This window comes from Prunus avium, chromosome 8 (genome assembly GCF_965620075.1).
Source record: "Prunus avium chromosome 8, drPruAviu1.hap1.1, whole genome shotgun sequence".
Taxonomy (NCBI): Eukaryota; Viridiplantae; Streptophyta; class Magnoliopsida; order Rosales; family Rosaceae; genus Prunus; species Prunus avium.
In genome coordinates this window covers 31,113,154-31,184,846 of record NC_142291.1, presented here as the reverse complement: position 1 = coordinate 31,184,846, position 71,693 = coordinate 31,113,154, and the positions used below count along the sequence as shown (strand labels likewise).

Below are 71,693 nucleotides of genomic sequence, written 5' to 3'. Positions count from 1 at the left end.
TTTTTTTTTTTTTTTTTTTTGGGTTTGAAAGATGATTATAAAGAAGTCCGGGCATCAAGACATAAGGAAACACATATAGAAGCCTGAAGCCTCCTCCTCAAAAACTACATATATGCATAGGTCTTTTCTTAATAAGTAGAAATTAAGTCTACACACAAGCTGATATATAGATCAGCTGTTATTTTATTATGCATATAATATTTCAGACATGCAAATACATATGTATCTTATTTAAGGCCGTACGTTTACGTCAAGAACAACTGCATGTTGATACACAACCTTTTTTGCCATAATTTAGCGGTTGCCGAAGTTGGAAACTCCCACAGTCTTCTTTCCTTCGTTTTTGTTGACTTTGTTTCCAGTAACCTCAAACTTGACCTTGCCAGTAACTTTGTTGCCGAAGTTGGAAACTCCTTCGGTCTCGTCGCTTTTGTTCTCGCAAACCTCATTATCTTTAACATTGTAAGTAGGCTCGTCCTGGTTCAAACCCAACAGCCTAGCAAAGAAACTGAATGTCATTTTGGGAGTAGGAGGTTTAAAATAGATTGCTGTCTCTCAATTGGCCTAGTTCACTTTTGATTTGATCAAACCATGCTTCTCCCCCTTACTATATATATTGTAGTTCAAAAGTCGATCCTGAAATATGTCAATAACATTCCTCATATATATATATATAAATTATCTCCTTTGGATAACTGGAATCATGTTCTGGTGGCACTACAAGATCCAATGCTTCTTTGTATATATATATATATATATATATATATATATATATATATATTATCTCCTTTGGATATAACTGGAATCATGTTCTGGTGGCACTACAAGATCCAATGCTTCTTTGAACCTTCAATATCCAACACCTGCGTTGGTCTAAGAAGGTAGGATTCTAGTGGAAAGAGCCTTGAATTGCAGACCAGTGGTCTCATGTTCGAATCACCATGACACTTTGACAGTGTGTGGACCGCAATATATATACACATCAGTCAGCTTACGTAAACCGATACTACATGCTTTTCTTAATTCACAGAATAAATTCAAAGAAACAATAATGAAACCTTTTGTTCTTTGAAATTTGTGCGTACATATCCTGCCATGGTTGTTATATCAGCTAGATTATGTGATCAACTAACTATATGATTCTCTTAGAGATAATGGAGTTCGAGCAATTCCAGAATAAATTCAAAGAAACAATTGATTGATTATCCAAAGAATTTTTTCGTTCACATTGGTGAGGCTACTACTAGAAAAGAAGACCTCTGTTTCAGCCACAGGTACAACGAAGTAAGCCACATTCCCCCAGCGGCTAAAGGTGTTTGCCGGAAGAGCCACAGATCACTTGATTGTGGTCTCAGCACTACATAGCCAATCTATGGCTACTAGAGTAGCAATGGCCACTGTTTAATTGCATCATGTTGACGTGAGTTAACGTACTAAATCAATGAGATTTATTTCCTAAGTTAATTAGGTGATTTACTTCGTTGTTTCATATAGTTGACACATCCTTGTATAATTAGAAGATATTCTCCTAATTAATTACTGTTTCTATTTCTTTGTAAAGCACCCTTGTAAACTCCTATATATACCTCCTTATGGAGCAAAATATAATTAACCTAAAGTATTCAAACTAAATTCATATTTTAGCATATCGGCCTCTCTCTTTGATGCCAATATGCCTCGGTCATTTTGGGGAGAGGCCGTCATCTCTGCAGCTACCATATCAACTGGATTCCCTCCAGTATCTTGAATTTTCAAATACCACTTCAAACATTTCACCACCATATCCAAATAACTCCCACCCCTAATCTTGAACCACGAATTTTCAGTTGTATTGTATTTGTACATTTACATGATCACCAACGAAGTAAATTGGATCCCCGAACAGAAAAGTGTGTTTTTCAGGAACACGGCATATATTTTTTAGCAACATAGAAGGAGAATCTAGAATCAAACACTCCGAAAATTCTAGAGTTTTTTCAGCATGACAAGTTTCTGCCTTAAAGCAATCGGTCTGCTCTCACACACGATCGATCGCCTCCCTTTATTCCTTCACGGGCAAAGCCTCTGTTTCAAAACTACTGGTCGACTCCATGCTGTCAAAATCAGGAGGAGGAAATTGAACTATTTTCTGAGATTTTGCCCACTCCGGACCTGCCTTCAGCTCTAGTACCACACCAATCACCTGCTGAGGAAGTCATTCAGGTAACATCTTCCCCTGAAACTGATAACACTAATGAAATATACCATGATGATTTAATTTCAGAAAACATAAAGGTTACAGATACCTGTTGCATTCCTAAAAGGACACAAATTAATGTGCAAACAACCAATTAAAAATACCCGCAAGTGCACGAATCTAATGAAGTATAGATTATGTAAGTACGGGGTCGATCCCACGAAGAACTTGTCGGTTTCCTATAAGTTCTAATTTGAGTACGTAAAGAACACTAATTTTACACAACACACAAACACAATACAAATTGGAAACTAAAAATGAAGTAAGGAATAAAAGAAATGAAACAACACAAGAAAACAAAGAAAAACACAAACAGCACTTTCTATCACCCGTTTATCACCATTTGGACAGATTCGTTTCTCTGTTTTTCAGTTTCGACCTCTGTCCAGTTTTTGACCTATAACTTTCCAACCGTTTATCCAAAATTCACGTTCTTTATACGGTTGGAATCAGCACAAAAAATGCAAGAACACAACGCGGACCAAAAGTCCAAAACAATTACGGAAACAAACAAAATTCAGTGACAAAGACACAAAACGTGTCAAACACGCAACTCACACACACATTGGGGGGTTTTTTTTTGATTTGGTTCAAGTGACCTATTTCTATTGCATGAAAGTAAATGGACTTTGAATTTAAATGTGAATGGCAGAGATGAATTATCAAAATGTGAAATTAAAATGTAACAAACACTAGGGTTTCGGAATCCACCCTAAACAATTCTACCCATGTTCATGGATACTCAAGTGATGAACTCTAAATGTATTGATGAAGATGTTCGCAATCAAGACCATGGGTCGTGGCTCAAGACGCATTGATTCTCTCTAATATACGTAAAGTGCATGGTTCGTGCTACAATACTTGTGCCCTCCTCATAACCGAACCTAGGTATGGTTCGTACTTCGATTCGATTGCAAGGAAAACCCATTAAGTTCAAAGAGAATATGAACATCACAAGAACCCTAATAGCATGGTGTTTACATTAGGTATTCAAGAAACCAATTCACATGGATGGTTCTTACTCCATCCATCTATTGCTTAGGAAAACATGAAGATACACATAATCCCAACAACCTCAAGAAGCATGCTTTCAAAGGTAATCAATCAAGGAAAACACACATCAAGGATAGATTAATTTGGTGAATTGGAATTCATCAATTGTTGTCAAGAAACCAATTCACATGATGCTCACTTAAACAAGTTCAATCATTTGTTGCTAATTAGAAATTGTGTTCTTGGTTATCTTACACAACTTCTCAACTTTAGCTACATGCATACAACCTAAGGTGATTAAGCAAAGGAAGCAAACACATATCATAAAATTCAATTAGTGAATGGGGTTCATCAACAACATCTAGAAATTCATACACTCAAGCATCAAAACAATAAGGTAATCATGTTTAGGGCTTCAACCTAAGCCCTAGCTATGGAGTTTAGTTGCTCATACTTATTCCAAATACAAACTCGAAATATAACTAGAAGGAGTTTACAGATTTGGAAATTATGAAAGCTTGAAGTCTTCAATGGTGGAAGTCTTCTCCTTTCTTCCTTGGCTGCACCTCCTTCTCCTTCCTTGCTCTTAGCTCCCCAAAAGCTGCTCTCAAGTTGTGTAGAATGTGGAATAGCCTAATTTCCCACGATCAAAAGGCTCCCAATATCAGATTGCAATTTTGACTTCTCCTCCCTCTCTCCTCCTTTCCAGCTTTTACCTTTTAATATAAAACTACCACCTTTGATAAAGCCTTAGCCCATTGTCCCCTTGCCATGATGGAGCTTTGACTTCACAAAGATGCCAAAAGCTCAGAAAATATCTATTTTACAAATGTAATTCCTTGTTACCAAGAGTTATGGTAACAAGAAGTTAAGATGACACAAGGGAGGTAAAAGCTGGCCAAATCCGGATTTCCAGAACTATGGTAACATGATGGATTGGTTGGATAGGCAATACTTGTCCAATGGAGCTCAAATTTGGATATGTTGTAGTTAACATCCATTGGAACAAGTCTCATGAAGATCATGACCTCATCCGAGCACCAGAGCATGTTGATCCCAGGCCAAGAAGTTGACCTACGAAAATGAATAAAAACAGAATTTATAACTAATAATGCACTTTTAGCTCATTTTCATCCCAACCAAGGCAAAATCTAAGAAAACACAAAAAGGAAGTAAAAAGCTATAAAATGTCAAGAACTAACTCAAAATAGTGGGTGAATAACATGAAAAATCATGTGTAAAAATGAACCGAACAAACTTCCCAAACTTAACTTTTGCTAGTCCTCGAGCAAAACAGAAACTAAAACAAGACTCGAAACAAAACTTTTCGAACACTTTCCAAAGAGAGAGTGACTTATGCAAATGACTCAAAAATTTTCACAAGAAAAACTTAGTTTAGACATTAGTCACAAGGCGGCAAAGTTCAGAACACAACATGCTCAAGTGTAGTAGTGTGATGGCCAAATGAAACTCATTCTCCAATTTCAGTTTTCACACAACTTCAAAAAATCATACCAAGCACAAATGTAACTTCAAATCTCACCAAAGTTGTCCTCTCACAAATGAATCACTCGGGAGAGGGTTACAATGCATCACTCAATAATAGACATGAGAATAGAGTTAAACCATAAGGGACTTAACTCAAAATTAGCAAGCTGAAAAACATGCATGAATATGATCTCAAGAAGGATGCTAAACACTCAAAAGCTGAAAAATGTGTGCAAATCAACCACATGACATTTAGGATCAATTTAGGTCTTTATTATAGGTTGTAATGGGGCTAAGGGTGCAAGGTGAGTAAGAAATGAAGGATATGGATACAACAAAGTCCAAGGAACTCACAATGTAAGAGCATATAATCGTTGACTAAAAGACTTTGAAACATCACGCTTAAGATTTTCAATTTTTTTTTTTTTTTTTTTTTTTTTTTTTTTTTTTTAGGGGTGATCAAATAGACCACAAAGCCTTGTACCTCCACTAATTATGATTCACACTCCTTCCTTCCATTCGAACAACCAAGAAACATGGAATTGGATTTGAAACCATTGCCACTTAACCACAACTTTTCTCTTTTCTTTCACCCTTTGAGTGAAGTCCTCTTTTTTTTTGAAATGTAATAACCCTTCCCAAACTTAGCATGAAAAACATATCTAAATTAAAGCTCATGAGTTCCTTAGAAAGGTATATTCTTGTTTTTCAGGCTAAGGCTAGAAGTAAAAATTGGTTACTTGAAAGAAAAGGCTTACATACATATAGGCTCAAGGTGGTTAACAATGGAAAATCATGCTTAAGCATGCATACGGTTAGCTTGAAAGGCACAAACGGTCCAAAGAGGGCCTCAATATCATTTCTCAAATGTCATGTAATCAAATTGCACAAGAATGAGTGACTTTTAAGTGCTCAACCAAATCAATGAATAATGAGATCAAACAACAACTCGGATGACAAGAAAATAAGAATATGTGTATAACACTCATGAATTGAAGCAAAAGGCTCAAAGCTCACATTATATGGTTATACAAGTCTAATTCATGCTTGATACAATTCTTTGGATCATGCAAATCCCTCAACTGGAGAATTATGAAACAAATGGCAAGTGCATAGAGGGTTTCAAACATATCATGCTAGAACGATGCCATTTAGTGAATAACAAATTTTTTTTTTTTTTTTTTTTGCATTTTCAATCAAGTCATGTAAACATTCATCACAATCTCATCGTATATGTCCGGAAAGTGACTTGAAAACAAAAAGACTCAAAACAGAAAAGAAAACAAAATAAAAGAAAGCAAGAGTTTAAGTGAAACGAAAAAGACTTGCTATCCCTTCCCAAACTTAAACATAAACATTGTCCTTAATGTTAAAGAACTTAGGCATCAACAATGTTATAACAAGAAATAAAGGGAATAAAGCAAGTAAAAACAAGAACAAACAAGAAATACAACTACAACACGGCTGCAAAACAAAACGAAACAAAACAAAACAAAACCAAACTGAACCAAACAAAACAAAACAAAACAAGCAGAACAGTAAGCCCTAACAACAGTCCTACGCACGCAGAAATCCAACCCAAAGAAACGCACAAACCAAAATGAAAGCCCAACCCAAAGGAAAGCCCAAAAGCGAAGGAAGTATATAAAACAAAGAAACTGAGTCAGAAACACATAGAGCGAGGACTCAGAAAAATAAAAAAAAGTGGGCCCTGATGTCTCGGTTCCTGTGAGTCACGGGATACAAAGTGAGAGACGTGCCGACAAGCAGAGGTCTCTCTCACGGTCCCAAGCCAGAATTATTGCCTTCATAGGAAGGCGTGACGACTTTCGTTTCTTGAAAGCGCTGAAAGGCGGAAATGCAATTAAAGGGGTTGGGGGACAGGTGAGGCGATAGAGGGGGATAGGCCGCAAGGGCCGCGCCAAACCAGAAGCGCAGTGGCTAAGGTTACGTAGAAACTAACTCTATAAAAGAAGAAGAGAAAGAGTTGGGGCAAAACACACAAAACTCAGAAACACACAAAAGAGAAAAGCAAGAACAAAAGAAAAGAAAGTTCAAATGGCCTCTTCCTACCCATTCTCGCTGGATCTCAACCTAGCTCAACCAACTCAGACTCAGGGCCAAGCAGTGGCACCAATGTGGATGCCCTACTTTGCCTCAGCACGGGGGCACGTGACAGTGAATGACTCGATACTGCTGGACAACGATGTTGCCCTTGGAGTTGCTAGAAATCTAGTGACTCCCAAGGATATACGGGTGCTGGGATCAAGGGATGACAACCGGGTCGTGAGCGATGCTCTGGCACTAAGCGTGCAAAGCACAGCAACAGTCGCAAGTGTGGGTCATCGCCTAATTGCGAAGTCCCATGAGGTGGAGGTGCTAAGAGGTCAGTTGGCGGCAGAGCGAAGTATGGTTGAAGAGTGCCAGAGTATTATTAAAAGTTTAAAAACAGAAAGGGCAAGGATACTAGAGGTGAATCGACACCAGCTGGAGGCGTTGCGGGAAGAGAACAAAAATCTCTCAAAGATGGTAAGTGTTTACGCCCATGACATGAGAAAGCAGCTGGAGGACATAGACCGACCGGGAAAACGCAAGAAAACAGACCGCGAGAGTGGTTACGCTCAAGCTAAGAATACAATCTTTGGGAGCTCGAGTGATGAGCCCCAAGAGGTTGTGCGTGAAGCCCCGGAAGTGGATAGCCAAAGGGCTAAACTCAAGGGTCCTATGGTCGAGACACCGAGCACTGGAAAAAAATGATTCTAGTGTATTATTGGTGTGCCTGTTTGTCTTTGCCTTTCGGTGAAATTTTTTTTTTTATTTTTTTATTTTATTTTTTATTTTTTATTTTTTTCAATTTCTCGTTTTCGGAAATAAAAGAAAAGAAAGTTGCAAAAGACAAAGAAGAAAAACAAAACGCACTTCCCAAACTTGAATAAAGGGAATGCGACAAACTAAAAAGAAACAAAGCACACTTCCCCAACGGAAAGAAAACAAAGACGACAAACTAAAAAGAAATCAAAACACAATGCACCAGAAAACAGGGAGGGAAAGAAAGTAAAGTGAAAGCAGAAATGCTTCCCTGTTTAACTTGACTCATCCGCAAATTGCTCCGGAAATACAAAGTGGTGTCGGCTCCCCTATGAGAATAAGTCTATTTAAACCACTTCTCGGTTGAAAGAAGGAGCATCCTGCATTTCAACCTGCAAACTCAAGAAAAACCATCAAAAAGCCCAGACAGAAAAATCAATGGCATCCCCAGATATGCTTGTTGATGACCTTAACCTTGAGTTGTCGCTTGCACCACCAAATGCCCAGATACGGGCTCCTCCAAACCCTATCTTCCCAAACTCCTCATACCATCATGGCTCGGCCTCAAACTTCTCTGAGGTGGTGCCGCGAAGGGCAGTAATGCCGGAGGGCATGACTGTCAGCAGACTTACAGTTGCAGATCATCTGCATGTGGCGCAGAGGTCTGACCATATGGCAGTGGACGAGTCCCACAATCTAACCGTGCTCAACGCGGTCTCGGCCACAAATTTGGGCATGCGCCTACTGGCGAGAACACGAGAGTGCGGGGCACTGAGTGAGGAGGTGGCGGCCCTGAAAGCTCTGGTGGCGGACCTGCAGAAGCGGCTCTACAGTGCCAGCCAGCATGTAGAGATGCTGCAAAAGAGGAATGAAGATCATGTAGAGCTGTTGCAGGTTCTACAAGCAAGAACAGACAGAGGCAATTAGCAGAAGCCTCAGGTGGTGCAAAATGCAACAATGAACATGTGATTGAGAAATTTATGTTTTTTTTTTTTTTTTTTTTTTTTTTTTTTCAAGTTTGTGTTTGGAATCACATGTATGGAATGAAATAAGCATTTGAGCCAAAGTTCAGTGTGTGCAATCATGAAGCAATCTACTTCCCAAACTTAACAACAAAATAGAAACACAAACAAGTAAAGGAAAGTAAAAGTAAGAAAAACAAAGAGAAACAACAAGAAAATCGAAATTACCTTGGTTGGAGATTGAAATCCTAACTCAAAAGGAAAATAAATAAATAAAGTAAAATAAAAGTAAGTTTGAGTCTAGAGAAACTCCACTTTGAAGCGATTAGGACGACAACAAACTTCTTCTATTCACCTTGGGTTGCCTCCCAAGAAGCGCTAAGTTTAAAGTCTTTTGCCGGACTTCCAACATACTTGGGTCACTTGGGGGGTTTTGGCTCAATCGCCTCCTTGTGCCGAACATGAAGTTTCTTCAAATCCCTTTGCCATCTAATCAACCCATTTCGTATTCTTTTCTTTTTATGCACATGAGTAGGTTTCAAAAGCAATTTTAAGCGCTCTTCAATACGTGGATTAGATGGAGGAGGCACATATTTAGGGTCGGGTGGCCTTCTCATTTGAGTAGAAGGAGTGACATTGAACATATGATTGGTGCTTGGAACATGGATGTTCAGCTTGTCTTCCTTTAGTACTTCAAAAACAGAATATGGCATTAGATTAATTGAAGCACCGAAATCAATTAAAGGTTCCTCAAACAATTTATCACCAACTATACAAGGAATTGTGAAACTTCCTGGATCTTGCAAATTGGGAGGAAGCTTCCTTTGCAAAACAGCATTCACATTTAAATTCAAAGTCCATTTACTTTCATGCAATAGAAATAGGTCACTTGAACCAAATCAAAAAAAACCCCCCCAATGTGTGTGTGAGTTGCGTGTTTGACACGTTTTGTGTCTTTGTCACTGAATTTTGTTTGTTTCCGTAATTGTTTTGGACTTTTGGTCCGCGTTGTGTTCTTGCATTTTTTGTGCTGATTCCAACCGTATAAAGAACGTGAATTTTGGATAAACGGTTGGAAAGTTATAGGTCAAAAACTGGACAGAGGTCGAAACTGAAAAACAGAGAAACGAATCTGTCCAAATGGTGATAAACGGGTGATAGAAAGTGCTGTTTGTGTTTTTCTTTGTTTTCTTGTGTTGTTTCATTTCTTTTATTCCTTACTTCATTTTTAGTTTCCAATTTGTATTGTGTTTGTGTGTTATGTAAAATTAGTGTTCTTTACGTACTCAAATTAGAACTTATAGGAAACCGACAAGTTCTTCGTGGGATCGACCCCGTACTTACATAATCTATACTTCATTAGATTCGTGCACTTGCGGGTATTTTTAATTGGTTGTTTGCACATTAATTTGTGTCCTTTTAGGAATGCAACAATTTTTGGCGCCGTTGCCGGGGAGCTTTGACTTCACAAAGATGCCAAAAGCTCAGAAAATATCTATTTTACAAATGTAATTCCTTGTTACCAAGAGTTATGGTAACAAGAAGTTAAGATGACACAAGGGAGGTAAAAGCTGGCCAAATCCGGATTTCCAGAACTATGGTAACATGATGGATTGGTTGGATAGGCAATACTTGTCCAATGGAGCTCAAATTTGGATATGTTGTAGTTAACATCCATTGGAACAAGTCTCATGAAGATCATGACCTCATCCGAGCACCAGAGCATGTTGATCCCAGGCCAAGAAGTTGACCTACGAAAATGAATAAAAACAGAATTTATAACTAATAATGCACTTTTAGCTCATTTTCATCCCAACCAAGGCAAAATCTAAGAAAACACAAAAAGGAAGTAAAAAGCTATAAAATGTCAAGAACTAACTCAAAATAGTGGGTGAATAACATGAAAAATCATGTGTAAAAATGAACCGAACAATACCCGTATATATCAGCTTCCAGAAAGGAAGAACCGTGGTAAACCTCGATTACGATACGAAGCAGATATTAAAGCCAAAGGGAAATACCCCATCAATAATTACATATTTCTAAGCAGATTATCAAAGTCACATGTATACTTTGTGAAGCAATTGGTCGATATATCTGTCCTAAATAGTGTGAACAAAGCACTAGAAGACTCAAAATGAAAAGAAGCCATTAATGAAGAAATGCGAGCCCTCTAAAAGAATGCCACATGGGAGCTCGTGCCTTTACCCAACGGAAAGAAGACGGTGGAATGCATGTGAATCTATATTGTAAAACTCAAAGCAGATGGATCCATTGAAAGATATAAAGCTATATTAGTGGCTAAGGGGTATACACAGAGGTATGAGGTGGTCTACCATGAGACATTTGCCCAAGATCAAAACTATCAGAGTCCTACTATCCTTAGTAGCAAATCTAGATTAGCCACTATATCAGTTCGATATTAAAAATATATTCTTACATGGAGACTTGGAAGAAGATGTATACATGGATTGGAAGATTTACTAAGTCCATGAAGAATTTTGGATACACTCAAAGTAATTCAGACCACATCCTCTTCTTGAAGCGTGATGAAGGAAAATCACTGCATTAATTGTTTATATGAATATGATATGATCATAACTGGGAACAACGCAGGAGAGCAACAGAAGCTACAAAAGTATTTGTCTCAGGAATTTGAGATGAGGGATTTAGGTGCTTTGAAATACTTCCTCGGAATTGAAGTAGCAAGGCCAAGAACTGGTATTTTTCTGTCTCAAAGGAAGCATGTGATGGATGAGGGTAAACTACAAGATGTCATAAGGGTTCAAACATGAGACAACTAGTTTGCAAGTCAATGCCTTTTTCTACTGGACTAGACCCCGTTAGCTAAAAAATGTTTTAGCAATTTAATAACTATAGCATTGCATGAGAAATTCTCATACTCGCAATACTATAGTATTGGATGATGTGGAAGTATGCGGGAGAAGCAGAGACATTTCATGATATGCAATAATCAAAGCAAAGTGATTAAAAAAGGAAAATATATGGTTCCAAATTTCCAATTAACCATAAACATCAACACAAATTCAGGAAGACAACACTACACAGACAAACCAGTTATATTCTTATCCCTGGGAACATCAACCAACAGCGCAGGACCTATACATCCCAAGAGTTCAAAACAATTGACAAATCACCAAATGATTAATCAATTAATAATAACTAGTTAATTAAAATGTAATTAATTTAATTTAATTACCATTTAACACTTCCAAGTCAAGCGTATCAACATCAAAGCCAGAATCATAATAGTGGTTGAACACGTGACCAGGGGCGTCCACGTGCATGTCGGTGTGGACACTAAACTTCATCATGGAAACGTTGGCACAAGAACCGTTCTTCATGCTGGCCCCGAGCCACATGAACTCGCCTAGTCTGTCCGACGAGCCCCAACTCGAGGTGTCAGGCACGTATCTATGGCTGATGTCGAATATTCGACCGTTGTCATACACAATGGCGTAGCTAGGAATTCTCTCAAGGAGGGTCAATATTATTAGCCTGAGAAAACCTTGAATATTAACATAATTTTTTTTTTTATTGTATAATTTAATTGTTATCTTCCAAAATCATAACCCACATCGCACAATAAATTACAAAGAAATAATTTGACATGAATCAAATCATAATACATTGCTCAAAAGAGAACTGAATAGCTAGTATTGAGAGATTTACTTGACTGATGGTCGATTCAAGAACAAAAACTATAAGAGAACTCAATAAATGAAAGAATAGAAAGATTGAAGTTAAAGAGGAAAACTGGAGTAAAGATAAATATAGATAAAAGAAACCCAAGAAAATCAAATATAACACATAACAAAATGCATTTGTTGCAAAAATTGGAGGAGGGTCAGCTGACCCTTGTGGGCCTTAGTTGGCTCTGCCATTGGTCATACACCTCTCTCCGTATAGGGGCAGGAACATCGGACACCGAACAGTCGTTGGGAACCATAGGGTAGGCCAGGTTTGGTGATGATGTGGCCGCAGCGACAGTGAAAACGACGGCACATGGTAGCAGAAGAAGAAGAAGGAAGTGGCGGGGCAGGGATGCTCTGTTTTTCATGGTTTGAAACTTTGAGCTAGCTAGGAAGCATATACTGTACTGGTGGTGTTGAACTTTATATTCTCAAGACACAAATTAAGTGGATAATTTTGGTTGTCTGGTTTCTTTGGCACCTTTCATGAGTCACACGGGGCTTTTAAATAATTGGAGAATTCTAAAGCGCGCCCGTCACGTTGTTAAGTGTTTTTACTTCATGTCATGTAGTTCTAGTGGACGGTATGATTGATATGTTAAGAATTTAAAGTATAATATTCACATATATAATATATGCACATATTTTATAATATGAATGAATTGTGTTTACATATTGAAGAATAAGAATAAGAATAATAATTTGAAAGTTCAATTTTTATTTATTTGACAATAAAATATTTTAAACTACTCTAATATACGAGAAGAGAATCAAACTCGAATGTAAGAAGATATACACACTTCCAAGGCCCTGCATTTGTTACAAGCCGAAGGAAAGGTAGCTTGAGGATCCACGGATGACATACCCGTTCGTACCATCTCAACAGCTCCCTTGCCCTTTCTACTTAATAAGGTCTTTCATGGCCCAAAATTATTATTACAACGTTTTCTACCATAAAATTCGGCAAGTTATCTTTGTTAAGGAAGATTTGAAGAACTCTTGATAGGGCAACTAGACTAATTTACTTAACCCACATTTGCATAAAAGTTGATCATTATAATTAACTGTCAAAAGGAAACACAACCTTAGAAAATTCTTATTACCCAAGGGGGATGTAATAAGGTTACATAAGAGAGTGGAAGCATGGTGATGTAATCATTAACAAAAAATACTAATGTATCCTTATCCTAAACAACTCAGTCTTGGGACAGAGAACAGCTTTGTGTCAGTGGTAATTTCATTTTCATCTACCCCACAGTGGGTGGGGGGCTACGTGTAAACCCACAAGCTCATCCATTTTGCAGCAACACCAACATGCGCATAATGTGCATGTCTATGTATAGACAGATGGCTTTAACAAATGTAGAAAAAAGAGCAGAGTGAAGCCATTGAAGTGAAGCTCTCTCTCTCCAACATGAAGACTACTGAGAACCAGCCAGAGACTGAGAAAAATGGCTCTCATTGCCTTGGTACTATGAATTCCAATGTGACACTTTCTGAGCCTGATGATGAGAAAAGCTTGCTGGAGTTGGAGAACTCTGAGATTGAGAGTTTCTATCAGAGACTCAACAAGTTGCACAACTCGTCTGGGCTGAACCTTCTCTGAGTTTTCCTAATTTTTAGAGTTTTGGGCTTCTGGGTTTTCTCTTCTATTTTCTGTTTCTGTGTTCAAGTGGGTTTCATGGAATTTCATTATGTTTTTACCTTTTGAAATGAGTTGAAAAGCAAGCTTTTTTAAATTTTTGAGAGAAAAGCAAGCATTTTCTCCTCCAGACCCGCCCAGGCCGCCTAGGCGGATTTTTCGAACAGTAACTTTTGTTCATATATACCATGTGTGGTTTTGAGAAAGTTGTGGGAAAAAAGAAAAACCAAGTTAGAATCTTTGAAAAAGACGAGAGAAGTTGGAATCTTTGCTCACAAGAAGCAAAGTTGGAACCTTTGCTCACTCACAAGTTGGAACCTTCTAATTCAGAAATCAGTAGTGCCATTGAATATGTTGGGCATAAAACTTCAGATAACTCTTGTCACATTCATGTTCGGCTTGATTATGCTACTTAAGTATGTTTAAAAGATTGATTCAAGCTTCGGTTTACTTATGCATGTGGAATATATAGGAAGCTGATGTATGATTATAATGCTAATTACGGGTTTAGATATTTTATCTTATATTCTCAGTTTGCGATCTCTTCTGATCGGTTTGTTTCAATGTGAAAATTAATCTGAGTTTCTTTCTTTCAATGGGCAGTTTTGATCTCAGACAGACAACACTTGACTTGCTTCTGTTTTACAAAGAAGTTATTGAAAGAGGAGGATTTATTCAGGTTTATTTCTATCACTTGCTCATTCTTACCTATTTCTTTAGTGAAAAAGAAATGAATGATACCTTATAACCCTTCAAAAGGTCTGTCTTGTGATCATTTATCTGAATTTCACATAGACAAGCTGACACTAAGCGATATCAGATAAATGAGTATGAAATTGTTGATGAAATCATGCATGTCCAGTAGGTGACCTTTTATTTTCGAAATGAGTTGTAATCGCTTTTTAATGTAAGAGTATTGTTGATTACCTGAAGAAATTTTGATTCCTGTGAGTTGCATTGCCAACCAACTCATTTTGCCAACCAAATGGTCCTAAATTACTAAGTTTAATGTTTCAAGAAATCATTCTCGTGGAAGGCCTAAAAAACTTGGTGGCATATACAAATATAACCATTGCTTACCTTACCTTTGAGGTTTTGGATCACCAAAAAGAAGCATGAATTCGTATCAAATAATGTCTATCCTTTACGTTTATATCTTCGAAAGCTGTTGATGCATAGAAAAAGATATAGTAACCGGGATACACAAAGCCTAGAAATGATTCAAATTGATAGGTTTTCAACATGTCACGGTATCAAATTGTTAAAAGTGAAAACGCAAAGACAAATATGCAATTTGAGGTAAATGTTAGAGTACTAAAATGAAATTAAACCTTTATTCAATAGGGTTATTGGCTACATTAAGCAGTTCATAGTTGCTAATTAATAAGCTTAACACATTTTCAGAAAGTATTGAGTTTCTTCAATATAATGACTTTTATTCTGTTTTATACACACTCAACTTCCCGCGTGCAGACTATATTTTCTCCTGCAACAAAATTAATTAGATTATATATATTAGCACATATACAAATTGTTATAGACCAAAAGAAATTAAAATCAACTTTGAAGTATGAGGGTATTTTGGTCATTTCTGAAATTTATCTAAGCTTACACAAAATCTCATTTGATGAGAATGCATCTTGTAGGTGATCCATTGGCACCAATCAACCTTAAGGGCAAGCAATGAACAGAGTATATTCCTGCTGGAACGCCATCAAGCTTTAAACCCTCCAGAAGAATGACCTCCTATATATATATATATATATATATATATCCAAATAAAGAATTCTTAATTAATTTGTGGGGTTAGTAAATTAGAACTTTACCAAATAATCTAATTAACTAATTCTTACCCTACGTTCTAGAAAAACATGATGAGTTGGAACTCCTTCATCCCAAGCAGCAACGTTTAAGTAATCAAGTCCTGCACTTTGCATGGAGAAAAATGTGTAAGCACAACAATTTTTTATTCCGAAAGGGAGGCTGAAACCCGATAATTAACTTAAGAGCCAACAATGTATATCAAACTTATACCGATATAATTAGAAGAATGAGTATTAACTTATGCCTTACCTACGAGTTTGATGTCTGTGTTCTCCACTAACCATTTTGCTCCATCTTTCATAAATCCAACATAGCTTGTGTCAAATTCCTTCTTCCACATAAGCTTCCTGAAAATAAACAAGTTTACCAATAAATTTTTTGAATGTAACTATCAACTAGAAAGATTTAGTAAAGTTAATTAGCCAAAAAAAAAAAAACATATATTTTTGATCGATACAGATCATACGTACCTGTTAGTATTTGATGTTCTGAAAAGCACACGACGTACTCCTCTAGGAATATTCAAAGCCTTCATAACTTCAGCTGATACAATAAAAGAAACAAAAACTTTAGAAATAACACTACTGAGTCAAAGTCAAATCTAAGAAATTTAATTAATTTTTGGTCGATTGGAATTTGAAAAATGTTATATATCATTTTCCGGATTAAACAAATTTAATGATAACTTTAACAACTCAAGTTAATGAGTGGGATCAAACTACTACAGCAAAGATATATATACGTACAAGTCCTAGCATTCATGAACTGTATGTGTGAGTTTAGTAGATTGTCGCCTTTCTCAAGTTCCTAAAAAAAGATATATACGTATGATGCTTTTAGTTTGAATAAAACATGAAAGTAATTCAAATATAGTTATAATGAATTGATTAACCAAAAAATAAAGAGATTGAATCAAAATTCAGAAAGACATGCATACCAGTTATGTTCTTATCCCTGGGAACATCAACCACCAATGCAGGACCTATCAAATGTTAAAAACAGTTTTAATTAGTCTGAACAAGCTGCTGCTAAATGCTTACTTAATTTAATTACCATTTAACACTTCCAGGTCAAGCGTATCAACGTCAAACCCAGCATCATAGAAATGGTCGAACACGTGACCAGGGGCGTCCACGTGCGTGCCGGAGTGGACACTGAACTTCATAATGGACACGTTGACCAGTGAGCCGTTCTTCATGCTGAGGCCAAGCCACAGGAACTCGCCGAGCCCATTCTCCACACCGAAACTCGGCATGTTGGGAACGTACTTGTGGCTGATGTCGAATATTCGACCGTTATCATACACCTCTCTCTCCGAATCGGGACAGGGACACCCTCCTCCGACAACAAGCAGTTATCGGGGACAGTTGGGTAGGCCATGTCAGACGTTAACGTGGCCATGCAAACCAGGGTGCATGATAGTAGCGTATGTAGAAGAAGGAGACGAAGGAAGAGGTTGTGAGGTGTATTGTTATTCATGGTTTGAGTACTTTGATAACAAGAGTGAGTGAATATATGGGTTGTGTTACTACTATATTTATAACCTAAACTCATTGGTTAGTACTGGATATCAATTTAATAGTAGTACATGATAATGTATAAAAATCAATAAATAATCGGGTAGTCGGTACCAAACAATCTTTACGCTTTATAATTAAAGAAAAATGTGAAGATTATGGTGACCTGGTGGGAAATTTCTGATTAATTACTATATTATGTGTGTGTGTGGTGGTTCTTCCAGGTAAGTTTTATGTGTTGACTGTGACTTTCATATAATGTAAAGACTAATCAAGCTATTGGGACTCACTTGAATTAGACCCAAAAAAAAAAAGTTATTAGGATGTCATTTTTCTGGTCTGGTGGGCTGTTAAATATTTTAGTTTGGTTGCTTTGGATGCCCAGTGGCTATGCGAGCAGAAGAAAATAAAATGGCACAAGGGCTCTTGTCAAGTTTTCACTTCACCATTAGCAGAGAACAGACCCAGAACAAACCCAGACTTTTTTGTGTTCAAACTCAAGGGCCGCCATTTCAGGGCTCTATCTTCAGTCTATAATCCAGGGCCACCTTAACTTGTAAAAAAGAGGGACAGCATTTTAAAAGGCATGTTAATATTCGTGTCTGTGATTCTAAGAGCATGTCTAATGCAAGGGCAAGTGGTGAGGGGCAAGTGTAAAGAGACTAGGTGTTGTTTGGGTGAGCAAGTGTAAAGAAACTTTTTTTTTTTTTTTCAAAAATTGACAGTGGATCCCTTTCAAAAACCTTTTTTTTTTTAAAGTGGAATAAAATTAATAAAAAAATTCAACTTCAATTTAAAAAGAAGAAATAAGATTTAAAAAACTTACCAAACAAATTTAAAAAGAGACATGGATTGCTGGGAAGTGTGTCGTAAGCCGCTTTGAACGTTAGAAAAAAGTTTGCAAGATTCTGACACTCAACCAAGGATGTTGATGGGATTTCCAATGGTCAGTGGGCTAAGCTAAGCTTTAAACATTGTTATGAAACAGATTTTCGTTAGCAATGGGCTTTAAACGTGACTATTTACTTTCATGCTTGACTACAATAGCAACTAATTGTGTGTTTCTTTGTTTATCATTATTATTTTTTTCTGTTTGTAATTTTAAAAAAAATTGAAATCTCTTTTAACAAAATGAAGAGAAATATACCACTCTATATAATAAAGATGGTCATCAATATATCAGTCAAGATTATGAACACATTCATCCACTCCTAGTAGTCAGTAAAATACTGAACGGAAAAAATATGAATAAAATATGTACGTGTTTTATTCAGCAAAATTTTGGTAAGATACAAATAAAAAATTCAGCCACTATATAATATTTAAATATTTAAATATATTTTTTATATATTCAATAATATGTTAAAAACACGGGTATAATATGTTAATTTTGTTGATATTAAAATTTGTATAAATCACATGTATTAAACGTGAAAAATATGTATGTACTTGTATAATACATGTATTGTGCGTTAGCTTTTTAAAAAAACTTGTATTTTATTGAGTCTTTAAGATATGTACGTAAAATGAAAGTATTATTAAAAAATACATACGTACATGTATAATACGAGTATTAAATGAGAAAATAGTAACATCCACTATATCAATACTTGAGACACCAACTTATTATACAAATGTTAAGATATCAATTGACTATCAGTACTATCGTTCACAACAAATAATTATGAACTCACTGAGATTGTGAACCTTATTTATTCATAACAAATAAGAAAATTGGCACATAAGTTTGTAACTAAAATTTGGTGTAACAAACTCAGTGTCTCTAGTACTATTGTCGGACCAAATGCAGAATTGCTATATACAACTCATGTGATATCTAATTCTCACGATTGGTCATGGATACTTCTTGCAAATTGATTACAGAAGATTAAATAATTGAACTAAAGGCTGCCCAAGTCTAGGAAAACGCGTTAATGCACTCATAAAGATAAAAACAATCTGGCACCCATTAACTTTAATTTGACTGCAATTTGGAATCACTAATTACCATTAACTTTATTGATTTATTACTCATAAAAAAACCACCACCTCTTTCTTACTTCAACCTTTAACACAACCTCTCTGCTCTCATTCCACCATGCCCAAAACCATGAACCACTACCAACCCCTTCTTCCTTCCATTTTGCTCACACTCTCTTGCTTCTTCCTCGCTTCCTCCTCCGTCTACAGTTCCGGGGGCGGCGGCAACACCCCGAAACCCGTACGGAGAGAAGTGTACGGCAATGGGAGAATCTTTGACATCACCCACAGGTACACACCGGACATTCCTTTCTATGGTTCCAAGAATGGGATCGGCCACTTCCTGTGGCTCCAGCTCACCATGAAGAATGGTTCTCTCACCAACAACTCTGAGTTCGACCTGCCTGCCCACACTGGAACCCATGTTGATGCCCCTGGCCATGTTTTTGATGACTACTTTGATGCAGGGTTTGATGTTGATCAGCTTGATCTGGATGTCCTCAATGGTAATTATGCATGCTACTTAGGACAATAAAGTAATTTTGTCTATCTGTTGATGATTTATGCTCAGTATAATTATTTTTCAATAGGTCCTGCCGTTGTTGTTGATGTTCCAAGAGATAGCAACATAACTGGTATGCATTTCTAACTCGGTGATGTTCAAATTTTAATCTGAATTTTCAAGTAATTTTTTTAATAATTTTTTTGGAAGCCTTTCAAATGCTTAATGTCTACCTTTTACAGCTGAAGTTATGAAGTCCCTAAATATTCCCAAGGGTACACGCCGTGTCCTTTTCAAGACACTGAATACTGACAGGTAACGCAAAATGAAAAAAAGATTGTCTACTTATATTTTCTTTGTAATTTTCTTGAAATATATATATGATCCTTTGTTAGTTGCTTTTGTGCTGAATTGTGCTTATATCCAAAATGACGTCGGTTTGGATTTAAGGATTAAGCGTTTCGGATTTCAGATTGAGTAATTAAGATTTTATATCAGTATGCTGAATCTGATTAACAAAATGAACACTGCAAAGAAGACATATCATAAAACTGATAATCATTACTACGTTGTATAGGCGGCTTATGCATCGAAAGCAATTCGACTCGAGCTTTGTGGGATTCACGGAGGATGGAGCAAAATGGGTAGTAGACAACACAGACATCAAACTTGTTGGTAACACACTAATTTGTTGTATTTTTTTTGGGGGTAATTCGGTTGAGGTATAAAATAATCAAGTTTCTGACCATTTTGAAAGCAAATGGTTGTGCTTGCACTGATTTTCCTGACTATGAATGTAGGAACTGATTACTTTTCCATTGCCACCTATGATGAAGCAATTCCAGCTCATGTTGCCTTTCTCAGAGGCAGGGTAAGATTCTCGATTTGATAGAATAAAGCTTCTTCTATGTGTTTTTTTTATAAAGAAAATCAGAGGCAAGATATATATATATATTTTGATTTTCAAATCAAGTTTGTCTATGATTTCCTGACTTTCTTTACAATGTAATTGGAATTTGATTAAGCTCTTTTTTAAATAAAAATGGTGGTAATATATGGCTCAGGAAATCATTCCTGTGGAAGGCCTAAAGCTTGACGACATCCAACCCGGAAACTATTCTGTGCATTGCTTGCCTCTAAGGTTGCTTGGTGCTGAAGGAGCACCAACAAGATGCATCCTCATCAAATGAGATGATCCTTGTAAGTACAAAGCCATAACTTAATTTGAGTCAAAATATTGGCAGTTATATCTGAACTGGTGTAAAGCCAAGCCTAATGTTTAAGCTAATGACGAACACATCATTATTGGTACATTTTTCCTTTGAATCAATTTAAATACTGTTTGTATATATATTTGCTTATAGAAACTTGTTTAAACTTACTTGCAAGGGCAGAGAGATAGTCTCCAGAGGTGTTGAAAGGAATAAAGAAGCAGTACAAAAGTTAGGGATATTGCTCCTAATCCTGTGGTTAGTATGTAGAGGTGCCCCTTGTATATGGCATCTGGCCAGACCTTATTGTACTGCTCATAATTCAGAGTCCAACAAAACTTCTTTTTCAACTTAGATTAAAAGAAAAAAGCAGAAAAGTTGGCATAAGAATTGATTATATGGAGAAGTCATGGAAGCCAGCCACTTCTCCAACTTCCCACAAGATGAGACTATATATATATATATATATATATATATATATATCTAACTAGCAAGAAATAACTTTACTAGCTATATAGATGGAAGTATAATTGGAAATAAAAACCAATTCTGTCTTTAGTTACTACCTAAATATGGACCATCTTCTCAGAACATATAGCAGATCAATTACATTGTTTGCTTTTCAATGGGGTCTAACTCCGTGGAAAATGACCTTAACTTGTAGATCAGAGGTCTCAGGTTCGAACCCTAATGGCATCTCGGTTGTGCCCCCTCCCTTGTAGGTTGTAGTTTAGACTATCGCTTATACTTAAAAAAAAAAATTAATTGCGTGTTTAAAGGATAATGGATAAGTAAGGATCAATTGGTTAATGCATGAGAGGAGCTATAAACTTATTATAATTTCCATGCATATATTTGAACCCATTTTACAAATTCTCATACATAATATCAAATTGAATAACTCATTTCTTTTTCTAATAACCTGATTAATTCATTACTTCAAAACCATCATATCATTATTCAAATACTGAATTATTGTAGGGTCGGTCAGATAATTGCTTAAAATGGAAGTGAAAACTGAACCTGGGCATGTAGATGCTTATTAGTTATCATAATTCTGATGTAGGCTTTTAGTGGTGTGAACTGTTCTGGTGCCTTAACCCATAAACCATACTGCATGGTTGTAAAGCTCAATTTGGTCGCGTAAGCCATACCATTTATGTAGCCATTAAAAGAAGAAAAGCCATGGAAAAAGCGAAGAATTTTTGAAGTGTTTTCTTTTTTTCTTCATGTCAAAGTGATGCCATTTGCAAGGCAACATCAAGTGATTATAACAAATGTTGTGCAGAGGGAGTCAATGTGATTTGACTTTTTAAGATACCATGTGGAAGTGACTTATGAAGTTTATGATCCGAAATATTAGGCAACAGATGGGTCCTTTTTGATCTTATAAATAGGGGCATTCAAACACTGGGTTTCTCGCTCAAACATACCAAATTCCCTTGAATATACTGAGAACTAATTCAAGGGTTTTGCTCCAAATGGCTCATTTCAAAATGCAAGTTGTTGTTCCAATTCTCCTGCTGATGCTAATAGCAGCAGCAGAGGCAAAAACTCCTCCAGGGATTGCTAAGAATCCAAGCAATGCAAGGTGTTTGATAAAAAAATACAAGCATTGTTACAATCTTGTGCATGTGTGCCCCAAGTTTTGCCCTGATAAATGCTCAGTGGAGTGTGTCTCTTGTAAGCCCATCTGTTCTGGGGAGTCAAGCCCTCCACCTGTTTCTCCCACCCCTTCACCTACACCACCAACATATTATTCTCCTCCTCCTCCTCCTCAAGCTAAACCAACTCCACCACCATCTCCACCAACCCCCACACCCCCAACTATAACTCCAACACCTCCTACTCCCTCGCCTTCACCTTCCCCACCACTGCTGGCACCACATTACCAATCACCTCCTCCTACTCCTTCACCTCCTACGCCGTCTCCACCTACTTCTTCTCCTCCTCCATCAACTCCTACACCATCTCCACCTACTGCCTCTTCTCCTCCTTCAACCTCACCAAAGAAGGCCAAGTGCAAGAACAAGTACTACCCCCAATGTTACAACATAGAACATGTATGCCCCAGTTCTTGCCCTGGTGGATGTGAGGTTGACTGTGTCACTTGCAAGCCAGTCTGCAGTAAGTCTCCTCTCACATTTATCTTTATGATTAGTCATGATCACATATTATGATAAGCTAATGTGGTCTCAAAACTTTCAAATAAGCTAATGAGCAAGTAACTAGGATAAATTTTCATATATTAGTTCTGAAAATACTTTTCTTTCTCTTTTGGTGAATGGCGCAGAGTGTGATCAGCCAGGAGCAGTGTGTCAAGACCCCCGTTTCATAGGCGGCAATGACATCACCTTTTACTTCCACGGCAAGAAAGACCGTGATTTCTGTCTCTTATCCGACCCCAACCTCCACATCAACGCTCACTTCATCGGCAGGCGCAACCACAACATGAAGAGGGACTTCACTTGGGTCCAGTCCATTGCCATCCTCTCTGGCAAACACCAGCTCTTCCTCGGTGCCCAAAAGACCGCCACGTGGGACGACTCTACTGACCGCCTTGCCTTCTCCTTTGATGGCGAGCCCATCACCCTTCCCGAATCCGAAGGTGCCAGGTGGCAATCCACAAGTGTTCCAACTGTATCCCTTACCAGGTTGGGTGGCACCAACAATGTGATGGTTGAAGTTGAAGGGAGCTTTAGGATCACAGCCAAGGTTGTGCCCATAACTGAAGAAGACTCAAGGATTCACAACTATGGCATTACCAAAGATGACACATTTGCTCATCTTGATCTTGGGTTTAAGTTCTTCTCATTGAGCAACCAAGTGAGTGGTGTGTTGGGTCAAACTTGTTGTGAATTAAAGACTAACTCACTGCCCTTTTAAGATCTTGTTGTTGATGGACTTAAGACAAAGAACTCAATGATGGATGAGTCTTACACACACACACGAAATTAACCAAGCACAAATGACACAAGTGTTTATAGAGGTTCAGCAAATTGCCTACATCCTCTTTGGTGATCACCTTGAGAAATTTCACTAATGAAGATAGGTTACAACTTTGGTTTACAAAGGAAACCCCCTTAGAACACTACCCTCACAATCTGTTTCTCTCACACCCTTGCTCAACACCTTGATACACTTAGAGAACTCTCTTGCTCTCACCTTGGTTTTTCTGAACAAAGCTCTCACAGAAAAACTCATACTTGTTTCCAGCTTTTACCACTACATATGTTCAACATGCTTTCTTCCTTGTGTTATCTTACTTCATCCCATTACCTACACAAGCCAATGGACAAGAGATAGGATATCTGATTGTCCTCCACGTTCTTTCCTTTTAGTCACCACTTAGACTAAGGGTCAGATTAGGTAGGTAATACAATCCCACTCAGCCACCTCCATTAAACCAGAAAAATGGAGAGGAGATTAATCAAAATAGGATAACCAATTAGCCATGAGTGCTCTCCCAACTATCCAGCAGGTAGTCAACCCTCTTTTACCTCAGAAGTGATCCATTAAGCACCTGCAAACTTGTGGAAAGCGATAGCCATTGAAAAGACAGTTGAAAATACGTAAGCAAAACATCACAGCACGACTGGAGCGACCGGTCGTCAGGAATGGGCGACCGGTCGCCAGAAGTTTTCCCTCCAGACTTTGAATCTGCTTCTAAGTGACCGGTCGCAAATGTCAACTGGCGACCGGTCGCTCCTTGGTTTAGCTCCAAACCTCGAATCTGCTTCAAAACGACCGGTCGCAAATGCCCAGCGACCGGTCGCTTTTAGGCAGTTTCAAATTCTTCCTTTGAGCGCCAAAACCTTTGTATCCTTTAGGTGAGCCATTTTTTCCAACAATCTCCACCATAGCGAGCCTAATACTCCTTGTGGACATCATTGCCTTCCAGGACATCTGTAATGTCTTGAGAATCGCCCTGATAACTCTCAAGAACTCCACCTCAATCTTTAGCATGTAACAAGATTGAGCAAGCTCAAACAATGCTTGAACTTAGCTGCTGTGACTGGCTTTGTTAGGCAATCTGAAGCGTTCTCATTTGTATGAACCTTCATTATTGTGATGTCTCCATCATTCACCCAATCCCTTATCCGGTGGTATCTCACATCAATGTGTTTGGACCTCCCATGGAACACTTGATTCTTCACTAAGCAAATAGCACTTTGACTGTCACTTAGAATCACCACCAAGTCTTGAGCTATCCCGAATTCCTTTGCCAATCTCTTCAACCATACCGCTTCTTTTGAAGCTTCCGTTAACGCCATATACTCCGCTTCCGTAGTAGACAAGGCACTAACCGATTGTAACACTGCTCTCCAACTAATCGGTCCTCCACCACAAGTGAAGACATATCCTGTGGTGGATCTCCTCTTGTCTAAATCTCCTGCATAATCAGAATCTACATACCCCGACACACATGCATTTCCTTGTTGTCTTTCAAACAATATCCCAAGCCTTTTGGTGCCCTTCAAGTACCTGAGAATCCATTTTGCTGCTGTCCAATGTTGCCTTCCAGGATTCGCCATATACCTTGACACCACACTAACGGCTTGGGCTAAGTCGGGGCGTGTGCACACCATTGCATACATGAGACACCCTACCAAGCTTGCATATGGAACTTTACTCATTTCTTCCTTCTCCACATTCGTAGAAGGACATTCTTTTGCACTTAACTTAAAATGCTCCGCCAAAGGAGTAGACACCGGTTTGCAATCCATCATATTAAACCTTTCAAGTACCTTGGAAATGTACTTGCTTTGTGACAGCCACAACTTGCCTTCCTTTCTGTCTCTCCTTATCTCCATTCCTAGGATCTTTTGTGCAGCACCAAGATCCTTCATGTCAAACTCCCTTCCAAGCAATGTCTTCAAATTCTGGATTTTTGACATGTCCTTACATGCAATTAGCATGTCATCAACATAAAGAAGCAAAAGGATGAAGTTACCATCCTTGAATGCATGAGAGTAAACACAACAATCAGATTCACATCTTCTATACCCAATCTTCATCATGTAAGAATCAAAGCACTTGTTCCACTGCCTTGGAGATTGCTTCAGCCCATACAAAGACTTCTTCAACCTGCAAACCAGATTTTCCTTCCCTGCTTCAATGAACCCTTGAGGTTGGCTCATGTAGATGTCTTCCTCCAATTCACCATGAAGGAAAGCAGTCTTCACATCCATTTGCTCCACCTCCATGTCCTCTTGTGCTACTATGGAGAGTAGTAGTCGTATAGAAGTATGTTTCACCACCGGAGAGAAGATTTCATCATAATCAACTCCCTCCTTTTGCAAGAATCCTTTTGCCACCAACCGAGCTTTGAATAAGGTGGCACCCTTCTCATGCATTTCTTCTTTCTTCCTAAACACCCATTTGCAGCCAATAACCTTGCGACCTTTGGGTTTAGGAACCAACTCCCAAACTGAGTTTTGGTGTAGAGATTCCATCTCTTGCATCATAGCTTCCATCCAACTTTCCCGTTCCTTGTTCTCAACAGCTTCTTGGAACGTGGTTGGTTCTTCTTCACTAGCATTTAGGGCATAGTGAACTGCATCCGTCTCCCATCCAAACCTTTGAGGTTGTTTGATGGTTCTCTTGGGCCTGGATCGAGCTATAGATGAAGGCTCCACCTGTTCTTGAGCCTCTTCTTCTTCTTGAGTGTGTTGTTGATGCTGCCCAGCTTCTTCCTCTTCAATGTCAGACTCCACCTCCTCCTGAACGTCTTCAGTTGGCTGTTTCCGTGAAGTCTTTCTTGACACCTTCTTGAGTGGAACTTCAATGGTTGTTCCTTTCTCAACAACATCCTCATTTGCCTCTGAATTCTTGACTTTGTTCATAGGTATGGTCTTCTCATAAAACACAACATTTCTGCTGAGTATCTTCTTGTGGTTCACTGGATCCCACAACTTGTAGCCCTTCACACCACTCTCAAATCTAATGAAAATGCATTCAAGAGACTTTGGCTTCAACTTGGATCTTTCATCACTAGGAATAAGTGCATATGCACTACACCCAAACACCTTAAGATTCGAATAATCAATTGACTTATTAGACCATACCTCCTCTGCACACTTGAACTCAAGATTTCTTGAAGGCGATCGGTTAACCAAATAGGCAGCGTGGTTAACCGTTTCTGCCCAAAAAGATTCGGGCAACCCTGCATGAATTCTCATACATCTCTCACGCTCCATGAGAGTTCGGTTCATCCTCTCCGCAGCTCCATTTTGTTGGGGTGTCTTCTTCACGGTAAAGTGCCTCTTAATGCCTTCGCTTTTGCAAAACTCAAGGAACTTGCTGTCCTTATATTCACCACCATTGTCACTCTTTAGGATCTTGATCTTTCTTCCGGTTAGGTTCTCTACTTCTGCCTTCCACTCTTTGAATTTGGTGAAGACCTCAGATTTCTCCTTCATGAAGTAGACCCAAACCTTCCTGGAAAAATCATCCAAGAAAGTCACAAAATAGCGAGCTCCACCCTTCGATTTAACCGGTGATGGCCCCCATATATCCGTGTGAATATAATCAAGCACACCCGTGCTTTCTTCCTCTTTGTTTCGCTGCTTGAAAGCTATTTTTGATTGCTTTCCCATGGTACAAAATCTGCAGAACTCAAGCTTGCAACTTTGAACACCTTTCAACAATTTTCTGTTGTGTAGTTCCTGCATGCCCCTCTCACTCATGTGCCCTAGCCTCAAATGCCAAAGCTGAGTTTCATCTTCCGAGTCCTTACTTGTAGATACAGCTGCTCCACCTATGATTGTTGTACCACACAACCTATATAGACAATTAGGTTGAATCTCTCCCTTCATAATCACAAGTGAACCTTTTGAGACTATGAGTTTCCCTCCATTTGCTTTGAATGAATAACCATTCTTATCAAGAGTTCCAAGGGAAATGAGATTCTTACGCAACTTTGGAATATGCCTTACCATTCCAAGCGTCCTAACAGCCCCATCATGCATCTTCACCTTGATTGTACCGGTTCCTTTGACTCTACACATTGAGCCATCCCCCATCATCACTTCACTGCTATCTTCTTTCTCATACGTGTCAAACCACTCCTTGTTTGAGCACATATGATATGAGCATCCGGAATCCAAAATCCAATCGGAAGAGGAACACCTTGAAGAATTAGCCAATGCATTTGTTTTAACATTGCTATTAACACACAAAAGCTCACCATCACTTTCCGTGACATCCTCCGCTGTGTTCGCTGCATTCTTCCCTTTGTTCTTCTTCTCCTTCCATATGGGGCAATTCTTTTTCCAATGCTCCTTTGACCCACACTCGAAACAACCATCTTTCGCCTTGGATTTGGACCTTCCTCTATTGCCTTTCTTGCCTTCACGCCTCTTTGAACGACCTCTCTCTCCGGTCTTTGCAACTAGACCTTCGCCTTGAGAGTTTTCTCCCGAACGTTGAGTCATCCTATGGTGTGTCATGATGTCTTGCACCACAGGCTCAAAATCAAGAGTAACCTTTCCGAACATAAGAGTGGTTCGAAAGTGTTTATAGGACGAAGGTAAGGATGTCAACAACATGAGAGCCTTATCCTCCGGACTATAATTCACATCCATTCTCTGCAAGTCAGCAACACATCTATTGAAACTACTTAGATGTTCCATTAGATTTCCTCCCTCCTCCATCCGAAGATTTAGGAGTTCTTCCTTGAGGAAGAGTTTGTTGGACAACGATTTCCCTACAAACATCTCTTCGAGCTTCTCCCATGTTTGCTTCGCTGTATCCTTTATCACGTTGATGAGCACCTCATCGGAGAGATAGTTTTCGATAGCTTCTCTGGCTAACTCGTCAAGAACTCCCCACTCATCATCCGTCATGCTTGCTGGCTTCTTCTCCTTGCCAACCAACACAACATGGAGCTGTTGTTGTGTAAGAGCTGACTTCATCCTTCGTTGCCAAAGAGTGAAGTTCTCCTTCCCTGTGAAAGGCTTTAACTCCACCTTCATGCTTGCTACTTGTGGTTGCTTCATATGCTGTGAACTGCTACCACTCTCAGCTTCCATGTCACTTGCCATCTTCAACACACTAGCACTCCAAGAGAAGAACTAGCACCAGCTGCCAAACACAGCTCTGATACCACTTGTTGTGAATTAAAGACTAACTCACTGCCCTTTTAAGATCTTGTTGTTGATGGACTTAAGACAAAGAACTCAATGATGGATGAGTCTTACACACACACACGAAATTAACCAAGCACAAATGACACAAGTGTTTATAGAGGTTCAGCAAATTGCCTACATCCTCTTTGGTGATCACCTTGAGAAATTTCACTAATGAAGATAGGTTACAACTTTGGTTTACAAAGGAAACCCCTTAGAACACTACCCTCACAATCTGTTTCTCTCACACCCTTGCTCAACACCTTGATACACTTAGAGAACTCTCTTGCTCTCACCTTGGTTTTTCTGAACAAAGCTCTCACAGAAAAACTCATACTTGTTTCCAGCTTTTACCACTACATATGTTCAACATGCTTTCTTCCTTGTGTTATCTTACTTCATCCCATTACCTACACAAGCCAATGGACAAGAGATAGGATATCTGATTGTCCTCCACGTTCTTTCCTTTTAGTCACCACTTAGACTAAGGGTCAGATTAGGTAGGTAATACAATCCCACTCAGCCACCTCCATTAAACTAGAAAAATGGAGAGGAGATTAATCAAAATAGGATAACCAATTAGCCATGAGTGCTCTCCCAACTATCCAGCAGGTAGTCAACCCTCTTTTACCTCAGAAGTGATCCATTAAGCACCTGCAAACTTGTGGAAAGCGATAGCCATTGAAAAGACAGTTGAAAATACGTAAGCAAAACATCACAGCACGACTGGAGCGACCGGTCGTCAGGAATGGGCGACCGGTCGCCAGAAGTTTTCCCTCCAGACTTTGAATCTGCTTCTAAGCGACCGGTCGCAAATGTCAACTGGCGACCGGTCGCTCCTTGGTTTAGCTCCAGACCTCGAATCTGCTTCAAAACGACCGGTCGCAAATGCCCAGCGACCGGTCGCTTTTAGGCAGTTTCAAATTCTTCCTTTGAGCGCCAAAACCTTTGTATCCTTTAGGTGAGCCATTTTTTCCAACAAAACTTACAGACCCGACTATGTGAGCCAGGTCAACATTGGAGCCAACATGCCGGTGATGGGAGGGGATAGAGATTTTGAAACTTCCAGCCTTTTCGCCACGGATTGCGCCATTGCAAGGTTTAATGGTGGCAGTGTTGGCTCTGGAAGTGAAGCTAATTCTTTGGAGGGTTTGGAGTTGCCAAGCTTGAGCTGTGCAAGTGGAATGGATGGTCAAGGTGTTGTGTGCAAGAGATAGACAATCATTTTGTCTTGTCTCAAGGGGAAATAGAGTTCATGGAAACAAATAACAAGCACTCATGACAGACTCCAATTTAATGTGTCAATTTGAATTTATTTCTGAATAATTAATATTTAAACTGTATTCTTCCCACTATTTGGCAATTGTAGAAACCTGTTGCATCAATAATCTAGCGAAGATCCGAGGATTTTTATGTTTTGGTTTAAATGATATAAAACCAAGAATTGTTATGTCTTCTAATTTGAATTTTAATCTTGATGGATGGCTATGATTCAACCTCATGAAGTTAATTACACCGTTGATTTATTATCCCATTAATAATTGAATGGGCTTTCCAACATCACCATATTCTCTTTCTTTTTTTTCTTTTCCAACTTGTAAGAGTAGTTTATTTTCTCCTGTTTATATGTAATCAAAGGTGCCAAGGGCTGATTGGCTCATATTGGACTTCGAAAAAATTTATTCTAAAAATTGTATGCATTCGCATGGGCCTTGTAGCTCAACTGATTAAGAACATTTATCCCTACATCCTTGATCAACTCCCCCTCCTCTCCCTCAATATCAATTACATAAAAAAGGAAAAAATTGTATGCATCCATTTCTTATAAGGGTTAATGCATTGCCTGCCGAATGTGATGAATAATTTCCCCTCCCACTATGAATTAATCACCCACAACTCCCTTTTTTTTTGGGTCAAAACCCACAACTCCTTCTAACTGAAGATTTTTATGCTATGCATGTTGTATACGCAACACAAGTTACAACAACTAAACCACTGCTACAAGTAATCCCTTGGTTCCAATTGTAATTTCTGACATCCGTGGTAGCTTGTTTTTGAAGCAACTGTGTCAATCGTATATTTTGCTTGTTTTGTATTGGGTCAATCAAATTAGTAGAGGGTTCTGATTGCAGCTGCACTTCTGACCCAGCTACATGTATTTCACATGCCTAGTGTCAAGTAATGAAAAATGGCCAATTTCTATAGTAGGGAGAGCTTACTGAAATTTGTACCAGGTCTTGTCTTTCCAAATCGTGATGCGTTCTTGCTGATTTGGATGTTGTTGGCTCTGTTTGTCACTTTTCCAGTTGGCTTAATGAAACAAGAGAATCCTTGCTCTGTTTGTCTTTCTCATTTATCTTTTTGTTTTTGTCCAAATGGAGGTTGGAATGGTGCACAAATAAATCTTTTTGTTTCTCTCTCCTGCTATTCTTGCCATGAGATGACCGATTGCAAAGGTGACTTAGCTTATTTTTTAGAACCTGTTAGTTAATAGCCAATGCCATAGATTCAAAGCCACCTAACGGTCTCAAATTCAGTGTATATGTTTGTATTGATATATAAACAGAAAGAGCTTCTTCTCTTTAAAATCTCCAAAACCAAACAACTGTCGTTACTACAACTGAAGAACTAGTTCAAGCTGTTCCTCACAGCTCCTCAGTTGGAAACTGATGAAACTAAACACAATGTTTGTTCAATCTCTAATCTTCAATCTTCATCTTTATCTTCATCAAAAGACAAACATCTCTCAATCAAGCTTTTGAGTTAATTCAGCCATGGCTTCTCACTCTTCATGACAGTCCAACATTTTCAGCTCCCATACCCCACTTCCATTCTAGATGACACTTCTAAAACCATCAGAATGGTAAGCACCTCTCTCTCTCTCTCTCTCTCTCTCTCTCTCTCTCTCTCTCTCTCTCTCTCTCTCTCTCTCTCTCTCTATATATATATATATATATATATATATATATATATATTATGCTAAGAATGTTTTCTGATTATTGAGATATTCAGTTCTTTTGTTATTTTCATTGAAGCTTTAACATGTTCTGTTCTGCAGAAAATTCCAATGAAGTTTGTGATGAAACATGGAGAGCATTTATCAAGTCCAGTACATCTTAAGCTTCCAAGTGGTGTAGAATGGGAAATAGAATTCAGAAGATGCAATAACGATGGGGTTTGGTTTAAGACAAGGGTTCCACAGAGTTCTCCAAGTTTTGCACACTTGGCTAAGCTAATTGGCTAGTCTTTGGATATGAAGGGAGCTCAAAATTCCATGTTTATATATTTGATAGAAGTGCTACAGAGGTAGAATAACAAAGCCTGAGATAGAAGAAACTGATTATGAAGAAGAAGATGATGATAACTCTGTTAAAATCTTGGATGGTTTTTGACCCTGCCCAAGAAAAGCAAGGGAGAAATCTCCATTGCCATGTCCTCAGCCGCACAAAAAAATGAGAAGATGTGGTAAAGCAGAATATGCAACATCAACTTTAGACCAACAAGGACTCAAACTTCTGAAATGATGTTTGAGAACTCACTGAGAAACAAGGCCTCAGATTGCTCCAAATCAGAAATGAAAAGTAAGGAATATATGCATTTTTTCTTCTTCTCTGGTTTCTTACCTTATTGTGTTTTGTCTCATTATGTTATAGTTTGCAATAATTCCTATTAAAATCTTGAGCAGGGGAAGATGAATCAGATGATGATTGTGTTGAAACTTTGGACAAGTTTCCCCCCCCTGCCCAAAATCAGGGGACCAATCTCCATTAGCACCACCAGATGCCAAAGATGGTGTTGGGAGGATGCATACATCAACTACACAAGTGGAAAAGCTATAGCTCTTCAAAGAGCTATTGCTTTTGAATCTGCAAGCCCTTCTTTCACTATTGTAATGCATCCATCGTACCTCCACAAAGGTCTTTTGGTAAGCTTTCTATAAAAATATTTCAACCGTTTGATATTCTAATTTAAGGCCGTAGCGTGAAAAGTATTAAGCAAAATCATAAATCGATGTTTTCTCTTCAAATCTGTTCTTATTATCTTAATATCCTGCTTTCCTTTTTTTTTTTAAAGACTGCCAGTAGGGTTTGGTAAGAGACATCTTATGAAGCAGCCTGCTGGTAATGTCATCCTTAAGCTGTTGGACGGAGGAACTTGGTCTTTTAAGTTCACATATTCAAAACCGAAGGCTCAATTCCAGCAAGGTTGGAGGGCATTTGTCAGGGGCAATAATTCGAGTGACGATTATGGTCTTTTCATTTCTGATTTGGAGCAATCTGAAGCCTTGGTTCTCAGTGAGTTCTCAAACATCATTTCAGAAGTTTGACTCCTTGTTGGTGTAAAGTTGATGTTCCATTCTGCTTTACCACAAGGTCTCATTTTCTTGTGCGGCTGAGGACATGGCAATGGAGATTTCTCCCTTGCTTTTCTTGGGCAGGGTTAAAAACCACCCAAGATTCAATAGACTTATCATCATCTTCTTCTTCATAATCAATTTCTTCAATATCTGGCTTTGTTATGGGATATTCTACCTCTGTACGTAGCACTTCTATCAAATAGAAAAACATGGAATTTTGAGTTCCCTTCATATCCAAATACTAGCCAATTAGCCAAGTCAAGAGAGCAAAACTTTGGCCAACCCTTGTCTTAAACCAATTGCATCTTCTGAGTTTATTTTCCATTCCGCACCACTTGGAAGCTTAAGATGTATTGGACTTGATAAATGCTCTCCATATTTCATCACAAATTTCTTTGGAAATTTTTGTAGAAGTTCCGATGTTTAGAAGTGTCATCTAGAGTGGTCCTGAAATGAAGAAATGAGGTATGGGAGCTGAAAATGATGAACTGTCATGAAGAGTGAGAGAAACCATGGCTGAATTAACTCAAAAGCTTGATTGAGAGAGATTAAATCCCAAGTTGTAATGCCAAGTTATAGCTCTGTCCAAATATGTTATTTGAGAACAGATTGAGTTTTATTTTATATATTTACCAAAATGAGAAGTGAGATCCTTTCTTTTTCCTTGTTTGGCAGATGATGAGTGGTAAAAACTGAAGCCTTTTCTTTTGCTAGTTAAAATGCAACATATGCACTCATTTTTTCAATTGAACACAATCGAGAAAAACTTGTGCACCACTTACACAGAGGAAAGATCTCCAAAAACACCACTGGCTCAAAAGAAAAAGAGAACAAGTTCAAGTCCTAAAGCCGGAATTCTAAAACGACTTCCCTTTTGAACAAGTCGACTCCTTTGCTCATTATAATAATAATAAAAAAAAACAAACAATAAGAAAATCTGTTGTGATTAAGTTAGTCAACCTGATGGTAATAGTCAAAGTGATCAAGAGCACACCAGAGGAGAATGAAATTAAATATACACAACCCTCATCTCAGCACTCTTCTTCTAGAGGAAGTAAACCTCCTCACCATCAATATATTTTCATCTTTCAAACTTTGACCTTCTCCTTTACAAACTCTCTGCTTTTCAAAATTGGTACCTCTGCTACTCTGCTTATCGTCTGCTCCCTTCTCCAACACAACACGTCCTGCCTTCATCTCTCTTCTCGTAAGTCCAGTCTACTCTCTCTTTCGATCATTTTAGATGTATGTTATTATTTCTTTGATTGCTTATTAGTGTTCTCAAACACCGGTTTTGTTCGATCTCTAATTTACTCATCAGTTTTTAAATAAATAAAAATTGTTTTGGTGAATCAGATTATTTCGTTTTTCTTGAAATTAGGCTTTAGCTCGAATTAAACTGGTAACATCATTCCCATGAGATAATTTACCCCACTGCTATTGAAGACAGCTTTTTCTTCTTGGTCTGAAAATAAGACCTGGACCATAACTCATAGGAGAAATAGTTATTTGACACTAACACCCTGTGCGTTTTAGGTTTTGCACAAAACCTCTAAGGTTTCAGAAAATACACCAATACTTATGTGGTTATTGGGGTTTTTCACAAAACCTCTAAGGTTTCGGAAATTATACTAAACACCCCCGAAGGTTTTAAAATGTTTTCACAAAACCCCTTTTCATTGATTGTTGTTGATTATTCAAATTGATGATTTCATTATAAAAAAAAAACTTATGCAAATGACAAAGTTAGCCTAAATTAATGTATGTACAATCTAATCTCAAAAGCTAAATTTGTCATTAGGAGAATTATTATTATTATCATATAAAATTATCAATTTTTGAAAAAAAAAAGAAGAAGGGGTTTTTGTGAAAACAATTTAAAACCTCAAGGGGTGTTCGTGTAATTTTTGAAACCTCAGGGAGGTTTCGTGAAAACACCAAAAATCTCAAGGAGTTTTATGAAAATATTGAAAAGCTTAAGGGGTGTTAGTGTAAATAACTATGAGATAAAATACAACAAATATATATGGCAAAACATCAATTGTAGTCCCTGTGTCAATTTCGTCACTTTTGCCACTCTGGTTCTCAATTCCAATCATTTCAAGAACACTTCTCAATTTTTGTCAAATTCTTCCTCTTTCGTTAGGGCTTGAGGAGTATTACCGTCAAATCTTGCCATCTTAGATACAAAAGACACTGCCTCTTATTTTTTAGGGAGTTTCACTAAAATACCCAAAATGGGGGCTGAAATTATAAAAATACCCAACACCCAAAACACTTATAAACATACCCAAAACTCATCATTACACACACTCAAAACCCATTTATAAACATACCCAAAACCCATCATTACACACATACCCAAAACCCATTTTGGGTATGTTTCTATGTATAAATAGTGCTTGGGTATTTTTATAAATACATGTCTAGGATTGGGTATTTTTATAAATATCTATATTTTTTATTCTAATTAGGCGACTGGAAACCCTCTATCAATTGAACAAATTACAATGAGGAAATTAAAAAATTTCTCGAACCCTAAATCCCAATTTGGTTTGCAGTAGCCTAATTCAAATAAAGAAGAAGAGGCACCGTCTCTTGTACCTAAAATGGCAAGATTTTATAGTAATACCCTCAAGCTGTGATGGAAGTAGGAAGACTCTTACGGAAATTGAGAAGTGTCCTCGAATTTCTTTGAATTGAAAACCACAATCGCCAAAGTGACGAAAATGAAACCATAAGGCATAAGGACTACAAGTGGCATTTTGCCAATATATATATATATATTCTTTGTATTAAACAAGATAAGATATCACAAAATTTAAAATTGTTTCAATCTTTCAATACATAATTCTTTTGTCCTATTTTATATCGTTAGAGAGCTGAGCAATGGCCGAGACTGCAGTGATCATTGTCATTGACAAGTTGGTTTCATTGTTAACGGAAGAAGGGAATTTACTGAGAGGTATTCATGACGAGGTTACAAGCATAAAAGATCTTCTAGAGAGCATGGCGTCTTTCCTAAAGGATGCAGATGAAAAAGCAGAAAGGGCAAACAATAGTAGCGGCGTGAAAACTTGGGTGAAGCAAACAAGAGAAATGGCTAGTCATATAGAAGATGTCATTGATGAATACATACATCACGTAGCACGTGATCGTGATAAACACGGATTGAGTGGTTTTCTTCATAAAACGACTCACACTGTGGGAGGGCTATTTGCACGCCATGAGATATCCTTGAAGATTCAACTTATCAAAAAACGCGTTCGTGAAATTCTGAAAACAAGTGTAGCATATGGCTTTAATTCAACACAGAAAATTTCATTTAGCTCTTCAAGAAGAGACAACATGTTATTTGACCAACAAATGGCTTCCCTTTACACAGAGGAAGCTGAACTCGTTGGTATTCAAACTTTGAGAGATAAATTAATAGGTTGGTCGATAGGAGGAGAGGTAGCATCTAGACGCTCGGTTAGTTCACTGGTTGGAATGGGCGGTCTAGGAAAAACCACTCTTGCAAAGAAAGTCTTTGATAACTCAAGCTTCACAGAATGGTTCGATTGGCGTGCTTGGATCACAGTGTCACAATCATACAAGAACGAAGATATACTAAGAAACATGATCACAGAATTCCACCGGGCAAGGAATGAGTCTGTTCTAGAGGGAATTGAAACAATGGATTTGAGATTGTTGATTCACACCCTACGAGGATATCTTAAGGAAAAAAGGTATGCAGTTGTCTTTGATGACGTTTGGAGTACAAACTTGTGGGAGTGTGTAAAGCTTGCATTACCTGATAACAACAATGGCAGTAGGATAATTATCACAACACGCAAGGGTGAGATTGCTGCTTCTTGCAGAGAAGCTTTTCCTGATCAAGTGTACGACCTTGAGCCATTACCTCCAGATAAGGCCTGGGAACTCTTTTGCAAGAAGACATTCCGAGATTCGAGTGGATATTGTCCACCAGAGTTGAAGAAATTTACAACTACTATAGTGAGCAGATGTGGAGGATTGCCTCTTGCAATTGTGGCTATAAGTGGACTTTTATCTACCAGAGGTGGGGATGTGCCTCAATGGAGAAAATTGCATGATAGTCTTGGCTCTGAGCTGGAGTCTAATCCTCATTTAACAAATGTCACACAAATTCTTTCTTTTAGCTATCATGATTTACCTCATCAACTTAAACCTTGCTTCTTATACTTTGGGACATATCCAGAAAATTGCCCCATGAGATGTTCTACACTAATTCGGCAATGGATCGCTGAAGGGTTTATACAAGAGCAGAGAGGTAAAACATTGGAAGAGGTTGCGAAAGAATACTTGGCCGAACTTATTCAAAGAAGCCTAGTACAAGTGTCATATGTTGATGAAAGAGGGATGCATAGAGAATGTCAAGTCCATGATGTGATGCGTGAGGCCGTGATCCTTTTAAAGACTGGAGATATGAGCTTTTCACAATTTTTGGAAGAAGATTCAAGATTCAATGAAAATTCCAGGCACCTATCTGTTGATAGCAATGCATATAATGTTTTTGGTAGCATTAGAAGCTCTCGTGCCCATTCCTTGTGTTTTTTCAATGGCATAGGTGGGCCACAAAATCCTTTGACTAGTTGTCGAAATTTGTACAAAAGATTCAAGTTCTTAAGAGTACTAGACTTTGAAGATAGTGTGCTTGACAATCTCCCTGAGGAAATAGGATACATATACCACTTGAAGTATTTGAGCTTGAGGAATACAAGAGTGAAGATTCTTCCGAAATCCATGGGGAAGCTCGTGAACCTGGAGACTCTAGATTTGAAACAATCCCTAGTGCATGAGATACCAAATGCAATCAATAAGCTTCCAAAGCTTAGAAATATTTTAGCATACAATATGCACAACAACAAACAGCTGGGTCGAACTACAAGACGAGCTGTGGTAATTCATGAGGGGATCGAGCATTGGAGAAACCTGCAAAAACTGTATATTGTAGAGGCAACAGATAGCCTAGTTAAAGAAATAGGGAATTTGAAGCAGTTAAGAAGGTTGGGCATTCAAAAACTAGCTAGAAAACAAGGGAAAGATCTATGCGCCTCTATTGGAAAGATGTCTCACTTGCAATCATTGGAAGTTGTAGCCATAAATGGTGATGAAATTATTAATTTACAGTCTATCTCACCTCCACCTCAACGTCTTCAAACTCTAATTTTGATAGGGCGTCTAAAAAAGCTGCCTGATTGGATTGCAGGATCTAGTTTTTTAACTCGATTAGATTTATCTTGGTCGAGACTGGCAGGGGATCAGGATACCTTAAAAGTCCTACAAGGTCTACCAAATTTAGTGCGACTTTTGATCTATGAGGCGTTTAGTTGCGAGGAGCTGCATTTTGAAGAAGGATTTCCAAAACTGAAGGAGCTCAATCTTATAAAGTTGAACAGTTTACGGTTGATGAGAATTCACAATGGAGCATTGCCTCTTCTTGAAAGTTTGATAATTGGACCAAGTCCGCAACTGCAACAAGTGCCCTCCGGCATCCGTAACCTCAAAAATCTAAAAAATCTAGACTTCTTGGATATGCCTTCGCATTTCATAGATGGGATTCAAGTTCAAGAAACAGAGCACCGTGTAGGTCCCAGAGTAATTGTTATGAAGACGGAAGGTGAAAGAGTCATGACCACCAAAGTAATAGATTCTGCAGTTTTCATGTAGCACTCATAAGTGGATATATGGCTTTCCAGCAACAACATTTTCAAAGTACCTCCACTCATTTATTGTATGTTTGGTCGTCCTATGATGTTTGAGTTATTGCATGTGTATCTTACAATGTGGACTATATCTTGAAACAGAGCTCTTAAATTGATCGTCCATCTTCTTTGTTGAAAAAACCTCACTCTTTAAGAATAACTCTGTTGCATCAATATATTATAGTGAAGTTTTAAGGTTTTTATGTTTTAAGGTGTTGGTATGGATCGATTCGGTTCGGAAGAGACCTCAACCCGTTAAGTGTACCAAATGACAAAGAAGCAGATCAAAATTGAAACAACAAAGCTTTCACGTTGAAATGTTGATTAGGTCTGAATCCATGATCACATAAACATCAGAATAGATTGCTTAGCTGAAGAAGGTGTAACATTACACATGCATTTACAATTTTGACACAGTTTTATGCCTTACAAGTGAACTCTTTAAACATAAAGGGTACTAAATTGAACTTTCGTGCACATCTAAAGGACGTAAAATGAAATTAGAAACTTTTTCCTGGACAGTTGGTTCCTTGAGTTGGCCTGCGATTAATCAACGCTACATTGTTTTGCCCGCCCTTAAATAAGACGAAGTTATTTAAAGAGACAGTTTTTAATGAGAAATTATTAAAATTAAAAAATAAGCAGTGATGTTGTGCAACGTTTTAATTTAGTAGTGGTAGCTACTGGCTCTCTTCTGCTTATCATCTACTGCCTTCTCGAATGCTACATTGCATTTCCTGCCCTTAAATAAGCCAATAGATATGGTTGTCAACGAAGTCTAGTTTAGTAAAAAATGGCTTTGACTTGCAAACCAAGGGTCTTGAGTTCAAACTCCCATGTGACTTGTGTGTGTAACTTGAGTTCAAACTCTCCCTCATAGTTTAGACTATCGCTTGTGCCTTGTGCTCAAAGAAATTTTTTATTTTTTATAATTAGAAATTAAGCCAAAGATAAATTGTTTCTCCCGCCCCTAAATGCCTCATTGAGTTGGCCTGCGATTCAATGGTACATTGTTTTTCCCACCCTGAAATTAAGCCAGAGTTATTTAAAGATATGGTTTTTTAGTGAGAAATTATTAAAACTAAAAATAAACAATAAGAAAAGTTGTGATGTTGTGCAGCGTTTTAATTTAGTAGTGGTAGCTGTCCTCTGCTTATCATCATCTACTGCCTTCTCCAACGACCTCTTCCTCCTTCCTCTCTGTGACCAGGTATCTTTCTTCTCTTAAATTCTTAATTGCTGTCTACTTCTCTCTTTCCAGCTATATTCTTATTTCTTTGATTGTTGTCGATTTTTCTTAGCATTCTCAGACAAATATTATGTTCTATCTCTGATTTGCTCATCAGTTTTTTTATATTTTAAATTTCTTTGGTGGATTAGATTTTGCGTTTTTCTTGGAATAAGGCTTCAGCTCTAAGTAAACTGGTAACACCGTTCCCATCGGATAATTTAGTGATCAATTGACCATGCTTCTATCCAAGACAGTTTTCTGGCGTGCAAATCAAGATTTGGATCATAACTCATAAGAGAAAATACAGGAGGTATCTATATAACTATTTATTTTCTTGGTCCTGAACAAGATATCACAAAATATTGAATTAGTTCAACAATTATCCTCCAATACGAGTTATACAATATTTTGTGTCTTAATTTTTTCGTCATAGTGGACTAGTTGAGCAATGGCGGAGACTGCGGTGAACATTGTCATTGACAAGTTGGTTCCATTGTTAAGGGAAGAAGGGAATTTGTTGAGAGGTATCCATAAAGAGGTTACAAGTATAAAAGATCTACTTGAGAGCATGATGTCTTTCCTTAAGGATGCAGATGCGCAGGCAAAAAGGGCAAACATGAGTAGCGGTGTGAAAACTTGGGTGAAGCAAATAAGGGAGATGGCTAGTCACATAGAAGATGTCATTGATGAATACTTGCATCGCATTGCACGTCGTCGTAACAAACATGGGTTTAGTGGTTTCTTTCATAAAACAACTCACACTGTGAGAGGGTTATTTGTGCGCCATGAGATAGCCTCAAAGATTCAACTTATCAAAAAACGTGTCATCAAAATTCAAGAAACAAGTGTAGAATATGGCTTCAATTCAATAGAGCGCATTTCATTTAGCTCTTCCAGGAGAGAAGATATGTTATTTGACCCTCGAATGGCTTCACTTTACACAAAGGAAGCTGAACTCGTTTGTATTCAAACTTTGAGAGATAAATTGATAGGTTGGTTGATAGGAGGAGAGGTAACATCTAGACGCTCAATCAGTTCACTGGTTGGAATGGGTGGTCTGGGAAAGACTACTCTAGCAAAGAAAGTCTTTGACAACCCAAGGTTTACAGAATGGTTTGATTGGCGTGCTTGGATCACAGTGCCACAGTCGTACAAGAACGAAGACCTACTCAGAAACATGATTGCAGAATTCCACAGAACAAGGAAGGAATCTATTCCAGAGGGAATTGAAACAATGGATTTGAAATTGTTGAGTGACACTCTTTGAGAATATCTTAAGGAAAAAAGATATGCAGTTGTCTTTGATGATGTGTGGAGCACAAACTTGTGGGAGTGTGTAAAGCTTGCATTACCAGATAACAAGAATGGCAGCAGGATAATAATCACAACATGCAAGGGTGATGTTGCTGCTTCTTGCAAAGAAGCTTTTTCTGATTAAGTGTATGAACTTGAACCATTTTCTTCAAATGAGGCATGGGAACTCTTCTGCAAGAAGACATTTCGAGATGCCGATGGAAATTGTCTACCAGAGTTAAAGTAATTTGCTACTACGATAATTAAAAAAATGTGTAGGACTGCCTCTTGCAATTGTTGCTATAAGTGGGCTCCTATCAACCAAATGTGGCGATGTGTCTCAATGGAGAAGATTGTATGATAGGTTTGGTTTAGAGCTGGAGTATAATCCTCATTTGACATATGTTACAAAAATTCTTTCTTTTAGCTATGATGATTTACCTTACGAGCTTAAACATTGCTTCTTAATTATACTTCGGAACATATCTAGAAAATCGCACCATTATATGTTCTACGCTAATTAGGAAATGGATCGCTGAAGAGTTTATAAAAGAGCAGAGAGGTAAAACATTAGAAGATGTTGCGGAAGAATACTTGACTGAGCTTATCTAAAGAAGCCTAGTTCAAGTGTCATAGTTGATAACAAAGGGGTGCGCAAAAAGTGTCAAGTCCATGATGTAATGAGGGAGGCCGTGATCCTTTTAAAGGCTGAAGATTTAAGGTTTTCTGAAGTTTTGGAGGAAGATTCAAGATTCAATGAAAATTGCATACATCTATCTGTTTATAGCAATGCATATAATGTTTTTGGAAGCATTGAAAAGTCTCGTGCCCATTCCTTGTGCTCTTTCAATGGCATAGGTGGGCCACAAAATCCTTTTACTAGCTGTTTTAAATTGTACAAAAGATTCAAGCTGTTGAGAGTACTAAGCTTTAAAGATAGACTACAATATTCTTGAGGAAGTTGGATACATATACCACTTGAAGTATTTGAGCTTGAGGAATACAAGAGTGAAAATTCTTCCAAAATCCATTGGGAAGCTCGTGAATCTTGAGACTCTAGGATTTGAAGCAATCCCTAGTGCATGAGATACCAAATGAAGTCAATAAGCTTTCAAAGCTTGGAAATCTTTTAGTATACAACCCAAACAGGAACAAAAATTCAAGAGGTATTCCAGTTAAACAACAAGCTGTGGTGATTCACGAGGGGATCGATTGTTGGGGAAACCTGCAAAAGCTGTATGTTATGGAGGCAACAGATAGCCTAGTTAAACAAGTTGGGAATTTGAGGCAGTTAAGAAGGTGTTTGGGCCCAAATTTAGCACGCCGAAAACAAAAGCCCACACCATCTCCTAGGCCGCTTGTATCAGACGACCTCAAGCCCATCAGCACGACCCAGCCCATTAAACGAGTGGACAGGCCAAGAACACGGCCCAAAACATTAAAAGGCTTGGGAACAATAGGAATCAGAAAAAAACTTGGGCCTCGAAGAAATCCAAAATTAGGCTCAAAAGCAAACTAGACTCAAGCTGGCCTTCAAAACGGAACAGTCCCACGTGATCCCTGACTTGGAGGAGTCAATAATTTCGGCTGAAAACTGAAAATAGAACAGGAGCAGGTATAAAAGAACAAAAAATCTAAAGTAGCTTGTTGCCAGAAGATTAGAACCCGCTTAGTTTATCTAAAAGATATTCTGATATTTTGGAGGAATGCCATTTTCGAGGATAAGCAGACTATGTTTTTATAAAAAGAGAGATAAGCGGGAAACAGGAAGCTGTCCAAAAGCTGAGAGCCAGCCATCTCCAAAACTCCAGACCTTTTGCAGAAGCAGGTGGAATGGAAGAACAGGCATGGCACTCCATCAAAAATACAGAAGTGGTCACCTCAGGAACTAATCGTTGAGTGCTTACTCGCCAGAAAATGGATAGAACCCCTGTTTATTTCATTTTAAAATTAAAAAGATCTTTTGATTACTTGCCGCCCATTCTCGGAGGAACACTTCCTATATATACAAGAGAGGGTGAACAGAGCAAGGGACAATCAATCAACCAACCAACCAAAACTCAGTCAAAAGACAAACACTCAAATGATCACTTGATCACAAAAATCCTAAACAAGTTCCAACAGACTTCGAGCCTGAAATATTCAAAAGCTTGCCAACAAGCTTGCAGAATCATCCTGTCTTCTCCCAGCAAAGACAAGTTTAAATCGCTACCTCTGGTTTGAATCCCAGTTCGCTAGTCAACAATAACGAGGTTTCTCTCGTTACAAATTTGGTTCAGTAAAAGCCAAGCTAAGCAGAGTTTCGAGTTTCCTCAAATATGAAAAACTCAACAAATTTGTGAAGAGCCCTGACTAAGCAGCACAGGTATTACAGCCCATTTCCAGCTCGAGTCCAGCCACTTCTGCCCCTTTCAGACTGGAGAAGTCCCAGTTCTGCCCATCCAAAAGCCTTCCAGGGTTCGAAATAGATTAAAGCTCTGCCAAACTCAAGCTTTGGTATCGATTTGCAGCTGAAGCCTAGCAGTTGAAGTTGTTAAAAGTCCAGTCCAGCACAGGCGTACCCAGTCCAGCCCAGAACAGAGGCAACTATCCAGACAGAAATGGAAGCACAGCCCTCTTCTTGTCCTTGTATAGTCAGTTTTTCCCTTTTTGAGTCTTGTAAAAGGGAGTTCTGCCTAAAATTGGTTCAATCTGTCATCTTTCATTCTGGTCAGAACTACCGGTTTTTATACTGAGATAAATTGTAAAAGTCCTTACCAGTCTAAGGCATAGAAAAGAACTTACTTGGGAGATATTCCTCACCCAAATTCACAATCGTTTGGTAAAAGTTAGTAACTTGGGGCGCAAGTTATTTTTACCATAAGTCTGTTAGGATTGAAAAATTGCTAACAGTGGCACGCTCAACACATAAAGAAAGTTAATTCACTGACCAAAACATGGTCTTTGAATTAATGGGGAACTTTGCCCTGCCATCTCAGGAAGTAAATCAAAACGGGTGAACAGAAGGTTCAGCATTCAAAAGCCGACCGGCAAACAGGGGAAATATTTATGCGCCTCCATTGCAAAGATGTCTCACTTGGAATCATTAGAAGTAGTAGCAATAAATGGCAATGAAATTATTGATTTACAGCGTATCTCCTCTCAACCTCCACATCTTCAAACTCTCTCTTTGATTGGGTGTCTAGAAAAGCTACTTGATTGGATTGCAGGACTTTGTCTTTTAACTCGATTAGCTTTATGTTGGTCGAGACTTGTCGGGGATCGTGATACCTTAAAAGTGTTGGAAAAATGGCTCACCTAAAGGATACAAGTAGGTTTTGGAGCTCAAAGGGAGAATTTGAAACTGCCTAAAAGCGACTGGTCGCTGGGAAGTTACGACCGGTCGTTTATGGGCAGATTCGAGGTCTGGAGCTAAACCAAGGAGCGACCGGTCGCCAGTTCTTTGCGACCGGTCGCAGGAAGCATGAGCGACCGGTCGCGTGACATTTGCGACCGGTCGTTTAGAAGCAGAATTCAAAGTCTGGAGGGAAACTTCTGGCGACCGGTCGCCCATTCCTGACGACCGGTCGCTCCAGTCGTGCTGTGACGTTTCCTTACGTGTTTTCAACTGTGTTTTCGATGGCTATCGCTTTCCACATGATTTCAGAGGCTTAGTGGGTCACTTCTGAGTTAAATGAATGTTGACTACCTGCTGGATAAGTTGGGAGAGCACTCATGGCTAGTTGGTTATCTTATTTCAAAGAGATCACTCTCCATTTTCTGGTGTAAGTGGGAGGTGGCTGAGTGGGATATCATTTACCTACTTGATCTGACATTTAGTCGAAGTGGTGACTAAAGGAAGGAACGTGGAGGACAAAGATTGTGTCTTATCTTATGTCCATTGGCTTGTGTAGGAAATGGGGTGAAGTAAGATAACACAAGAGGAGAAAACAAGTTGGATAATTAGGAAGTGGCTGAAGCAGAAGTTTAGTTTTCTTGAGAGAGTTTCAGAAAAAGCCAAGGGGAGAGCAAGAAAGTTCTCTAAGTGTATCAAGGTGTTGAGCAAGGGTGTGAGAGAAACAGATTGTGAGGGTAGTGTTCTAAGGGGGTTTCCTTTTGTAAACCAAAGTTGTAACCTATCTTCATTAGTGAAATTTCTCAAGGTGATCACCAAAGAGGATGTAGGCAATTTGCTGAACCTCTATAAACACTTGTGTCATTTGTGCTTGGTTAATTTCTGTGTGTGTGTGTAAGACTCATCCATCATTGAGTTCTTTGTCTAAAGTCCATCAACAACAAGATATTTAAGGGCAGTGAGTTAGTCATTAATTCACAACAAGTGGTATCAGAGCTGTGTTTGGCAGCTGGAGCTAGTTCTTCTCTTGGAGTGCTAGTGTGTTGAAGATGGCAAGTGACATGGAAGCTGAGAGTGGTAGCAGTTCACAGCATCTGAAGCCACCACAGGCAGCAAGCATGACGGTGGAGTTAAAGCCTTTCACAGGGAAGGAGAACTTCACTCTTTGGCAACGAAGGATGAAGTCAGCTCTTACACAACAACAGCTCCATGTTGTGTTGGTTGGCAAGGAGAAGAAGCCAGCAGGCATGACGGATGATGAGTGGGGAGTTCTTGACGAGTTAGCCAGAGGAGCTATCGAAAACTATCTCTCCGATGAGGTGCTCATCAACGTGATAAAGGATACAGCGAAGCAAACATGGGAGAAGCTCGAAGAGATGTTTGCAGGGAAATCGTTGTCCAACAAACTCTTCCTCAAGGAAGAACTCCTGAATCTTAAGATGGAGGAGGGAGGAAATCTAATGGAACATCTAAGTAGTTTCAATAGATGTGTTGCTGACTTGCAGAGAATGGATGATGGATGTGAATTATAGTCCGGAGGATAAGGCTCTTATGTTGTTGACATCCTTACCTTCGTCCTATAAACACTTTCGAACCACTCTTATGTTCGGAAAGGTTACTCTTGATTTTGAGCCTGTGGTGCAAGACATCATGACACACCATAGGATGACTCAACGTTCGGGAGAAAACTCTCAAGGCGAAGGTCTAGTTGCAAAGACCGGAGAGAGAGGCCGTTCAAAGAAGCGTGAAGGCAAGAAAGGCAATAGAGGAAGGTCCAAATCCAAGGCGAAAGATGGTTGTTTCGAATGTGGGTCAAAGGAGCATTGAAAAAAGAATTGCCCCATATGGAAGGAGAAGAAGAACAAAGGGAAGAATGCAGCAAACACAGCTGAGGATGTCACAGAAAGTGATGGTGAGCTTTTGTGTGTTAATAGCAATGTTAAAACAAATGCATTGGCTAATTCTTCAAGGTGTTCCTCTTCCGATTGGATTTTGGATTCCGGATGCTCATATCATATGTGCTCAAACAAGGAGTGGTTTGACACGTATGAGAAAGAAGATAGCAGTGAAGTGATGATGGGGGATGGCTCAATGTGTAGAGTCAAAGGCACCGGTACAATCAAGGTGAAGATGCATGATGGGGCTGTTAGGACGCTTGGAATGGTAAGGCACGGGTGTGCGTAAGAATCTCATTTCCCTTGGAACTCTTGATAAGAATGGTTATTCATTCAAAGCAAATGGAGGGAAACTCATAGTCTCAAAAGGTTCACTTGTGATTATGAAGGGAGAGATTCAACCTAACTCTCTATATAGGTTGTGTGGTACAACAATCATAGGTGGAGCAGCTGTATCTACAAGCAAGGACTCGGAAGATGAAACTCAGCTTTGGCATTTGAGGCTAGGGCACATGAGTGAGAGGGGCATGCAGGAACTACACAACAGAAAATTGTTGAAAGGTGTTCAAAGTTGCAAGCTTGAGTTCTGCAGATTTTGTACCATGGGAAAGCAATCAAAAATAGCTTTCAAGCAGCGAAACAAAGAGGAAGAAAGCACGGGTGTGCTAGATTATATTCACACGGATGTATGGGGGCCATCACCGGTTAAATCGAAGGGTGGAGCTTGCTATTTCGTGACTTTCTTGGATGATTTTTCCAGGAAGGTTTGGGTCTACTTCATGAAGGAGAAATCTGAGGTCTTCACCAAATTTAAAGAATGGAAGGCGGAAGTAGAGAACCTAACCGGAAGAAAGATCAAGATCCTAAAGAGTGACAATGGTGGTGAATATAAGGACAGCAAGTTCCTTGAGTTTTGCAAAAGTGAAGGCATTAAGAGGCACTTTACCGTGAAGAAGACACCCCAACAAAATGGAGCTGCGGAGAGGATGAACCGAACTCTCATGGAGCGTGAGAGATGTATGAGAATTCATGCAGGGTTGCCCGAATCTTTTTGGGCAGAAACAGTTAACCACGCTGCCTATTTGGTTAACCGATCGCCTTCAAGAAATCTTGAGTTCAAATGTGCAGAGGAGGTATGGTCTAATAAGTCAATCGATTATTCGAATCTTAAGGTGTTTGGGTGCAGTGCATATGCACTTATTCCAAGTGATGAAAGATCCAAGTTGAAGCCAAAGTCTCTTGAATGCATTTTCATTGGATTTGAGAGTGGTGTGAAGGGCTACAATCTGTGGGATCCAGTGAACCACAAGAAGATACTCAGCAGAAATGTTGTGTTTGATGAGAAGACCATACCTATGAACAAAGTCAAGAATTCAGAGGCAAAGGAGGATGTTGTTGAGAAAGAAACAACCATTGAAGTTCCACTCAAGAAGTTGTCAAGAATGACTTCACGGAAACAGCCAACTGAAGACGTTCAGGAGGAGGTGGAGTCTGACATTGAAGAGGAAGAAGCTGGGCAGCATCAACAACACACTCAAGAAGAAGAAGAGGCTCAAGAACAGGTGGAGCCATCATCTATAGCTCGATCCAGGCCCAAGAGAACTATCAAACCACCTCAAAGGTTTGGATGGGAGACGGATGCAGTTCACTATGCCCTAAATGCTAGTGAAGAAGAACCAACCACGTTCCAAGAAGCTGTTGAGAACAAGGAACGGGAAAGTTGGATGGAAGCTATGATGCAAGAGATGGAATCTCTACACAAAAACTCAGTTTGGGAGTTAGTTCCTAAACCCAAAGGTCGCAAGGTTATTGGCTGCAAATGGTGTTTAGGAAGAAAGAAGAAATGCATGAGAAAGGTGCCACCTTATTCAAAGCTCGGTTGGTGGCAAAAGGATTCTTGCAAAAGGAGGGAGTTGATTATGATGAAATCTTCTCTCCGGTGGTGAAACATACTTCTATACGACTACTACTCTCCATAGTAGCACAAGAGGACATGGAGGTGGAGCAAATGGATGTGAAGACTGCTTTCCTTCATGGGGAATTGGAGGAAGACATCTACATGAGCCAACCTCAAGGGTTCATTGAAGCAGGGAAGGAGAATCTGGTTTGCAGGTTGAAGAAGTCTTTGTATGGGCTGAAGCAATCTCCAAGGCAGTGGAACAAGTGCTTCGATTCTTACATGATGAAGATTGGGTATAGAAGATGTGAATCTGATTGTTGTGTTTACTCTCATGCATTCAAGGATGGTAACTTCATCCTTCTGCTTCTTTATGTTGATGACATGCTAATTGCATGTAAGGACATGTCAAAAATCCAGAATTTGAAGACATTGCTTGGAAGGGAGTTTGACATGAAGGATCTTGGTGCTGCACAAAAGATCCTAGGAATGGAGATAAGGAGAGACAGAAATGAAGGCAAGTTGTGGCTGTCACAAAGCAAGTACATTTCCAAGGTACTTGAAAGGTTCAATATGATGGATTGCAAGCCGGTGTCTACTCCTTTGGCGGAGCATTTTAAGTTAAGTGCAAAAGAATGTCCTTCTACGAATGTGGAGAAGGAGGAAATGAGCAAAGTTCCATATGCAAGCTTGGTAGGGTGTCTCATGTATGCAATGGTGTGCACACGCCCTGACTTAGCCCAAGCCGTTAGTGTGGTGTCAAGGTATATGGCGAATCCTGGAAGACAACATTGGACAGCAGAAAAATGGATTCTCAGGTACTTGAAGGGCACCAAAAGGCTTGGGATATTGTTTGAAAGACAACAAGGAAATGCATGTTTGTCGGGGTATGTAGATTCTGATTATGCAGGAGATTTAGACAAGAGGAGATCCACCACAGGATATGTCTTCACTTGTGGTGGAGGACCGATTAGTTGGAGAGCGGTGTTACAATCGGTTAGTGCCTTGTCTACTACGGAAGCGGAGTATATGGCTTTAACGGAAGCTTCAAAAGAAGCAGTATGGCTGAAGAGATTGGCAAAGGAATTCGGGATAGCTCAAGACTTGGTGGTGATTCAAAGTGACAGTCAAAGTGCTATATGTTTAGTGAAGAATCAAGTGTTCCATGGAAGGTCCAAACACATTGATGTGAGATACCACCGGATAAGGGATTGGGTGAATGATGGAGACATCACTATAATGAAGGTTCATACAAAGGAGAACGCTTCAGATTGTCTAACAAAGCCAGTCACAACAGCAAAGTTCAAGCATTGTTTGAGCTTGCTCAATCTTGTTACATGCTAAAGATTGAGGTGGAGTTCTTGAGAGTTATCAGGACGATTCTCAAGACATTACAGATGTCCTAGAAGGCAATGATGTCCACAAGGAGTATTAGGCTCGCCATGGTGGAGATTGTTGGAAAAATGGCTCACCTAAAGGATACAAGTAGATTTTGGAGCTCAAAGGGAGAATTTGAAACTGCCTAAAAGCGACTGGTCGCTGGGAAGTTACGACCGGTCGTTTATGGGCAGATTCGAGGTCTGGAGCTAAACCAAGGAGCGACCGGTCGCCAGTTCTTTGCGACCGGTCGCAGGAAGCATGAGCGACCGGTCGCGTGACATTTGCGACCGGTCGTTTAGAAGCAGAATTCAAAGTCTGGAGGGAAACTTCTGGCGACCGGTCGCCCATTCCTGACGACCGGTCGCTCCAGTCGTGCTGTGACGTTTCCTTATGTGTTTTCAACTGTGTTTTCGATGGCTATCGCTTTCCACATGATTTCAGAGGCTTAGTGGGTCACTTCTGAGTTAAATGAATGTTGACTACCTGCTGGATAAGTTGGGAGAGCACTCATGGCTAGTTGGTTATCTTATTTCAAAGAGATCACTCTCCATTTTCTGGTGTAAGTGGGAGGTGGCTGAGTGGGATATCATTTACCTACTTGATCTGACATTTAGTCTAAGTGGTGACTAAAGGAAGGAACGTGGAGGACAAAGATTGTGTCTTATCTTATGTCCATTGGCTTGTGTAGGAAATGGGGTGAAGTAAGATAACACAAGAGGAGAAAACAAGTTGGATAATTAGGAAGTGGCTGAAGCAGAAGTTTAGTTTTCTTGAGAGAGTTTCAGAAAAAGCCAAGGGGAGAGCAAGAAAGTTCTCTAAGTGTATCAAGGTGTTGAGCAAGGGTGTGAGAGAAACAGATTGTGAGGGTAGTGTTCTAAGGGGGTTTCCTTTTGTAAACCAAAGTTGTAACCTATCTTCATTAGTGAAATTTCTCAAGGTGATCACCAAAGAGGATGTAGGCAATTTGCTGAACCTCTATAAACACTTGTGTCATTTGTGCTTGGTTAATTTCTGTGTGTGTGTGTAAGACTCATCCATCATTGAGTTCTTTGTCTAAAGTCCATCAACAACAAGATCTTTAAGGGCAGTGAGTTAGTCATTAATTCACAACAAAAAGCCCTACAATGTCTGCCAATTTATTGCAACTTGTGATCGAAGAGGCATTTAGTTGTGAGGAGCTACATTTTGAAGGAGGATTTCCAAAACTCAAGGAGCTCGGTCTTACAAACTTGAATGTCTTAAAGTTGATGAGAATTCACATTGGAGCATTGCCTCTTCTTGAAAGTTTGATAATTGGACCAAGTTCGCAACTGCAACAGGTGCCATAGGGCACCCACAACCTTGGAAATCTAATATTCCATGATATGCCTTCTCAGTTCCTAGATGGGATTCAAGTTCAACAAACAGAGCACCGTGTAGGTCCTAAAGTATATTTTATGAAAAATGAACGTGGAAGAGCCACAATCACATAAGAACTAGATTCAGCAGTTTTTGTGTAGGCTGTAGGATTATCTTTCTTTTGTTTGATTTATAAGTTGTAATGGAAGGTGGCAATGGCTCATTGGCTCACCGTGCACTTCGGAAACAATTTGTATTCTAAACTAAATGCCTCCATTCGTTTCTTAGATGGTTGTCTGCATATTAATGCATTGCCTTCAGAATACAATGAATAATATCGCGGCAAGTCTCTAGTTTCATTTTGGATGAAAATGTACGTATTATCTGTTCAGCATATAGTCCTGGAAATCTGTCAAACAACTGTATTGTCCACTGCTCAGCATATGATGAGGGTTTTGACCCAAAAGAAAAGTAAAGCAATTGCAGAAGTTGGGTGGTTTGGTTGAAAACGTAATTACTTGTAGCAGTGGGCAAAGGAAAGGCCTTAAATTTCACCACTCATCATCTACCAAACAAGGAAAAATAATAATCAGCTTACTCCTTATTGGACTGGAGAAATAATAATCAGCAAACAATAAGAAAAATAAGTTGCCGTCATGTTGTGCTTGTGCAGCATTTTAAGTTAGTGGTAGAGCTCTCTCCTCTGTTTTTCTTATCATCTACTCCCTTCTCCAACGTACGGCCTCTTCCTCTCTTGGCTTCATCTCTCTCTTCTCGTAAGTGCTGTTAATTTTCTCTGTTCTTATTTCTTTGATTATTTTGTTGATTTTTCTTAGTATTCTCAAACATCCATTTTGTTCTATCTTTAATTTTCTCATCAGTTTTTCATATTTCAAATTTCTTTGGCGAATTAGATTTGGATTAGGCTTTACCTCTACCTAAACTGATAACATCATCCCCACGCCATCAGATAATTTAGTGATAAATTGACCGCAGTGCTATTGAAGACAGTTTTTTTATATGCAAGTCAAGCTCAAGAGTCAAGACCTGGATTATTAACTCATAAGAGAAAATACAGCCGGTGTATATATAACTATTTATTTTCTTTTTCTTGAACAAGATAACAAAAAGTTTAGAATTAGTTCAATGACTTATCCTCTAATACGAGTAGTACATTTTTTTTTTTTTGTGTGTGTTTATTTTTGTTGTCTCAGAGCAGACTAGCTGAGTGATGTCACAGACTGCAGTGAACATTGTCATTGACAAGTTGGTTCCACTGTTAAGGGAAGAAAGGAATTTGTTGAGAGGCATCCATGACGACGTTACAAGTATAAAAGATCTCCTAGAGAGCATGACATCTTTCCTAAAGGATGCGGATGCAAAAGCAGAAAGGGCAAACATGAGCAGCGGTGTCAAAACTTGGGTGAAGCAAACAAGGGAGATGGCCACTCACATAGAAGATGTCATTGATGAATACCTACGTCACATAGCACGTCGTCGTAACACACGTGGATTTACTGGTTTTATTCTTAAAACAAATCATTTTGTGAGAGGGCTATTTGCACGCCATGAGATAGCCTCGGAGATTCAACTTATCAAAAAACGTGTCCTCCAAATCCAGCAAACAAGTGTAGCATATCGCTTCAATTCAACAGAGCAAACTTCATTTAGCTCTTCAAGGAGAGATGATATGTTATTTGACCCGCGAATGGCTTCACTTTACATAGAGGAAGCTGAACTCGTTGGTATTCAGACTTTGAGAGATAAACTGATAGGTTGGTCGATAGGAGGAGAGGTAGCATCTAGACGCTCAGTCAGTTCATTGGTTGGCATGGGAGGTCTGGGAAAGACCACTCTTGCAAACAAAGTCTACGATAACCCAAGGTTCACAGAATGGTTTGATTGGCGCGCTTGGATCACAGTGTCACAATCATACAAGAACGAAGACATACTCAGAAACATGATTGCAGAATTCCACAGGGTGAGGAAGGAGTCTGTACCAGAGGGAATTGAAACAATGGATCTGAAATTATTGATTGACACTCTGCGAGAATATCTCAAGGAAAAGAGATATGCAGTTGCTTTTGATGATGTGTGGAGCACAAACTTGTGGGAGTGTGTAAAGCTTGCATTACCCCATAACAACAATGGTAGTAGGATAATTATTACAACTCGCAAGAGTGAGGTTGCTACTTCTTGCAGAGGAGCTTTTTCTGATCAAGTGTACGACCTTGAACCATTGTCTCCAGATAAGGCATGGGAACTTTTCTGCAAGAAGACATTCCGAGTTTCCGGGGGATATTGTCCACCAGAGTTGAAAAAATTTGCTACTACGATAGTTAGCAGATGTGGAGGATTGCCTCTTGCAATTGTGGCTATAAGTGGACTTCTACAAACCAAAGGCGGGGATGTGTCTCAATGGAGAAAATTGCTTGATAGTCTTAGCTCAGAGCTAGAGTCTAATCCTCATTTGACAAATATTACAAAAATTCTTTCTTTTAGCTATTATGATTTACCATACCAACTCAGACCTTGCTTCTTATATTTTGGGACATATCCCGAAAATCGCACCATCACATGCTCTAAACTAATTCGGCAATGGATCGCTGAAGGGTTTATAAAGGAGCAGAGAGGGAAAACATTGGAAGATGTTGCAGAAGAATACTTGACCGAGCTTATCCAAAGAAGCCTAGTTCAAGTGTCATTAGTTGATGATTTTAGTGGGAAACTCAAAGAATGTCAAGTCCATGATGTCATGCGGGAGGCCGTGATCCTTTTAAGGGCTGAAGGTTTGAACTTTTCTCAATTTTTGGAAGAAGATTTAAAATTCAACGAAAATTTCAGGCACCTGTCTATTTATTGCAATGCATACAATATTTTTGGTAGCATTGAAAACTCTCGTGCCCATTCCTTGTGTTTTTTCAATGGCATAGGTGACCCACAAAATCCTCTTACTACTTGTAGGAACTTGTACAAAAGATTCAAGTTGTTGAGAGTACTGGACTTTGAAGATAGTCTTCTTGACAATCTTCCTGAGGAAGTTGGATACATGTACCACTTGAAGTATTTGAGCTTGATGAATACAAGAGTGAAGATTCTTCCGAAATCCATGGGGAAGCTTGTGAACCTTGAGACTCTAGATTTGAAGCATTCCTTAGTGCATCAGATACCAATTGAAATCAGTAAACTTCCTAAGCTTAGAAGTCTTTTAGCATACACTGAGGAAAAGAACAAAGAGTTCAGTTTCACTAGTCGACGAGCTGTTGTGATTCAGGGTGGGATCGAGCGTTGGGGAAACCTACAAAAGCTATATGCTGTGGAGGCATCAAATAGCCTTGTTAAAGAAGTAGGGAATTTGACACAGTTAAGAACGTTCGGAATTCATAAACTGACCAAAAAACATGGGAAAGATCTATGCGCGTCCATTGGAAAGATGCCTCATTTGCGATCATTGGAAGTAAAAGCAATAAATAGTGATGAAATTATTGATATACAACATATCTCCAATCCACCTCAACGTCTTCAAGGTTTCTATTTGATGGGGCGTCTAGAAAGGATACCTGATTGGAGTGCAGGACTTTGTCTTTTAACTCGATTAAGTTTATGTTGGTCGGGACTAGCAGGTGATCACGATCCCTTAAAAGTCCTACAAGTTATGCCTAATTTAATGCAGCTTGTGATCCATGAGGCGTTTAGTTGTGAGGAGCTGCACTTTGAAAGAGGATTTCCGAAACTGAAGGACCTTAGGCTCAGACACTTGAAAGGCTTGAAGTTGATGACAATACACAATAGAGCATTGCCCCTTCTTGAAACTTTGTATTTTGGACCTAGTCCACAACTACAACAGGTACCCTCCGGCATCCGCCACCTCAAAAATCTTAAATATCTTTTATTGGTTGATATGCCTTCGCATTTAATGGATGGGATTCATGTTCAAGAAACAGAGCATCGTGTAGGTCCCAGAGTATTTTTTACTCAGAGCATTATAGGTACTAATACATTCAGAACCATCAAAGTAATAGATTCAGCGATTTTCGTGTAATGGGCGAGACCTTTGCAAGGAAGGAAGCAGCAGGTACAGTAGCACTCATTCATAAGTGGATAGATGGATATATGGCTTTCCAACACCAACCTTGTTATTTTTCATTTTTCTTTTTCAAGTTGTAAGAAGAGTAGTTTATTTTCTCCTTTGCTTATTATGTAATAAAAGGTGGCAATGGCTCAATGGCTCTCACCTTGGACTTTGCAAACATTTAAACGCATTTCCTTCCATCTTCTTTGTTGAACATGTTTATATTATATATCCCTATGTTAATACTAATTTCAATGCATTCTGGATAGTAATCTCTCTCTCTCTCTCTCTCTCTCTCTCTCTCTCTCATTTATAGGGTTTTTTAGGATTTTGGCTTTGTTCTTGGAATAGATTGTAATGTGTCCTTTTCCCCTAACTTTTGTTTGACGTTGTAATGTGAATTGTTATTTGGGTATTGTTGAATTGTTTTGCTGTTGAAATTGGGTTACATTACTTTTGGTGGTTTTAAAGGGATTATCATTGTGAAGTTGCGAAGGGGGCAAGAGCTGAGGCTAAGGGCCATTGCCAGAAAAGGGATTGGCAAAGATCATGCCAAGTGGTCACCTGCAGCCACTGTCACTTTTATGTACGAACCAGATATTTGAATCAATGAGGAGTTAATGGATACATTGACTCTTGATGGGAAGAAGGCTTGGGTTGAAAGTAGTCCTACCAAAGTCTTTGACATTGATCATAAAACCGAGAAGGTTGGTTGTTTCTCACATTTGTGCTTCTTTTTAATGGATGTGATAATTTGATTTTGTGCTACGAGTGTGTCGATTGTAAAGTTGGCTTGGGAAACATCGTATAAAGGTCATTGCTTTAGATGCTTCTTGTGCTGGTTATCTGTTTCCTTACCTTAGTGGTTCAATTATATAAGCATCATTTGTTCGCTTCTCGCTTGGTCTTACTATACTAAGCATGAAGACACATTTAATGGAATCCAGTTCACCTTTCCCTGATTTGTGTTTTTTGTGTTTGGTGTGTGAACAGACAAAAGAAAAAAAATATATAGTAAGAGGAGGAAGAAAAGTCAACAAACAAAAAAGAAAGTGGCGTTGCACAGCCTCTTTTGCTTGAATGATCTTTTGTTTGTGCATATTGACAAAATAAAGGATGACGGCCAACATAAAGGAAAGGAAAAGATGCCAGCTAAGGGGAAAAGGAGTAATTAAAAATAGGCTTATGGTCCTTTACGTTTACGAAATTATCACGAATGGTCCTTGAGGTTTTTTTGTGACACTAATAGTCCTTAACGTTTTGGGTTTTTTATCACAAATGGTCCCTGCCGTTATAAATTCTGTTAAGTGTGATATGGAAAATAAGTGGAGCCCACATATCCAATCACATTGTGATACGTGGATAAAAAATAATTAAATAATTAAAAATGGAAAAATAATTATATTTTAAAAAAAAGCTTAAATGAAAAAATGTCTGAGGGTTAAATGTAAAAGCTATGTTTTCCATTTTTAACATATTGGCCAATTTTAAAAACTTATCAGACAAAAATAAATTAAAATAAAACATTAGAGAAAGGAAAAAAACTTGAAAAAAAAGGATGGGGGTTGTCGGGGAGGGAAGGACCCAGCAACTGAGAGGTGGGAAAGAGGGGCATGGCCAAAGGGGAGAGATGGAGACAAAGAAGTGGGGTGACCCCCGAATGGGCAGAGCTTGGTTGGAATGGGGTAAATGGCTAGGGATTGTGGGGTAGGGGTTGTTCTTGTGAGAGGAAGAGAGATATATATATTTAGGGGTGAGGTGGATCGGAGTTGGGGTGGTGGGGAGAAAGAGAAGAGAGAACAATGGTGGTTGGCAGTTGGGATTGGAGAGTAACTTTTTCTTGCAGGTGGCAGTGGGAAAGAATAAAAACAGAGGGAGAAGAGATGGAGAGCGTGGGCAGAGGGGGAGAGAGACTGAGTAAGGAAGGGGATGAAAAGTTGCAGAAAAAAAAATAGAATTTTCATTAAAAAATTATTTAATCATTTTTTTTATCCACATGTCACAATATAATTGGACATGTGGGCTCTACTTATCTTCCACGTCACACTTAATGGAATTTATAACGGCATGGACCATTTGTGATAAAAAGCCCAAACGTTAAGGACTATTAGTGTCACAAAAAAACCTCAAGGACCATTCGTGATAATTTTGTAAACGTGAAGGACCATTTGTGATAAAAAGCCTTAAAAATAAAAAGAAACAAGCCTTACGTTGGTTTTCTCTCCTAGCCTTGCTTCGCACCAACAATACTTGTTTCGGAAAATTGTTGTTTGATCTTTCGAAGAGCTATAGTGAGATATTTGAGTTAATCTCAAGTACTCCAGATAAATATGGAAGTTACAAAGTCTGGTTTTATTTGGAAACAGACTCTAGAAGAGTTTCATAGCTATCAGGTTGGCTTCAATTGGCTGCTGGGTACCAAAGCTTTTCTGATATGCATTCCTTGCTCATGGGCTAATTGATAATAAATATTAAAGGCCCGAAACAAATTAATGGGTTGTCAAAAATATTTGCCCAGTAGTTCTTAAAAGCCCAAAATATTTAATGGGTGATCCAAATAATTTCCCATTAAATTTACAAAGGCCCAAATTGCCTATTATATGGTTAATGGATCAATTTTAAAATCTTCATAGTCATATTTGGGTTCAAATTCAAATGTCAATAGTAGAAAATTCATGGGTTCATAAAAATTGTTCATTATTTTTCTTGGGCATTGACAATAAGAAAAATAGTACAAAACCATCCAATTTTTTCCATGGGTTGTCTACCCATGCAAATTTCAATGAGATTAAATTCAAATTTCTCAAATCACAAATTCTCAATTAGTGGGCCACACTTACTCATTAATTTCCAATTTTCTCATAGGTCCTATGAAAATTTAAACATCTCCAAATTGTCTCAAAAACACAAATTCTAAATTATTGGGCCACACTTATCCGTTAATTTCCAAATTTTCGAACTACGTTGGTTTGATCTCATCAAGGTTACGTAGACAGTCTAGCATCCCAAGAGACGAAACCGCAATCAAATTTGAATCACTGGTTACATCAACCAAATTCCCACAAATCAAATATCCATCTACACACAAATCAACTTGGAACTACGTTGGTTTGATCCTGTCATGGGTACGTAGACAGTCTAGAATCTCACTAGGCGCAACCGCAACCAAATTTGAATCACTAGTTACATCAACCAAATTATCCAAAATCTCAAATCCAAACAGAATCCCTAGTTTATTAAGCTAAATTCACTCAAACACTTTTTCAATACAATTCAAATCAAATTTTCCTTGTAATGTGTCTTTTATTCATTGCAATTTTTTGAACTACGAGTGGCTTGATTCCTACGAGGTATACGTAGGCACCCTGAAGTTCGACTTAGGAGCAGCTGCAAAACCAATAACACACGCTCTGTTTCTTTATGATGGAATCAAAGGGTGTTCCATTGAAGCAAAGAATTGTAACTAAGAGACACCAAGTCTCGAATGAGTCGAACATAAAATAATAAAACCCTATCATTTAATTAGTGGTGATGAAATTATATTGGGAGGTTCACATTTTTCTTCAATAAATGGGTAGATATCTACTACTTCGGGTTAAGATTGTGCCTCCGAAAGTTCTGTTTGTAGTAAGATGCGGTTTGTAGGAGGGATACACTGAGGTCATGAGGGTAGGGGTAATCGAGGCACTGTAGAATGTAAGTAATGATTATACTGGTTGTTACAGGGCTTGATTTGTGGGTTCAGTTGGAATCAGAGTGCTCAGAGGATACCAAAAGCTTGAACCAACGGACTGCGGTCCTTTATTGTATCTTTGGTCATCCCATTATATTTAAAATTGCTGCATGTTGATTTATGTGGAATACCTTGACGCGGTCGATTTGAATACCAAATATGCAATTGATCCCAAAGTAATAGATTCAGCAGTTTTCGTGTGGCACTCTCAAGTGAATGTGAATACGTCGCTTTCCTTTCCAACCACATTTTTTTTTTCCTTTCTTAAGTGGTAAACGCCCTTTTTTTTCTTTTTATGTAATCAAAGGTGCAATGGCTCATTGACTCGCCTTGGACTTTGGAAACATGTATGCTAAACAAAACGCGTACATTCATTTCTGGGAGGGTGTCTTCCTCATGTTAATTGCTTTAACTGCCTATACTATTTGCATTGCGTTTTGGATGCTAATCTCTTATCTGCGAAGCATAATCTTTTTTATGTTTTCAAGAAATTATCTTGTCTCATAATATGTAGAATGAGTTATATCTAATTCATTTTTCCCGAGGCTCCTCTGCTGATCATATATAATCTTCCATCACACGCGTGAAGAAAAAATCTAGTAAGAACATTATATTTTGATGTGCACAAGCAAAGAAAACAAAGCTAAACATAAGCAGATATCTTTTCATTGCGGAAGCAAAGAAAATTTCTCACTCTAAGAATCTATCCCATGATATTTGAAGTCTTTACCAAAATAATAATAATAATTAATTGAAGTCGGGGTTGCTTTTGAAATAGCAGCCTCCTCCGCTATCTGATTGTCTTTGAGTAATCAAAAGCTGATTCTTTTGAACACTCTCCAGTCTCCAAGGAGCTAAATAGCAATGCATAAAACTAGAGCCATAAAAAAATACTTTATCAAGGCTTAATCACTAATAAATGATGGTCATGAAAGTATTATAATAACTAGACAGAGAGGAGGGCCTCCATTATTCAGAGTAGGTGCTAAATTGAAGTTTTGTGCAAATTTAAAGGACGTAAATTAATTAGAAATTTCTTCTTGGGCTGGGTAGTAGTAGGTATATATGACACAGTTTTATGCCTAACATGTGAACTCTTTAAACATAAGGTACTAAATTGAACTTTTGTGCACATCTAAAGGACGTAAAATGAAATTAGAAACTTTTGGCTGGACAGTTGGTTTGAGTTGGCCTGCGATTCAATCAACGCTACATTGTTTTTCCCGCCCTTAAATAAGCTAAAGTTATTTAAAGAGATGGTTTTTTAATGAGAAATTATTAAAATTGAAAATAAGCAGTGATGTTGTGCAGCGTTTTAATCTAGTAGTGGTAGCTACTAACTCTCCTCTGCTTATCATCTCCTGCCTTCTCCAATGCTACATTGCATTTCCTGCCCTTAAATAAGTCAAAGTTATTTAAAGATATGGTTGTCAACGGAGGCTAATCTAGTGGAAAATGGCATTGATTTGCATATCAATTGTCTCGAGTTCAAACTCCTATGTGACTTGTGTGTGTAACTAGAGTTCAAACTCTCTCATAGTTTAGACTATCACTTGTGCATTGTGCTCAATTTAAAAATATTGTTTTTTAATTAGAAATTAAGCCAAAGATAAATTGTTTTTCCCGCCCCTAAATGCTACATTGTGTTGGCCGGCGATTCAATGGTACATTGTTTTTCCCACCCTCAAATAAGCCAAAGTTATTTAAAGATATGGTTTTTTAGTGAGAAATTATTAAAACTAAAACTAAAAATAAACAATAAGAAAATAAGTTGTGATGTTGTGCACGAAAGTATTATAATAATTAGACATAGAGGAGGGCCTCCATTATTCAGAGTAAGTGGATTAGCTGAAGAAGGTGTAACATTACAAATTTATAATTGTGACTTTTATTTGTGCTTAACATGTGAACTCTTCAAACATAAGGTGCTAAATTGAAGTTTTGTGCAAATTTAAAGGACGTAAATTAAATTAGAAATTTCTTCCTGGGCCGGGTAGTAGTAGGTATATATGATAGTTGGCTTGGCTCCTTGGCCTGCCCGTAAATGCTACATTGTGTTTTTCCGCCCTTAAATAAGCCAAATCCTTGTTTTAAAAGATAAACAACAAGAAAATGAGTTGTGATGTCGTGCAGCATTTTAAGTTAGTCAACCAGGCGTTAGCATAGCTCCTCCTCTGCTCATCATCTACTACCTTCTCCAACGCCTTCTTCCTCTCTCTCTGTGACCAGGTATCTCTCTCTTCATCTTTCCTCTTTCGATTCGAGTTATGTTCTTGTTTCCTCCCTTGCTTGTTTTGTTGATTATTTTAGTGTTCTCAAACACCGATTCTGTGCTATCTCTGATTTACTCATCAGTTTTAAAATTTTTTGGCGCATTACATTATGGTTTGTAAGGCACTAGCTCTAACTAAACTGGTAACATCGTTCCCATCAGGTATCTCTCTCTTCATCTTTCCTCTTTCGAACCCACGGCTATTGAAGACCTTTTTTTTTGGTATGCAAGTCAAGACAGAGACCACAACTCACAAGAGAAAATACAGCAGGTATATACATAACTACTTACTCTCTGTTATGTAATGGCAGAGACTTCAGTGAACATTGTCATTGACAAGTTGGTTCCACTGTTAAGGGAAGAAGGGAATTTGTTGAGAGGCATTCATGATGACGTTACAAGTATAAAAGATCTCCTAGAGAGCATGACGTCTTTCCTTAAGGATGCAGATGCAAAAGCAGAAGGGGCAAACATGAGCAGCGGTGTCAAAACTTGGGTGAAGCAAACAAGGGAGATGGCCACTCACATAGAAGATGTCATTGATGAATACCTACGTCACGTAGCACACCGTCGGAACAAACGTGGATTGATTGGTTTTATTCTTAAAACCAATCACTTTGTGAGAGGGCTATTTGCACGCCACGAGATAGCCTCGGAGATTCAACTTATCAAAAAACGTGTCCTCCAAATCCAGCAAACAAGTGTAGCATATCGTTTCAATTCAACAGAGCAAACTTCATTTAGTTCTTCAAGGAAAGATGATATGTTATTTGACCCGCGAATGGCGTCACTATACACAGAGGAAGCTGAACTCGTTGGTATTCAGACTTTGAGAGATAAACTGATAGGTTGGTCGATAGGAGGAGAGGTAGCATCTAGACGCTCGGTCAGTTCATTGGTTGGCATGGGAGGTCTGGGAAAGACAACTCTTGCAAAGAAAGTCTACGACAACCAAAGGTTCACAGAATGGTTTGATTGGCGCGCTTGGATCACAGTGTCACAATCATACAAGAACGAAGACATACTCAGAAACATGATTGCAGAATTCCACAGGGTGAGGAAGGAGTCTGTACCTGAGGGAATTGAAACAATGGATTTGAAATTATTGATTGACACTCTGCGAGAGTATCTCAAAGAAAAGAGATATGCAATCGTTTTTGATGATGTGTGGAGCACAAACTTGTGGGAGTGTGTAAAGCTTGCATTACCCGATAACAACAATGACAGTAGGATAATTATCACAACTCGCAAGAGTGAGGTTGCTGCATCTTGCAGAGAAGCTTTTTCTGATCAAGTGTACAACCTTGAACCATTGTCTCCAGATAAGGCGTGGGAACTCTTCTGCAAGAAGGCATTCCGAGTTTCCGGGGGATATTGTCCACCAGAGTTGAACAAATTTGCTACTACAATAGTTAGCAGATGTGGAGGATTGCCTCTTGCAATTGTGGCTATAAGTGGACTTCTACAAACCAAAGGCGGGGATGTGTCTCAATGGAGAAAATTGCTTGATAGTCTTAGCTCAGAACTTGAGTCTAATCCTATTTTGACAAATATTACAAAAATTCTTTCTTTTAGCTATTATGATTTACCATACCAACTCAGACCTTGCTTCTTATATTTTGGGACATATCCAGAAAATCGCACCATCAGATGCTCTAGACTGATTGGGCAATGGATGGCTAAAGGGTTTATAAATGAGCAGAGAGGGAAAACATTAGAAGATGTTGCGGAAGAATACTTGACCGAGCTTATCCAAAGAAGCCTAGTTCAAGTGTCATTAGTTGATGGTTTTAGTGGGAAACTCAGACAATGTAAAGTCCATGATGTCACGCGGGAGGCCGTGATCCTTTTAAGGACTGAAGATCTGAGATTTTCTCAATTTGTGGAAGAAGATTCAAGATTCAACGAAAATTCCAGGCACCTGTCTGTTTATAGCAATGCATACAATATTTTTGGTAGCATCGAAAACTCTCGTGCCCATTCCTTGTGTTTTTTCAATGGCATAGGTGACCCACAAAATCCTCTTACTACTTGTAGCAACTTGTACAAAAGATTCAAGCTGTTGAGAGTACTGGACTTTGAAGATAGTCTTCTTGACAATCTTCCTGAGGAAGTTGGATACATGTACCACTTGAAGTATTTGAGCTTGAGGAATACAAGAGTGAAGATTCTTCCGAAATCTATGGGGAAGCTTGTGAACCTTCAGACTCTAGATTTGAAGCATTCTCTAGTCCATCAATTACCAATTGAAATCAATAAGCTTCCTAAACTTAGAAGTCTTTCAGCATACACTGAGGACACCAACAAAGAGTGTAGTTTGACTAGACGACGAGCTGTGGTGATTCAGGATGGGATCGAGCATTGGGGACACCTGCAAAAGCTATATGTTGTGGAGGCAACAGATAGCCTTGTTAAAGAAGTAGGGAGTTTGACACAATTAAGAAGGTTCGGAATTTATAAACTGACCAGCAAACAGGGGAAAGATCTATGCGCATCCATTGGAAATATGCCTCACTTGAAATCATTGGAAGTAATAGCAATAAATGAAGATGAAATTATTGATTTACAGCATATCTCCTCTCCACCTCAACGTCTTCAAACTCTCATCTTCTTGGGGCGTCTAGAGAAGCTGCCTGATTGGATTGCAGGACTTTGTCTTTTAACTCATTTAGGTTTATGTTGGTCAAGACTTGCAGGGGATCACGATCCCTTAAAAGTCCTTCAACGTCTACCCAATTTAATGCAACTTGGGATCTATGAGGCGTTTAGTTGTGAGGAGCTGCACTTTGAAGGAGGATTTTCGAAACTGAAGGAGCTCAATCTCAGACACTTGAAAGGCCTAAAGTTGATGACAATACACAATGGAGCATTGCCCCTTCTTGAAACTTTGGAAATTGGACCTAGTCCGCAACTGCAACAGGTGCCCTCCGGCATCCACCACATCGGAAATCTTAAATCTCTAATATTTGTTGATATGCCTTCGCATTTCATGGATGTGATTCATGTTCAAAAAACAGAGCATCGTGTAGGTCCCAGAGTTTTGTTTCAGAAATCGAAAGGTAATAATAGATTCAAAACCGTCAAAGTAATAGATTCAGTGATTTTCGTGTAATGGGCGAGACCATTGCAAGGAAGGAAACAGCAGTTACAGTAGCACTCATTCATAAGTGGATGGATGGATATATGGCTTTCCAATACCAACCTTGTTATTTTTCATTTTTCTTTTCCAAGTTTAAGAAGAGTAGTTTATTTTCTCCTTTTCTTATTATGTAATAAAAGGTGGCAATGGCTCATTGTTTCACCTTGGACTTTGCAAACATTTAAATGCATTTCCTTCCATCTTCTTTATTCAACATGTTTATATTATATATGCCTATGCTAATACTAATTTCATTGCATTCTGGATGTTAATCTATTACCTGTTAAGCATATATATATGGACTAGTCTTTGGATATTTGTCAGACAATTAACTTCCTTTTTCTATAGTAAGTTGGTTGAGTTCTTCAACCTCCATACGTGTTGGCAGAGATTCGAAACTCAAAGGTGCAATGGCTCATTGACTCGCCTTGGACTTTGGAAACATGTATACTAAACAAAATGTGTGCATTCATTTCTGGGAGGGTGTGTTCCTTATGCTAATTGCTTGAACTGCATATACTATTTGCATTGCGTTTTGGATGATAATCTTTTGTCTGCTAAGCATAATCCTTTTTATGTTTTCAAGAAATTATCTTGTTTCATAATATGTGGAACATGAGTTATATCATATATTATCTTCCATCACACGCGTGAAGAAAAAGTCTAGTAAGAACATTATATTTTGATGTGCACAAGAAAAGAAAACAAAGCCAAACATAACCAGATATTTTTTCATTGCATAAGAAAATAAAAATTCTCACGCAGAGTCTATACCATTACTTGTCTAAAAGAAAAAGCTCAACCCAAAATTCTCACTCTCGCAATCTATACCATTACTCGTTTGTATTATTGTCTAAAAGCAGAAGTGTGTTTCCTTCCATCTCTTTGTTGAACATGTTTATAAATTATATAACAAATTGCCGTACAACCCAAACACCCCCCCCCCCCCCCCAAAATTAGGATCCCAATTGAACTTAACCTCCGAACTAAAAAGTCAGGCAATTTAACACCCGAATTAATTAAAATGGTCAATTTAGCCCTTATCGTTAAGTTTTGTGAATTTCATCCGATAAGTTTTGTGAATTTCATCCGATTATCTAATTTTTCATTAACTATAAGGGTAAACTTGTACTTTCGAGTAAAATAAATAATAAATAAATAAAATATAAAGAAAACAATAATAAGAAAAATATAATAACATTTTATTTATAAAAAAAACCAGCACCCATCTCTCTCTCTCTCTCTCTCAATTATTCTGTCTCTCTAATGGCATCCAGAAAAAAAAAACAAGAAATGTTCCAAAACAAGAACAATCTCAACTCCCCCATGGGGTTTTTTTTTTTTTAAAAAAAATTTCAAAACAAGCACAATCTAATTAACCTTTCGTGATCAATTACATCCATAAATCATCAAGAAAATGTTCCAATTTGATACCCAAGAAGAAAATGTTACAACCCTAAACCTAACCATTCTAAAAATCTCAGAAGCCAATCCTAAATTCCCCCTCTTTCCCACCCCGAGATCCTAGCGAATTTTCTGTTTTGTTTCATAATCGAAGGCGACGATGACGACGAAGAAGGTGGTGACAATGGGATGAGACGACGATTCTTCAGAATTTTACGACGACGGTAATGGCGATGATGGATATGGGTATTGTTGATTGACTTGTGATGAGAGAGAGAGATAGAGGGATAGAGAGAGATATGGGTGGTGGGTGATGATGGATGGTGGTGGGTGGTGGGTGGTGGCTTGGAGCGTAGTATAGTTGAGCTGGGAATGGTTTTTTTAGTTTTTATTTTGTATATTTTTAATTGTTCAAATATTTACTTTTTAATAATTTATTTTAAAAAAGAAAACAGTAAGTCATGTGCCAAGCATGTATTTTTTAAACAGAATAGGGGATGACGTTCGAAAAAGTTGACGGTTAGGGCTAAATTGGCTATTTATATAAGTTCGGGTGTTAAATTGATTAAAAAGTTAATTCGGGTGGTTAAGTTCGATTAGGGTCATAGTTCAAGGGATAAAACGGTTGAATATGCCCCTTTAATTGCCTATACTGGTATTAATTTCATTGCATTTTGGATGTTAATCTATTATCTGCTAAGCATATATATATATGATGAACTAGTCTTGGATACCTGTCAGATAATTAACTTCTTCCACCTCAATCCATGTAGGTAGAGGTTCGAAACCCCTAGGGCATCTAGTGAATATTTGTATAACCCCCCAATTGCTTTGTTTTAGAGGGATTATTATTGTGAAGTTGCGAAGGGGTCAAGAACTGAGGCTAAAAGGAAGGGAATTGGCAAAGATCATCCCAAGTGGTCACCTGCGGCCACTGTCACTTCCATGTAGGAACCCGATAGTTGAATCAATGAGGAGTTGATGGATACGTTGACTCTTGATGAGAAGAAGGCTTGGGTTGAAACTAGTCCTACCAAAGTCTTTGGCATTGATCATAAAACTGAGGAGGTTGGTTGTTTCTCAAGTTTATGCTTCTTTTTAATGGATGTGATAATTTGATTGAATGCTAGATTTTACAAGTGTGTTGATTGTAAATTTGGCTTGCGAAACATCTTATAAAGGTCATTGCTTTAGATGCTTCTTGTGCTTACATTAGTGGTTGAATTATGCAAGCATCATTTATTTGCTTCTCAGTTGGTCTTACTATACCAAGCATGAAGACACATTTAATGGAATATTACTAAGTAATCAAGTATCTTTGGTGCTTCTTGAGGGAAAAAGGAGATGGAAGTCAAATATATTAATTTTCCACTGGAGTGACACTGAATGTGTTTAATTGATACTTCATCTTATTATACATTTGCTTGTAGCAGTTCTTTTTATCTCGGGAGGGGTCTAGAATCTAGTTCACCTTTCCCCAATTTTTATTTTCTAATTTACTTTATTCTAGTTATCAATTTTTTTTCTTACATGCAACATTTTCAGCCTCAACACCAGCCTCAGAGATTCAACGTATCAAAAAACGGGTGCTCAAAATTCAGGACACAAGTGTAGCGTATGGCTTCAACTCAACACAACAAATTTCATTTAGCTCTTCAACGAGAGATCATATGATATTTGACCCACGAATGGCTTCCCTATACACAGAGGAAGCTGAACTCATTGGCATTCAAACCTTGAGAGATGAATTGATAGGTTGGTCGATAGAGGGAGAGGTAGCTGTTGTGAAAATGGACAAACACTTTCACACACTCCCCTAATGATCTTGTTGTTGATGGACTTTGTGACAAACAAAATAATGGATGAATCACACACTCACACTTGAGAAACCAACCAAGCACAAAGTGACACAAGAATTTATAGAGGTTCAGCAATTGCCTACATCCTCTTGGTGATCCCCTTGAGAAATTCACTAATGAAAGAATAAGTTACAACTTTGGTTTACAAAGAAAACCCCTTAGAACTCTATTCTCTCCCAAGCTCTCTTTTCTCTCTCACCCCTTGCTCAACACTTTGATACACTTGTGAACACTCCCACAACCCTTGGTGTTTCCCCCCTTTGGTGTCTAAACTCTCAAGACTCAACTCAGCTCTCTCTTGAACTGATTGCCCTCACTCTCTTCCTCCCTTGGTGAGATAACCTCCCTTTGAACACAATAGCTCCCAGCTACTTGATAACTTTTAGATTAACCACTCTTTGTCTTGCATCTTCACTTTCTTTTGTAAGCAGACCTTTGGACTTAGTAGAGGGCTGCAATTACTCCTTCACGTTCTTGCTTTCAGCTACCAAACTAAACACAAGGCTAGGCAAACCAGAAAACAAGCCATAAAGCATGCAACCTTTGTCCCCTTATCTCCCACCTAGAAAACCCTTTGGTACAAGACAACAAACAACATTTAAATGGTGTTCCAGCTTCTAAGGCACGTTGCCAAACTTCCTAGAACCCATAAAACTCTTGGAAGCTCGAGGGATTAGGTAGGGAACCAACACATGTGAAATGCACCTTGAAAAACGCATGGAAAAACGACACAGCACGTCTGGCGACCGGTCGCATTGCAATCTGTCTGAAAGCGACCGGTCGCTTGAACCTTGCGACCGGTCGCTGGTCACGATTTCCAGCTTCTCCTTCAGACTTCGAATCTGCTTCAAAACGACCGGTCGCGTTTCCCTTGCGACCGGTCGCTTCCTCCTTCACTTGCATACTAAATGTGAGCCAATTTTACAACAGTAGCATCAGCGCTCAGTCATTTCAGTGGTTGGCATGAGCGGTCTGGGAAAGACCACTCTTGCAAAGCAAGTCTATGACAACCCAAGATTCGTAGAATGGTTTCCTTGGCGTGCTTGGATCCCAATGTCACAATCAAACAAGAACATGACATACTTAGAGATATACTCACAGAACTGCACAAGACAGTTAATAAGACTCTTCCAGAGGGAATTAAAACAATGGATTGGAAATTGTTGATTGACACTCTGCGAGGATTTCTTAAGGAAAAGAGATATGCAATTGTCTTTGATGACGCGTGGAGGATAAACTTTTGGGAGTGTATAAAGCTTGCATTACCCGATGACAACAATGGCAGTAGGATAATAATTACAACACGGATATATAAGTAAGGTTGCTGCATCTTGTAGAGAAGCTTGTTCTGATCAAGTATACCACCTTAAACCATTATCTCAAGCTCTGGCGTGCCAACTCTTCTGCAAGAAGACTGTAATACCTCGAAAAATTCAAGGTGGATTTTCATATTTTAGTGAAAAATAATATAATGGTGGAGAATGATTATGGGTATTTTTATCAAGAGATTTTGGATTGAGATTATTAAATTAAGTGGGGTTTAATTTCAAGTTAGACAAACATGACCAAAATACCCCTATGTGTGATAGATTACCAAAATACCCTTGTAGGCAAAGAAAAGAAGAGAAAGCAACGTGTAAGCCAAAGCTTTCTTCCCTCCTTCATTCTTTCCCCCTTGCCTCAAGCTTTCCTATCCACCATTTATGAAGGGATGAGTCACCTAGTCTAACTTGATGACTCACCTAGCCTAATTAAGCTCTTCCTCCCCATTCATTGTATCAACACTCTCTTCTAACTTGATGACTCACCTATCCTAAGGCTTTTCAATCATAAATTCACTCTTATCCTCATCATTCATTGTATCATCCTTCCTTCCTCATTCACTTATCTTCATCCTCATTTTTCTTTTGTTCCTCTTCAAAATCTAAAATTCGTCAGTTCCTTAGAGCAGCCGAGAACTCAAATTTCTTAAGCTCAAATGAGAAAACTTTCTTCATAAAAGTTGTTCATTTACGTGATTCCTATAACATACTCAAATTTCAGCTCAATCCGACTAGTATAGGCTCTGAAATGTTGGTATGATCACAATAAGTTTACCATTTCCTGATTTCACAGCAGTATGCTCGGTTTCAGTTTGTTTCTGTGATTTCCTGTACTCAAATGACTTTGGTTCCTTCATCAAAGTTGTTTGCAAATTCTGTCTATTATAACATATCAAAATTTCAGATTGATTGGACTTCTATAGCCACCTTGGGAATGTTTAGAAGTGGAACTTGTTTATAGTCTTCAACCTTAGGTCCTTCCCTCGTTTTCAGTCCAAAACACTCATTTCAAAAGCTCAAAACACTATGATTTCTTCATGATATCACTACTACAAAAATCGAAATAGACGATGGTAATCCACCTTCGTGTATTTGGTTTTTCAACCGTCGTGAAATCGAGCGACATCTTTTGATGCATAAAACCACGACGGTAAATCCCCGTCGTCTATTATTTGTAAAGACGACGCTTTTACTCAAAACCGTCGTCTATTATATGTAAATAGACGACGCTTTTACTCAAAATCGTCGTCTATTATGAAGTAAAGACGACCCTTTTTATATGAAAATGGTCGTCTATTATGAAGTAAAGACGACCCTTTTTATATGAAAATGGTCGTCTATTATGAAGTAAAGACGACCCTTTTCATATAAAAAGGGTCGTCTATTATATGTAAAGACGACGGTTTTTTTATAAAAAGGGTCGTCTATTATTAAGTAAAGAACTATGTTTTATTATATCCAAAGACGTCGGTTTTGTTAAAAAGCCATCATCTATTAAATGTGAAGACGACGATTTCTTGAAATATTGTCGTCTATTAACTCTAAGACAACGATTTTTTAGTAAAACCGTCGTTGATTGTATATAAAAAGACGTTATGGTGTTAAAAGAGGTCATGTACAAATGACGGTTTTTCCAATAAAACCATCGTTTTATTATCTTTAGTTTTTTGAAGAGTCAATAGTTATTACATAGTCAACCAATCTTTATTCTATTACATACATACTTCCTACCTATAATTAGAAATAACGGAGCTCACAAATTCTACTAATTTGATTTTAACTTCATCAATTTGTTCTTGGGTTGACTTAGCTCTGCCTTCTTGCACATTTTCCAAGTTGTTGGTGTCGAAAAAGGAAAGACCTGCACGAAAGAGACCCCAATACTCTTAAGCATAAACTTGTTTAGCAGTAACCTTAGCAAAAAGATCTATGCAGCTCTAGAATGACAGTAGAACACAATTGGCATAATTGGCAAAGTACCTGTTCTTGTGGTGGCACCATAACTTGTTCTTGTGGTGGCACCATAACAAATGAAAAATCAGAGATTCAGAAAATTAACAATGAAATTCCAAAATAATTAAAGTAAACAACAAAAACAAAAAGTATTTTGGACCTGATGATGTTGTCGGTCCAAAAACAAACGGATCTAGTGAGGGATGGGTATGTTTTGCCTCATCTTCTTCGTCAGCTTCTTCTTGATTACGAAGGCCTTGTGGGACGACTGTGCATATTTATAAAAAACCCAAATGAGAAACTCACTTAAATCCCACGAAATTAGCACAATACATGAACAAACATATATATATATATATATATATAGACCGATTTCCATAAGTCTTTCTAGATCGAGTCGCTGAGTTTGATGAGCGAGTTGAGTGCCTGAGAGCGAGATCTTCTTTGAAGAAAGTGAAGGTCGAGATCTTTCAAATCAAACCT

At 38.5% G+C, this 71,693-nt stretch overlaps 5 protein-coding genes, 1 long non-coding RNA gene and 1 pseudogene across 7 annotated transcripts; 6 read left to right on the top strand and 1 right to left on the bottom strand.

Moving 5' to 3' along the window:
• Positions 1-15,462: 15,462 nt before the first annotated feature.
• Positions 15,463-17,067, bottom strand: LOC110749524 (cyclase-like protein 2; annotated as a pseudogene).
• A 2,161-nt stretch (positions 17,068-19,228) lies between these two features.
• On the top strand, positions 19,229-21,266 carry LOC110749515 (cyclase-like protein 2). The gene is made up of 7 exons (XM_021949625.2): positions 19,229-19,669; positions 19,754-19,798; positions 19,908-19,980; positions 20,243-20,340; positions 20,466-20,536; positions 20,730-20,865; positions 21,060-21,266. The coding sequence occupies exons 1-6, from the start codon at positions 19,282-19,284 to the stop codon at positions 20,853-20,855; spliced, it is 801 nt and encodes a 266-aa protein (XP_021805317.1). The 5' UTR covers positions 19,229-19,281; the 3' UTR covers positions 20,856-20,865; positions 21,060-21,266.
• A 1,091-nt stretch (positions 21,267-22,357) lies between these two features.
• On the top strand, positions 22,358-30,222 carry LOC110749523 (late embryogenesis abundant protein-related / LEA protein-like protein). Its single transcript, XM_021949633.2, has 4 exons — positions 22,358-23,003; positions 23,170-23,727; positions 23,925-23,928; positions 29,997-30,222. The coding sequence occupies exons 1-4, from the start codon at positions 22,358-22,360 to the stop codon at positions 30,220-30,222; spliced, it is 1,434 nt and encodes a 477-aa protein (XP_021805325.2).
• Positions 30,223-32,468: 2,246 nt separating this feature from the next.
• On the top strand, positions 32,469-34,025 carry LOC110749508 (uncharacterized). Its single transcript, XR_002525616.2, has 3 exons — positions 32,469-32,586; positions 32,691-32,930; positions 33,080-34,025. It is a non-coding gene; the product is annotated as an uncharacterized LOC110749508 (long non-coding RNA).
• Positions 34,026-34,430: 405 nt separating this feature from the next.
• On the top strand, positions 34,431-42,078 carry LOC110749521 (disease resistance protein RPM1-like). Of its 2 annotated transcripts, XR_015826202.1 has the most exons (3): positions 34,438-34,569; positions 40,209-40,298; positions 40,469-42,078. XR_015826202.1 is itself a non-coding variant. In XM_088245240.1 (2 exons), exon 2 carries the CDS (start codon positions 36,252-36,254, stop codon positions 39,051-39,053), a length of 2,802 nt encoding a protein of 933 aa, XP_088101366.1. In that variant the 5' UTR covers positions 34,431-34,569; positions 36,241-36,251; the 3' UTR covers positions 39,054-39,215. The 2 variants fall into 2 exon arrangements, 1 of the variants encoding a protein (XP_088101366.1); XM_088245240.1 differs by lacking the exons at positions 40,209-40,298; positions 40,469-42,078 and adding an exon at positions 36,241-39,215 and having other exon boundaries at positions 34,431-34,569.
• A 10,804-nt stretch (positions 42,079-52,882) lies between these two features.
• On the top strand, positions 52,883-55,498 carry LOC110749520 (disease resistance protein RPM1-like). Its single transcript, XM_021949631.2, has one exon. The coding sequence runs from the start codon at positions 52,898-52,900 to the stop codon at positions 55,496-55,498; it is 2,601 nt and encodes an 866-aa protein (XP_021805323.2). The 5' UTR covers positions 52,883-52,897.
• A 6,214-nt stretch (positions 55,499-61,712) lies between these two features.
• On the top strand, positions 61,713-64,945 carry LOC110749519 (disease resistance protein RPM1-like). Its single transcript, XM_021949630.2, has one exon. It carries the CDS (start codon positions 61,838-61,840, stop codon positions 64,643-64,645), a length of 2,808 nt encoding a protein of 935 aa, XP_021805322.2. The 5' UTR covers positions 61,713-61,837; the 3' UTR covers positions 64,646-64,945.
• The last annotated feature ends 6,748 nt before the right edge of the window (positions 64,946-71,693 follow it).

What these genes read in the sequence shown, in the direction of transcription:
- LOC110749515 (XM_021949625.2), top strand. Translation starts at nt 19,282, where the DNA reads ATGCCCAAAACCATGAACCACTACCAACCCCTTCTTCCTTCCATTTTG. An exon ending in AAGACACTGAATACTGACAG is followed by an intron (nt 19,981 to 20,242) that starts GTAACGCAAAAT and finishes TACGTTGTATAG; the next exon opens with GCGGCTTATGCATCGAAAGC. An exon ending in TTGCCTTTCTCAGAGGCAGG is followed by an intron (nt 20,537 to 20,729) that starts GTAAGATTCTCG and finishes TATATGGCTCAG; the next exon opens with GAAATCATTCCTGTGGAAGG.
- LOC110749523 (XM_021949633.2), top strand. Translation starts at nt 22,358, where the DNA reads ATGGCTCATTTCAAAATGCAAGTTGTTGTTCCAATTCTCCTGCTGATG. An exon ending in CACTTGCAAGCCAGTCTGCA is followed by an intron (nt 23,004 to 23,169) that starts GTAAGTCTCCTC and finishes TGAATGGCGCAG; the next exon opens with AGTGTGATCAGCCAGGAGCA.
- LOC110749521 (XM_088245240.1), top strand. Translation starts at nt 36,252, where the DNA reads ATGGCCGAGACTGCAGTGATCATTGTCATTGACAAGTTGGTTTCATTG.
- LOC110749520 (XM_021949631.2), top strand. Translation starts at nt 52,898, where the DNA reads ATGGCCACTCACATAGAAGATGTCATTGATGAATACCTACGTCACATA.
- LOC110749519 (XM_021949630.2), top strand. Translation starts at nt 61,838, where the DNA reads ATGGCAGAGACTTCAGTGAACATTGTCATTGACAAGTTGGTTCCACTG.